The 72,089-nt window shown below is 35.7% G+C and overlaps 1 non-coding gene and 1 pseudogene across 1 annotated transcript; both read right to left on the bottom strand.

The window, feature by feature from the left end:
* Positions 1 to 12,165: 12,165 nt before the first annotated feature.
* Positions 12,166 to 22,661, bottom strand: LOC130018172 (coiled-coil domain-containing protein 91-like; annotated as a pseudogene).
* On the bottom strand, positions 22,258 to 22,423 carry LOC130018179 (U1 spliceosomal RNA). The gene has a single exon (XR_008791488.1). It is a non-coding gene; the product is annotated as a U1 spliceosomal RNA (small nuclear RNA).
* Positions 22,662 to 72,089: the final 49,428 nt, after the last annotated feature.

Genomic DNA, 72,089 nt, shown 5'->3' with positions numbered 1-72,089 from the left:
TAACAGGTCTGTTGTTCTGCCAGCCCCAAAAGGTACATGTCAAGTCCCATCTAAGCCCATTTGATCTCCGAAATATGGGGAATGATACTCACCCCTGAATTCTAAACCCTGATTCTCAAATAGAGACAAGGTTATGCTCTCTAAAGGTGAAGGAAAAAATTAGTCTTGAATTCTGTCAAGGTTTCCCACGTTCTTTATCTATTATTACAGAAAGGGATATCAGAAAAAGAAAAAAAAAACACAGTGAAGCACTGTAGCACTGTAGCAAGTCCTCCCGTTTTCATCAATTTGCTCGAGAGGGCTCAGTAATGTCTTTATTTTGAAACTTGTTGTTACTGTGTTTGGCATATTGAATACATCACCGGTAGCTTGCCAGACTTTGCTGTGTGGGCGAGATACTCTCGGTAGCTTGCTGGGCTCTCTGAGGGGGCCAGAGGAATCAAACCCGGCTCAGCCGGGCTGGCTGCGCGCAACGCAAATGACCTACCATTGTGCTATTGCTCCATAAAAAGAAGTTGGGATTGGAGAAATGAGTACAAGAAAGAATGTAATTTTCTTCAGAGAGAGGAGAGAGAGAGAGAAAGGAAAATCCTACGAAGGAGAGAAAAGAATTACAAACTCCAAGAGAGGATGTAGTAACCTCAGAGTGGAGGGAAACACCAACAACCCTATTACCATGTTTTATTCTTCAAAGTTCAGCTTTGAAGGCCTTTTAGTTGCTCTGTCCTTGGTCTCTGGAGTTAAGAGTTGGTTGCTGGCTAATAATGGTCTACTTTGTCTTATCACCAGCATGGGCTGGAATGATAGCACAGCGGTAGGGCGTTCGCCTTACACGCGGCCAACATGGCCGACCCGAGTTCGATTCCTCCGCCCCTCTCGGAGAGCCCGGCAAGCTACCGAGAGTATTCGATATGCCAGACACAGTAACAACAAAGTCTCCAATGGAGACGTTACTGGGCCCGCTCGAGCAAATCGACGATCAACGGGAGGGCCTTTACCTTTACCTTTACCTTTGTCTTATCATTATCTTTGTTCCTGTTGAATGCCTCCTAATGGGGTATGGAGAGGTCCTGACCTCTGGTTTTGGTCTGACCTCAGTATGTGCACAGGGGCTGGTGATGGAAAGACTGCTTCAGATCACCTCTTGATTTGTGACTTTTATGGAAATTCATTGCCAAGGAACTCCTCTACCTTCATCTTCAAAACTTTTTACTATTGATAAATAATAAGTCACTAATATAGAACAAAAAGCTAACTCTTCAAAGAACAAAGAAAATAGCCTTTATCTTGAAAAAATGTCAGAGATGGGAAGAGAAGAATAGTGACATATCCTTATTTACACTATTGGTCTATTTTTTTTTACACTATTTACACAATACTACCTTATTTCTATAAATTCCCCTTACCTGGAACTGGGAAGATAAGACAAGAATGAAGCACTTGTCTTGAACTGGACTTGATACCCAGCACCACATCAGGTATCTTGAGCACTTCCAGGAGTGATCCCTGGGCACAGAGCCAGCACTAATCCCAGAGCACTGTTTGGTGAGCTCCTCCTCAAACAAACAAGAAACATTATTTTCCCAAATCAGAAATTGGTATATGACAGAAAATGGAAACATATTTATTAAAAATAAACAAGCACCTGTTATTCAAGACTGTTTACTGAAACCTAAACTGGACCAAAGGTTAGAAATAAATAAGGACAGCAATCTTTACCCCACAGTTTAAAGAAATGTAAAGTTTACCATTATCTCAACCTCTTGACCCTTTCCTTTGTTTAGGTAGATAAAAAGGAATTTTGCCTCAGGGGACTAGCCCAAGGGAGAATATTATTGTTTATTTAGAAATAAATTAGCTAGCACCTCACTCTTTCTTTTTCTTTATAAAACTGTTTTTTCTTATGACAAAGCAGATTAGATGGTTGCTTTGATACCATAAATCAGTCAGCATCCAACTTGTTGTCATGTTGCCAATATATCTACTAATCTGGTCAAAAATTCCAAGAATGACAAAGTATTTGTAATAATTACAATAGAATTATAATAAAATATTTCAGTCATCCACACAGATTATTAAACTGTTCTTAAACTGAAATTGTTTTAGCTTTGGCAATGTCAAAGTGAGGGGGAAATTTTTCCTAGCTCTTTCTGGGTTCTTCAAATTCTGGAAGTACCATTAGGTTAATAGGAGACAAAGCCAAACTTTGGTAACGAATGCTTAGAGAATTGACCTGCAGGTGAATTTAAAGTGAAATGGCATTCTGGGATAGATATGCATCTCATCATATCTACACATGATGAGGAAACTACACATCAAAGTGAGAGAAAAGGGTAGAATTCTACTACACAGAGGGTGACAATAGATGACACAATCATATTGCCAATGTACACCATGGTGTAAATTAAAATTTTATGTTAAAACAATTGTTTGTGTTGGCACCATAATTTGATGTAATCTGCATATTTTAAGTAATGGTAACTGTTCTTTCAGAAACCAGGTGGGGCTTAATTTACTTTAGCTTCCCCTACTTTGTTGCATTATTCTTACTATGAATATAATGATCAAAGTCTCTCTGACTCTTCTAGAGACATTCATTGAACAACTTCTAAACTAAGGATATGTCATTGATAGCTTTTTTTTTGATTAGTTTTTTTTTTTACTTTATTTTATTTTATTTTTTTTAAAGTTGTAGATTTACAATATTTTGTGCTTTGGTTTCAATTATACAATGATCAGATACCCATCCCTCCACCAGTGCCCATTTTCCACCACCATGGATAATATCCCTCCCACCCCCATCCCCCCATCCCCCCTGTCTCTGTGGCAGGGCAATCCCCTGTGTTCTCTCTCTCCTTTTGGGTGTTGTGGTCTGCAAAAGAGGCATTCAGTGGCAAACATGTTCAGTCCATAGTCTACTTTCGACATGCATCTCCCCTCCTGGGAGGATCCTCCAAACATCCTTTATTTGGTGCTCCCTTCTCTATCTGAGCTGCCCTTTCCTCTAGGATACCCGGCTGGCCTCTAAGTTATGGAGTAATCCTCCTGGTGCTGATCTCAGCTATTCTTGGGTATTAATCTCATACTTTGTTACTTTATATCCCCCAGATGAATGCAATCTTTCTATGTCTATCCCTCTCTTTCTGACTCATTTCGCTTAGCATGATACTTTCCATATTGTACCACTTGTATGTAAATTTCATGACTTCATCTTTTCTAAGAGCTACATAGTACTCCATTGTGTAGATGTACCAAAGTTTCTTTAACCAGTCATCTGTTCTTGGGCATTCAGGTTTCTTCCAGTTTCTGGCTATTGTAAAGAGTGCTGCAATGAACAAACAAGTGCAGATGTCACTTCGACTATACATTTTTGCCTCTCTGGGATATATTCCCAGGAGTGGTATTGCTGGGTCAAATGGGAGCTCAATTTCTAATTTTTTGAGAATCTCCATACTGTTTTCCAGAAGGGCTGAACCAGTGGACATTCCCACCAACAGTGAAGGAGTGTCCCTTTCCTGCCACATCCACGCCAGCATCGGTTGCTTTTGTTCTTTTGAATGTGGGCCAGTCTCTGTGGTGTGAGATGGTATCTCATTGTGGTTTTGATCTGCATCTCCCTGATGATTAATGATGTAGAGCATTTTCTCATGTGCTTTTTTTGCCATTTGGATTTCTTCTTTGAGAAAGTTTCTGTTCATTTCATTGCCCCATTTTTGGATGGGGTTGGATGTTTTCTTCTTGTGGAGTTTAACCAGTATTTTGTATATCCTGGATATCAACCCCTTGTCAGATGTGTATTCGGTGAATATCCTTTCCCATTCTGTAGACTGTCTTTGTATTTTGGTCACTGTTTCTTTAGAGGTGCAGAAGCTTCTTAGTTTAAGATAGTCCCATTTATCTATCTCTGTTTTCACTTGCTCAGCCAGTGGCGTGGCATCTTTGAAGATACCATTAGCTTCAATGTCATGGAGGGTTTTGCCAACTTTATCTTCAATGTACCTTATGGTTTCTGGTCTGATGTTGAGGTCTTTAATCCATTTTGATCTTACTTTTGTACATGGTGTTAGGCAGAGTTCTGAGCCTAGTTTTTTGCAGGTAGCCGTCCAGTGATGCCAACACAATTTACTAAAGAGGCTTTCCTTACTCCACTTCACATTACTTGCACCTTTATCAAAGATTAGATGAGCATATGATTGAGGAGAGATGTCAGTGTATTCAACCCTGTTCCATTGGTCTGCAGTTCTGCCTTTGTTCCAGTACCATGCTGTTTTAGTTATTACCGCTTTGTAGTACAGTTTGAAGTTCGGGAGGTTGATTCCTCCCATTTTCTTTTTCCCAAGAATTGCTTTAGCTATTCGTGGGGGCTTATTGTTCCATATAAATTTCAAGAGTGTTTGCTCCATTTCTTTGAAGAATGTCATGGGTATCCTTATAGGGATTGCATTGAATTTATACAATGCTTTCGGTAGTATTGCCATTTTGACAATGTTAAGTCTCCCGACCCATGAGCAGAGGATATCTTTCCATTTCCTCATGTCCTCTTTTATTTCCTGAAGTAGCGTTTTGTAGTTTTCTTTGTAAAGGTCCTTTACTTCCTTAGTTAAGCTGATTCCTAGGTACTTGATTTTCTGGGGCACAATTGTGAATGGGATTGTTTTTTTCATGTTGCTTTCTTCTCTCTCACAGTTTGCGTATAGGAAAGCCATGGACTTTTGGGTACTGATTTTATAACCTGCAACTTTACTATACGAGTCTATTGTTTCTAGGAGTTTTTTGGTGGAAGTTATTGGGTTCTCTAAGTAAAGTATCATATCATCTGCGAATAGTGAGAGCTTGATTTCTTCCTTTCCTACCTGAATGCCCTTAATATCTTTTTCCTGCCTAATTGCTATTGCAAGTACTTCCAGTACTATATTGAACAGCAGTGGAGAGAGTGGGCATCCCTGTCTCGTCCCTGATCTTAGAGTGAAGGCTCTCAGTTTTTCCCCATTGAGGATGATGCTTGCTGTAGGCTTGTGGTAGATGGCTTTAATTATGTTGAGGAAGGTCCCCTCTATACCCATTTTGGCTAGGGTTTTCATCATAAAGGGGTGCTGGATCTTATCAAATGCTTTCTCTGCATCTATTGATATGATCATATGCTTTTTATCTTTTCTTTTGTTGATATGGTGGATTATGTTGATTGATTTCCGAATGTTAAACCATCCTTGCATCCCTGGGATGAATCCTACTTGGTCATGGTGTATGATCTTTTTGATGAGTAGTTGGATTCTATTTGCTAGTAGTTTGTTGAGGATCTTTGCATCTGTGTTCATCAGGGATATCGGCCTGTAATTCTCTTTCTTTGTGGTATCTCTGTCTGCTTTTGGTATCAGTGTGATATTTGCTTCATAGAAACTGTTCGGAAGTGTTTTTGATATTTCAATTTTGTGGAAAAGCTTAAAGAGCATCGGGAGTAAGTCCTCTTTAAAGATTTGGAAGAATTCACTAGTGAATCCATCCGGGCCAGGACTTTTGTGCTTGGGGAGACTTTTTATTACCATTTCAATTTCCTTGATGGTGATAGGTCTCTTCAGGTATTCCAGGTCTTCTTGGTTCAGCCTTGGGAATCTGTAGGAGTCTAGGAATTTATCCATTTCCTCGAGGTTTTGATGTTCCGTGGCATAAAGCTTCTCAAAGTACTCCCTGTCTCTTATGACCTTCCTCACTCTGAAATCGATGTGGTCTGATATAAGTATGGCTACCCCAGCTTTTTTATGGGAGCTGTTTGCCTGTAGGATTGTTTTCCAGCCTTTGACTCTGAGTCTGTGTTTGCTTTGACTATTGAGATGCGTTTCTTGCAGGCAGCAGAATGTTGGGTTCAATTTTCTAATCCATCCTGCCACTCTATGTCTTTTAATTGGTGCGTTTAGCCCATTGACATTGAGAGAGATTATTGTTATGGGATTTTGTCCCATTGTTCTGTTAAAATTTGGTGTATTTGAGGGGCCTTTCTTGCCTTAAAGTAGCCCATTTAGTTGTTCTTGTAACCATGGTTTTGAGTCTATGAAGTTCCTGAGCTGTTGTTTGTCTGTGAAACTGTGTGTTGTTCCTTCTATTATGAATGAGAGTCTTGCTGGGAAAAGTATTTTTGGGGAGGCATTTATTTCATTGAGTTTTTTTACTATGTCCCACCACTGTTTTCGGGCCATGAGGGTTTCATCAGAAAAATCAGCTGTGAATTTTAAGGATGCTCCTTTGTAAGAGATTTCTTTCTTCGATCTTGCTGCTTTCAGAATTTTGTCTCTGTCTAAGGTTTTGGTCATTTTGATCAGAATGTGTCTTGGGGTATTTTTATTCGGATTTCTTCTAGCTGGTACCCTTGGGGCCTCCTGAATGTGGTCACAAGTTTTCTTCAGCTCTGGAAATGTTGTAGCAATGATTTCTTTGACAGTTTCTTCTTCATCGAGGTTTTCTTCCTGTACCTCTGGGACTCCAATAATTCTTATGTTACCCCTCTTGGCTTCATCACGATCTTCTCTTGCCATCTGTTCCCGAATTGTGAGTCTCTTTTCCATTTTCTGCTCTTTTCTGGAGAGTCTCTGAACTTCATCTTCGAGCTCACTGATTCTGTTCTCAGCCGCTCTTACTCTGCTGCTGAGGCCTTCCACTGAACTTTTCAATTCGCCTACGAGATTTTTCAGGTCTGACATTTCTGATTGCATTTTCCTCATTTCTGCCTTCAGATCCTCTTGTCTTCTATTGGCATTGGTTTCCATTGTTTCTTTTAATTCCCTAAGCATCCCAAGTAGCTCCCTTGTGAATTCCTTGTCAGAGAGGTTGTCTAACACTACAGTACTGTTGGTGTCATCTGGGCTAGACTCTTCAATATGAAAGTTTGGTGGGCTTTTGCATTGCTTTACCATTGTGAGAGGTGTGGTTTAGTCCTTCACGTTCACTGTTACTATTCTGCTTGATATGCAGTGTGAGTTCCATTTATTACTGGATTTGGCATATCAATTTGGTCTATTTGGCATAGATCACGGATAGCTTGCCAGGCTCTGCCGTGTGGGTTGGATATTTAAGGATATTTAAGGTATCCTGAAAATTATTAAATAAATAGTCACCAACTGGGAACTCTTTGGCTCTGTTGCAGCAACATGGGAAGATGCCGTCATTGACAACATTGATGAGGAATACGATCGAATGATTCAGCACCTCCATGATTGTGCAAGGAATGCCAAGAGAGAGATAACCACAAAAAACCGTCTTTCTTCGAACACTCTTGAACTTATTCGCCAACGTGGCGTGGCACGTGCCTCAGGCAACCACAAGCAAACGTCTGAACTGGCAAAACAGTGCAGAAAAGCCTTCAAGGATGACCTCAAAAACAGGAGAGCAGCAGTACTGGTAGATGCAGCAGAAGCTGGGAAAAACATTCGTAATGCCCGCCTGTCCTTCACCAACTACAAAACCAAGATGACTGCCCTCCGACATCATGATGGATCTATCACATCTTCCAGAAGGGCAATGGAGAAGATTATTCATGAATTCTACTCAGATCTCTTTAATAGCCACATCCACTTGCCCACATACCACATACCACATGATGGATATGTCGTTCCCAATGTTCTCCCTTCCGAAATCCAACATGCCATCTCGTCGGTAAAGAAACAAAAAGCACCTGGCCCAGACAAGATCAGACCTGAACACCTGAAGAACTTACCATCAGTACTCATCAATACATTAGCTCGACTCTTCACACGCTACCTGTCTGAATGCAAGGTTCCATCCCAATGGAAAACCAGCAGGACTGTACTACTATACAAGAAAGGAGACATCCACGACATTGGCAACTATCGCCCAATCTGCCTATTGTCTGTCATCTACAAACTATTCACTCGAGTCATCCTGAATAGGATTAGCAGAACACTAGATGAAGGACAACCATGTGAACAAGCTGGATTCCGAAAAGGATTCAGTACCATCGACCATATCCATACAATAACCAAGCTCATTGAGGTATCTCGGGAGTTCAAGATGCCGCTCTGTCTAACGTTCATTGATTTAAAGAAGGCCTTTGATTCTGTTGAGACGGAAGCGGTCATGGAAGCCCTAGCCAATCAGGGCGTACAAACTCAATACATCAGGATCCTTCGTGAGCTCTATTGCGGATTCACTACCAAGATCTCACCATTCTACAAAGAAGTAATCATCCATATCAAGAGAGGGGTTCGGCAGGGTGATACCATTTCACCAAAACTCTTCAGTGCCACCCTCGAGAACATCACGCGACGACTAGAATGGGAAAACATGGGAGTGAAGATAGATGGTCGGCAACTACACCACCTCCGCTTTGCTGATGACATCGTTCTAATAACACCAAACATCAGCCAAGCGGCACAAATGCTTGCGGACTTTGACCATGAGTGTGGAAAGGTTGGACTACAGCTGAATCTTACGAAGACAATGTTTATGAGAAACAGCCTTGTTCCTGACGCTCCATTCGCTCTCAACGGAACCACCATCTCCGAATGCAACAGTTATATATACTTAGGTCGAGAAATCAACATGATGAATGACCTGGCACCTGAGTTACGCAGGAGGAAGAGAGCGGCTTGGAATGCCTTCAAGAGCATTGAAGAAATAACTAAAAGGACAAAGAACCTCCAACTACGAGCACATCTCTTTGATTCCACTATTCTTCCTGCATTAACATATGCCTCAGAGTCCTGGACCCTACGAAAACAGGATGAGAACACTATTCGGGTCTCTCAAAGAGGAATCGAAAGAACTATGCTTGGAATATCACGATTCACTCAAATGAGAGATAGAATCCGGAGTTCTGATCTTCGTCAACGCTCAAGAATCAGAGACGCTGTCTCATTTGCCAAGACATCAAAAATCAGATGGGCTGGACATGTAATGAGGTTTACAGACAACCGCTGGACTAGAGCCATTACTGATTGGATTCCACGAGACATCAAAAGATCACGTGGACGCCCACCTATAAGATGGTCAGACTTCTTCGTCAAGACCCTAAATGATTGGTTTGAGGCTCTACATGTTCCTAAAACGAACAGATACCATTGGGCTACGCTAGCACGCAACCGGGATGAATGGAGACGTTACTGGCACCCGCTCGAATAAATCGATGAATAACGGGGATTAAGTGATTAAGTGATAAGTGATGCAGTGTGAGTTAAGATAGGCTTATGAGTTATTGGCTACTGTGTTTCTAGTGGCTGAGCTAAAATAGAGAAGTTTCCATCTAAGAAGTTAGCTTATGGTTCCTATGGCATATGTAGTGGGAAAATATTTCGGAAACAGTTCCTGGCACTGGGCGAGGAGTTGGGAACGTCTCCTGTTTGGAATTGGAGCCGTTCAGCTTTGTTGCCCAGAGCTGGGCCTCTGTGCCCGTCCCACGCAGATCAGGGGTTGAAAACCGGCTGTCTAGGGGCTGTTTCTAGCTGTGCGTGCCCAGAGAGGGACCCAGGCCCTTGGGGGCGGGCTGTACCTGTTGGAATTGGAGCCGTTCAGCTTTGTTGCCCAGAGCTGGGCCTCTGTGCCCGTCCCACGCAGATCAGAGGGTGAAAACCGGCTGTCTAGGGGGCTGTTTGATTAGTTTTCTTTTGCTATAGATGACCCCTAAATACTACTCAACCCAACCAAAAATACTAGCCCGTCCTCCAAGAAGTTTTGCTTCATGGGCAGTGAATGCTATTAATTAGTAACTAAAACCCATAATACTTATCTACTCTAAAGAAGTATAATGTGATATTTATGATATTATATCCTTTCATGTGCAAAATATATCAGCACTTTTGATGCTAATATCCCAAGGAATATTAATTGCATCTTCTGGTTTTATAACCGCATTTGCACTTTAACCTCATAATCGTTTCAATAATTCAATATCAGGTAGTTTTCACTATAGGTGCTAATTATAAAGTGATATTATTTCCTTTAAATGTTATTTTAATAGGTTTTGATCCTTGAAATTTGAGCTATCAATTTGATTATGAAATAAAATATTTCCCATAAATTATAAAGCAGGCTTATAATAAAACTTTCAATTAATATGCTTTATTTCTGTAAATATCTTTATTGATCGATAAATATTTCAAATGCATGTTGATATTTTACTTGATCATTTTAAACCCATTTTAACTATTTTTTCAAAATTACAGAAATGTTGGCCTTAGGTTGATGACAACGGTTATACTGTGTTTATATAAATATAAACATATGTGTATGTCAGAGAAAGTGGATGCGGTAAGGTACTTGTCTTAATTGCAGCTGACTTAGGTTAGAATTTCTGGTACCAGAAATGGTTGCCCGGGAACCCCCATGTCTTACTCTTGAATATACAGTCAGGTTTTGTTTTTGAGCATTGCTGAGAGTTTCCCAAATAACCCACTGAAAGAAAATTATATTGTCTTACACTTTACAGTAATCTGTAAGGTTTTGGAGTACACTGTCAAAAATCTTTTATTATAAATATGATGTGAGATTAATATCCCTCTGTTACAGCACAGTAGACATCCCTTCCAAATCCTGATCTTCTCTTTCCCACTTCAGATAATCTCAGTTCTTCAGTAAGAATTCAGGATCTCCATTTGGTCTAATTTCACTGTCCCTTTATTTTGTGTCTTCATATCCCACACAAAAGTAATACTATGCAATATTTATCTTTTTTCCTTTTGCTTTATTTTGCTTAGCATAACACCCTGCAATTCCATCCATGAGCTACAAAGAGCAATTTTTTCATTGTTCTCATAATTGGAGAGTTCTCCATTGTATGTATGTATTTTATATATATAAAATATCTTCTTTATTCACTTAGTAAGCAATGAATATTGTTCTTTGTTCGTCATCACTGGGCACTTGAATGGTTTCCAGGTCTTGGCTATTGTAAATAGAACTTCAAAAAATATAGGAATGCATGTATCCTCTGGAGTTAGTTTTATGATGTTCATTGGATAAATGCCTAGAAACAGAATTGCTGGATCATATGGAAACTGTTTTCTAACAAATGATGATAGATATTTATAGTTCTCTCCTCGTGGTAAAATCATTTTATATATTTCCCATAATATATGAGGACTCTATATTCTATATTTATAGTGTATGCCATGTCTCACCTGGTAAATTAAATCTCATTGATGTTTCGATGTGCATTATTTTTCACGTATATCATTATATATTCTCTGTTGAAGTATCTATTCAGCTCTTATGTCCATTTTTTGACATTATAATTGAATTTTATTAGTTTGGATGTATTTATTTTTGTTTTTTGGTTATTAGCCCCTAGTTTGATGAGTGTTATATAGTAATAGCAGTGATAGATAAATATTTTTTTCATTCAGTGGGAGTTTTTTTCCCTTTTTTTCTTTTTTTTGGTAGTTGTGTAGAAACTTTTTAGGTTAATGTCATTCGAGTTGCCCAGTTTTTTTGCTCAACTATTATTATTATTATTATTTTTACTTCTAGAACTCTTTTTATTACATAGAAAAATCTCAGAGAAGTACAAAGTCTGTGAAGGTAGAAGTATTTCAGATAACACAACAAAATATTTGGATACAGTTTAATATCATTTTATTTTTGCTATTAAAAATGATGATTTTTGCACTGAAGCACACTGCTTATGAATTAAGAACATTCTTGAGTAATGGGGGTGGGATTCATCTCTTATATTTGAACTTGAACAAATGTATGCTTTATTCTTTCTAGAGACTAATTTTATGATATGTTTTCAAAGAAAAATTATACTACTGATTTGAGGTGACTGTAAGAAAAAAGAAAATAAGCATATAACTGCACCCTTTTAAGTGGTACATTGGATCAAAATTTAGTCAGTATAATTTTTAGTACTTTTAATTGCAATCAATAAAACACATGGGTCCAACAACAGAAAAGTCTTAATGCTAAGAATTATTCTTTGATATCAATGTTCTGTTCCCCAGTGGTTATTCCCATTTAGAGCTCCATCAGCGATACCCACCACCAATATAAAGTTAGATCCACCATCAAGATAAAGTGGTGATATTGAAATCTATTTCATTCTATTCTTAAAATCAAATAAATACATAATTGCACTCTAGCATCAGAAATAATCATGAAGTTTTAAGTGTATATTTACAACTTTTGTCAAATACAATGCAGTAAACAGTCAAAAGAAAAGGCAGCATTTACTAGGTTAACTTAATCAACTCTTGGTAATCTGGCGATTCTCAGCGGATTTTTGGTTACATCATCCTTTCTGTTGCTGTTGCTACTACTATTAATAAAATAGTAAATGCAAAGGTGAAAACAAGAAAGTAAATAAAAATTCTCTTCTTTTTAAAATTAAAATTCTTGGTTGTTTTTTAAAAATATTATTTTAGTTTATCTTTGCAGTAGAAATCAATTCTCCAAGGGTTTAAAAGAAAACAAAAACATCTTTCTAAGTCGCAACATCTATTTTCGAGGTCTAATGACAGCCACTGCCAGTGGGGGTGACTGGTCAAGTGTTTTTATTCAATGTCAACTGGTTCTGTAGTGATGAAAGCACTTAACTGTTTTTGCGCACAGGAGAGGAACAGTTACAAGCTGGACAGGCCTCTCTGGCAGATGACTTGATCAAGTCTTTTCTGTTCCTTTAATATACTCTATCAGCTCATTTCTCCTTCTTCTCAAGGCCTCTTCCACAGCCTTTTGGCTTCGTTTCTGTTCTTCCATTCTTGCTGCCTTCACTGTTTCCTAGCTGATCTCCCTTATCTCTCCCTTACCACCCTTCTGGATCGCCTGTGAAACTTCTTCCTGATATTTCGTATGCTCCGTCTTCCATAACTCCCATTCTTCAGCATGGTTTTTTTTTTCTAAGTTTTTCCTTTTTTCTTCAATGGCTTTTAAAACTGCATCCTTCACTGCTTCTTTCTCAGGCTTTGCAGCAGACACTAATGCTTCTTTGTTTCTTTGTCTTTCTTCTTCCAAACATTTTTTCTAATATTTCCTTCTGTTCCTGAGACTGCTGAACCAAAGCTTCCTTTATTTTGTCCTTTAAGAGTTCCTTCTCTTTATCTAGCATTTCAAGAAGTCTCTGATGCTAGGCGTCTAAGAGCTCCTCACACCTGTGTGCCTGCTTTTCTAGGGTAGAGATGTACTTTTTCTTCCTGGCTTCTACTTGCTGCTGGATGGAGCACTGAAGCAGGACCTTGTACTCGCCCACGATGATGCTGAGGGCTTCATGGCCGGCCTTCCTTATGTATTCCAGCTCTTGCTTATGTTTTTCCAGGAAACGGTACTCAGCTACAGGAGAAGCAGGAATCTTGCAATCTGCAGAGTGAAGAGGGAGGAGGCCTCAATTATTATCTTTTTTTTTTTTTGAGACTAGAGTTAAGTTCCCAAGGACTTCAGTGTAGTTAGTGTTGAACCATGTATTGAGTATATTTTTTTCTGTATATTTTAAGGTTTTAGGTCTAAGAGCTAAAACTTAAATCTATTTTACATCTTGTTTAATGGATAAAGTGAGACGGTCGTAGAGCTTAATTGTTTTGCATGTGCCTATTCAGGTTATCCAGAACTGTTTGTTGAAGAGTCTTTTGTTTTACTATGGTATGACCATTGACATCTTTGTAATAAATTAATTATCTTTATATGTGTCATATTTTTCTGGGCTTTTAATTATATATACATATATATATACTATGTATTATATATGTGTGTAACGTATATTCATATTATGCATATATTGCACTATAAAACTGTTTGTTAATATATCTTTCTAATTATATTTTGAAATTAGGATGTGCAATATTCCGTTTTTTCAAACATATTTTAATTATTGACTGTCTTTGGCAGCTCCCTATAAGTATCAATAGGGTATGCTTTCTGTAAAAAAAGAAACGTAATGATTTTGCATCCAATAAATTTCTAAATTGTCAATGGATAACACTGTCATTTTAACTTAATAAAAAATTCCAATCATTGGGCATAGGATCTACTTATTTGGCATATCTGTTTTTCTTATATTTATTTAGCAATGTTTTAAAACAGTTTTATACATAATATTTCAATCTCTTAAAATTTTTCTTAGAAAATTAACTTTTTGGGGGGGCAGACACACCCAAGTATATACAGAGGTTACTCCTGGGCCTGCAATCTGCACTGTGAGGAGCTACTCCTGGTGGTTCTTGGGGATCATATGGGATGCAAGGAACTTAAACGCCAGTTGGCTGCATGCAAGGCAAATGCCTTTCCCACTGCGTTTGCCTCAGCCCCTAAGAACTTAATTTTTGATGTGATTTTTCCCCCCTTTATTTCAAGTAGGGTTGTCATCTTAATTTTTTTTTTATTTTAATTTTCATTGCTTATAAAAAGAAATACAACACATTTAGGGCATTTGCCTTTCACGTGGCTGACCCGGCTGACCCAGGTTTGATTCCCCTCCGCCCCCCAAAGCCCGGCAAGCTACCCAGAGTATCTCGCCCGCACGGCAAAGCCTGGCAAGCTACCCCTGACATACTCGATATGCCAAACACAGTAACAAGTGTCACAATGGAGATGTTACTGGGCCTACTTGAGAAAATTGATGAACAATGGGAGGACAGTGACAGTGACAGTGATATATATATAAATATATACATATATATTTATATATGTTTTATATGTATATATATTTATGTATATATATATATTTTGTAACCTGACACTTGGTTGAATCATTTTGCTGTTTCTACTCATTTTAATTAAAGGCTTTAGATTTTTATACATATTATTATATCCTATTTTTATAGATGAATAGTCAATCTTGTACTGTTGTCTATGTTCTTATTGTTATGATCATGTTGCTTTTGTCTTTCCTCTTGATGATATACTTTATTTTATTGTGAATACCGTACCATCTTTCTATCTCTGATATAACTCCCACTTGAAATATATAAATTACATAACATGATTACTTCAGTTAAAAATAAATCCTTGAAAATTTTTGCATTTTGATAGTGAGAGACTTTATTTTTTAAACTTCAGTATAGTAACTGCTTTTGTTTCCCTGTTTGTTTTTGTTACCAGGATAATGTTTTAGGGATAGTATAGAGGATAAAGCACTTTCTTGAACACTGCACACCCAAAGTCAATTCCCAGCATCCCTGTGGTGCTCCAAACCCACCAGGAGATGCCCACAGGGATGCTAGGGATTGACTCTGGGTGTGCAGCGTTCAAGAAAGTGTGTCCCCTCACCAAATATTATTTGGGAATACTTGCTTATATTAGGTTTGGGGGGATTTTGACAAGATTGGAAATTAGAATATTCTTGAATATTTGACAAAATTCACAGTAAAATCATCTACAAAAATAGTTTTTGTTTCAGGGGAGACATTTTATTATTATCAGATATTGTTTGTAATTTATGTTCTTCCTCCTCAGTCAGCATTGCAAGGTTGTGGTATTACAACAATCTGAGCACTTCTTCTAGATTATCCTATTTATTGTCATTCAAATATCTATAGTAGCTGCCTATGTATTTCCATGTTATCTTAACTTCTTCCCTTTATTTTGTGATTATATCCATTATATTTTTACTGTTGTCTTCATAGCGAGATTAGAAAAAAAGTTTGCAAGTTTTATTTTAGTTATTAAAGAAATATCTGTAATTACATTGAACTTTTATATTCTTTTTATGATATCCTTTATTGATTTTATTATAATTTTAAATATTTCCATTCTTCTACTTTTTAAATTTTATTCTTATTTTTTATGTTAGTTATGTTGGATAGTATATTATTTCAAATTTATCTTATACATTGATGATATTTGCCACAGAAGTATGGAGATTTTATGTTATTTTGCAGCAGTTTTTCTGAACTATAATCACCACATATGGCCTGACTTCTAAATTAGAGGAAAATATATTATTCCTTGGTTCTTTTTTAAAGTATCTCCAACTAAGCTTAGTGATAACATACAATATTCTTGACAAATAGGATCTGTTCTGTTTTCTGCAGAAACTCAAATAAGACTCCTACTCTGGAAATAAAGTCTTCTCTTTCTTAGAATGGTGAAATAAAATAAAGCTGAAAACTTCATGAGGTTTACATGAATCTTTACATTGTATTTTCCTCCATCCATTCCATCCCCAGCACTCCATATGTTTCTCCGAGCCTGTCAGAGAACCAGCCAGTTCTGATTCTTGACCAAAGAGCCAAGAGTGGACAGTACTTTTCTTCATTTGGTTTTCCTCTGGTTGCTGTGGGCTGGATCAATAGCACAGAGAGTAGGGTGTTTGCCTTGCATGCGGCTGACCCTGGTTCAATTCCTCCTTCCCTCTCAGAGAGCCCGACAAGCTACTGAGAGTATCACTCCCGCAAGGCAGAGCCTGGCAAGCTCCCCATGGTGCATCCGATATGCCAAAAACAGTAACAAGTTTCACAATGGAGACATTACAGGTCCCCATTGAGCAAATTGATGTACAACTGGGCTCCAGTGCTACAGTGCTGGTTGCTGTAACCATTTACTATATTCCAGTATAACGAGTAAGTTGAATCTAACTCAGTCCTATTCTTTTAAGATTTTCTATAAGAGAATGAAAACCTGTTCACTGCTTTTGTGCCCTATTTTGCTCTAGTTACACATAGTATTTGCTTGGTGATATGCATCTGAACATTTTCTCACACAGGAAATCCTAAGTACAATGTTGAAAGAAAAACACAAGGGTGTGACTATGAGGAGACAGGGATAATTGGGGTGAATGTGGAAGCTAACTTTAAGTTAACTTTCATTTCTCTACATGACTTTCAGCACTGTAGCACTGTCCTCCCATTGTTCTTCGATTTGCTGGAGCGGGCCCAGTAAAGTCTCCATTGTGAGACTTCTTGTTACTGTGTTTGGCATATCGGATACTTCACGGGTAGCTTACCAGGCTTTGCTGTATGGGCGGGATACTCTTGGTAGCTTGCTGGGCTCTCTGAAAGGGACAGAGGAATTGAATTCGGCTGCGTGCAAGGCAAACACCCTACATGACTTTAGAGGGAAATAAGCAACAGTAGCTTTGGTCATTAAGAGATGCCTCTGTAAATTTCTGTTTTTATTTTGGATTTGGAAAGTTGGCTTCTAAAAGTATAAATTATTTATTTTGTATAATTTTCACTAATGTATACATATATACATACAAATATGTGCATATGATAAAATCTGGATCTTTTAAAATTAAAATGTGGAGAATCTTGACAGTCATTAATTGAGCAGTGCACAGGAGAGTTTGTATAGTTTGATCCTTTATCGAAAGCATTTGTGGAAGATATATTGAAATACCAATTGTCAAAGATTGAAAAGTTTCAGACAAAAAAAGATAGATGAGCACCTTTTTCAGTAGCAGAGAGTCAATGCCAAATCCAACTTTTAGGATAAGGGGCAATGGTTTGTAACCAGAAATTGGAGAATTCTATACCACTGGGTGAAAGTAAAATGACAGTAATGTTGTATTTAAAAAAATCATGAAGTCACTTACTAAGCAAAGCAAACAAATAGCAAATATTTAAATGATTTAAATGTCACACTCTTCCAGTCTTCTAATCTTCCACATCTATCATATAGCTTGCATTAGCCAAAACTAAGATGATGCCCAAGAGAATATAAGTCAGGTTAGTGTTATATTCTGTTCAGCTCATGACAGTTTCCAGAATAGAGGAAGATGTGATAAATATCAATGAGTATGTAATATATTCAGCATAACGGGACTTTCATAATATAATAAAATTCATCTTACAAAATGAAATAATGAAAAATCAGTAATAGAATGCATAATAGGTTTTAAAATCCTAGCAAGGGTTAAATGAAAAAAATAATGTTTTCATAAGTCAACATTAGAACATTTATTTTTCTCTTCTATTCAGTGTAAAGACCAAATTTTAGGCAGCATAATAAATTATAGGGTTATAACATAAGAGAGAAGTTTTATTGAGCTTCAGTCCTATTGCAACAACAATTCTCACACACACACAGGAAACAATTTACTGAGCACTATATCCTTACAAAAAATATAGGAAAAAGTTTAACAAGTTTCATAGTATAGTCTACCATAATGACAAAAACTACCATTCTAAGGAAACTGAAATAGAGTACTTTATATTTGCAACCTCAGACATTTTGATATGTACCAGAGATAAATTATGTAGAATGGATAAACTGTATACTCCAAAGGTTATATCAAAAAAGTTGTAATTTCAGCAAAGCGCCAAGGACTTGGTACTTACATTTCTTGATAGGTACTAAGAGTGCAGCTAAACTACATTGTGGGTCACATTAAAGACCATGTGATATTTCTTGTAATTCTCTCGCCACCTATGTTCCCTTTCATTCTTCATGAACCCTCTCTTTTTGCCTTGCTCTTAAAACTTAGTGTTATCCTGGGATTGTATCCCTTTCATTTCTCTTTTCAATGTATGCACACCACATATGAACAGTATAATCCATTATCATATTTTCAACTTTCACAGTGATAATGATTCCCAAATGCTTGCCACCTGCTCTAATTTTTCTCCTGAGCTTCAGACCCTAAAGTTCCCTTTACTGACTGGCCACCATTATTTGGTCATCCCAGGGTTATTTTAAACTTTATTAAGCAGTTTTCACAGTCTTCAAAAGTCTGCTTTTTAAATTGCCGCCCTATGAGCAGTCTTCAAACTTGTGACATTCTTTCTACCTTATTAAGGTCATCCCTTTGTACTTAATTCTCAGAGCACATCGGGCCTACTTCCCAGGACCCTCTCCCCAATATTATAAATATTGACTCTGAAATTAGATAAAACAGAAGACTATTTTTTTCTTGGGGGAGAGGGGTTAACAAACAAGACTAATAGTTTAATCTTCTGAGTTCTACTTCTAAGGACACTAATAAGTCTGGTAAGGCATTCTTTCTCATATTCATGCATATCTTGTCTGCATTTATTTTTTGGTTTGCGTATTTTAGGCTATACTCAGTGGTGCTCAGGATTTACTCTTGGTTCTGTGCTCAGAACCAAGATGACTACTGGTGGTGGTCAGAGCACCATGTAGGGTCCTGGGTTTGGAATGTGGGTTGGCGGTGTGTAGGGTAAGTATGTTGCCCACAACATGATTGCTTCAACCACATTATTTCCCATGTAAATTATAGTCAAAAAATTATTTAATTTTCATATATTTACTTAATAACTCAGAAACAACCATTTGGATTTAAATAGCATTGTAAGTGTTTGGTTTTGCCAGAAAATAAGTTATGACGCATTTTGAGTTAATTTTTGTAAGGGACATCAGAAGTATACCAACAGCCATTTTTTTTTCTTTTTTTTATTAGTGAAACACCATGAGGTACAGTTATAGGCTTACAAATTTTGTGCTTGGGTTTCAGTTATACAATGATCAAGTGCCCATCCCTCCACCAGTGCCCGTCATCCATCACCACGGGTCCCAGCATCCCCCCCCCATCCCTCCTTTCCCGTCCCATCCTGCCTCTGTGGCAGGGTATTCCCCCTTGTTCTCTCTCTCTTCTTTTGGGTACTGTGTTTTGCAAGAGAGGCATTGAGTGGCAATCATGTTTGGTCTATAGACTACTTTTAGCATGCTTCTCCCACCCTGGGAGGGTCCTCACAACACCCAACAGCCATTTTTGTATGTCCAAAATACATCACCTAATCTGCTAGAACAAAATTGGTGCATGTTTTGATTTTGATCCATAAGTACAACAGACAGGTACTTGCCTTAACTCAGGTTTATTCTTGGACCGCATATGATCCCAGGAGCACAGCCAGAAGTGGTCCATAAGACAGATCCAGGAGTAAGCTCTGAGCATATATACTTCATTTAGATTTTTCTCCTCTGAGTTTTTATTAAATTATAGTAAATGTACTTTTCTCATTCCATTTTTTTCACGATTATATATGTTTTCCTACTTGTAATATTAACTGTTATTTAATGTGAATTAACAATATGTCCTTTCCTTAGTGACTGATTTTCCAGATTTATAGAAATTCTATAGTAAACTACTGATAAGAATTGATGCTTAAGCAATTTATTTTTATTAACTGTAATAGAATTGTGTGATTTGCCACAGGCTTTCCTTGACCATATCATGCTGTGCTTTCATTTCTTTGAGCATTATGAAAATGTAAATATTAATATATTCTTTTTAAATGGTATTTGACTCCTTAATTTTGTTTTCTCTGAGACATGGTCTTTTTGGGGGGCAGATTCCACAGTGGTCCTTGGAGGCTTGGAGGTTAATCCCAAGTAGCCCTTCAGTACTAGCCTGAGTCTCTGTATTCAGCTCTGCTATGCAGGACTCAATCATACTGGAAGAACTAGGTTTCTTGGTGCAAGGCATGAGCAAGTGTGATGCTAGGAGCAAACCCAGGCTCTCTGTCGTGCTAAGCAGGTACTCCAACCATCTGAACTCTCTCCCTGGCTCAAACTAAGCCTCTTTCATAAGAGAACAAGTAGCACATGAAATCAAAGACAATTATTAAAAAATAAATAAATAAATAAATAAATAAATAAATAAATAAATAAATAAATGGATGGGGCCAGAGAGTTAGTACAGTACTTTACCCACAAAGGGTAAGGTACTCAACCCCTTTAGGAATGATCCCTGAGCAAACCCATCTCATTATTCGTCGATTTGCTCGAGTGGGTACCAGTAACGTCTGTATTCATCCTAGCCCTGAGATTTTAGTGGCGTCTCCTTACTCGTCCTCCCCAAATATGCCACATTGGAGGCTCTTTCAGGGTCAGGGGAATGAGACACATCATTGGTACTGTTTTTGGTGTATCAAATATGCCATAGGAGCTTGCCAGGCTCTGCCATGAGGGCAGGTAGATACTCTCGGTAGCCGGACGGTTCTCTGAGAAGGAGAACTAGTGTATAAGAGGTCATGTGGATGCATATATATATATATACACAAATATATATATATACATATATATATAAAAGGAGATCATTGCTTGTATATCATATCTTTTCTATTTAGACCATATTTGGGTGCATTGATTTGTCATAAAGACCTAAAAGCAAAATATTATTTTCTAACATATATCTATCACATTTATAAGATACCTAAGAGCATATTTAATCTTGGAAAAAAATCAAATATTTTTTCTTTCCTCAAATGAACAGTTATTGATGTGCTCAATAAATATAAAGCCTGGTTTGTCACATTTGGGGAGCATATTTTTACTCATTATCTAGTCTCAAAAGATGCTGCTCTTCTATGTACGACGGGAAAGATGTTATTTTAATAGTGTTTTTGGAAGAGAGCAGCTGTAGTTCTGAATCACTCAGATCAAGTTTTCTGTTCATTTAAGCATGTTCAGTGCAGACACCAGAAGGCAATGTTGAGCCTCAGTTAAAGAATTCCTTAAAAACATTTGATTTTATTTCTTTTTCAATTTTTTTCTAATATAAGGCCATCTCCCACTGTCACATTCTCATGCCACAGTTTAATGAACCAGGATAACTTCTGAAAGGAGGCAGAGGGAGGATTTTACTTTTCCATGGTAAATGCTATTCTAAATTTGTGCATTATGTTCATAAATATTAAAACATCAAAAGTATGTGGCAGATCATAGTATCACTTGTATTCTTGACATCCATCATCATTAAATGGAAAAGAGGCAAATATTGCTTTCTTCCTAATGCTTCCCAAGATTAACATGAAAGGAAGGTAACAAAGAGATTTTTTTTAAATAAATATGAGTGTTTCTAACTATAGCAAATCTAATACCTGGTAAGCTGTGACATTCATGAGCATTAATTTCCTTAAAATTTACCTAAAAAATTAAGAGAAAATGGTCATAATTTTTGGTCATGTCCCAAAGATTTTTCCAGTGACGTGGAAGGGATAAAGCAGTTTTGAAAACAGTAGATGAGTCTAAGAAGTAGCAAAACATATATGATTATCAGATATATATCTATAATGTAGATATGTATCTGATGATATCAGATATATTTTCTGATAATATATATATAATAAGAAACTATTGAAAAATTAACAACTTTATTTTTCAACTTCTGGAAATTATTTGGAGAAACAATTGGTTAATTACCATTATGCCATTATGCGGCCCTTTAGAAATATCTCCCCAATCATCACATACCTTAAAATTTTTGTTAACTTATTTATTTTTATTTAAGCTATTTTTGAATTATAACTAATGTAATATGATTATAGAAGTAATAATGACTATGGGATTAAGGTAAAATGATACTAACCACACCACATATAAAGTATCTAAGACCCTCCACCACTGTTTCTTTTGCCCTTTCCTCAGGGATAAATTACAAATTCAGTTCCCCACTACCACAAGTTATACAGTCAAATTTACCACGTTTGGGAAAAATCACAGGGAGCAGCACTTCTGGGGTGGAATTCATGAATCTCACTCTTGGAAAACCACCTTTGTGATCCTGGTCTCTCCCGTGCCATGTAAATATTACCCCTCCTGCTATCTGCCATCTCAAGTTGGATTTTCATTCCCTCCCTCCTCCACATGTTCCTCTTTAACAAATTTTATAATCACAGGCCAAGGGTCTGCCATTTTTCATGATACTATTTCCTTCTTTACATTTCTTTATATTTCTTTCTTATTTATTTATATTTCAGCAGATGAGTGAGATTATCTGGATTTTGGCTTCTCTCTGACATACTTAGCTTAATACCTTTTAGGTCCATCCACGTAGCTGCAAATTACATGATTTTATTTTTTCTTAGTGTAGCATTTCATTTACTTATAAATAATGACAGTATTGGCATTTGCCTTGCACATAGCAGACCTGGCTTTGATCTTAGAACCTCATATGGTCCCTTAAAACTTCCAGGAGTGATCACTGAGTGCAGAGCCAGGAGTGAGCCCTGAGCACTGCCGGGTGGACCCCTAAACAAAATGGCAACAACAAATAACTGACTAACCGTCAATCACTGTGGCATATCATGATAGCCTCTGTCATCTTGAATTCAGACTTCCATGTGAGGGTATAATAGTAAGAAAATATGCCACAAAAATTAAGTTGGGCCAGAGTTATTGTATAGGAAGCAAGGCACTTTTCTTGCATGTAGCAGACCCTGGGTAGATACAGGTCTCACACTGCGTATGATTCCTTAAGTATTGCAAGGATTCACCGTTGAAAACTGAAAGCAGAGTTAGAAATAGCACCCAAGCATGCTGGAGGTGGCTTACTCCATTTGCCCCTCTGTGCTGGCCCCAAATAAATGTAATTGAATTAACTATAATTAAAAAGATCACAAGAATTTTTTCTAGGTGTTAACTTTCTTCAGTTCCTTTTCTAATTATAGTATAAAACTATATATATATAGATAGATAGATAAATAGATAGATAAATATATGTGATCTTTTATATATATGAAATTTTGTTTATATACATATATATATGGGCTGGAGTGATAGCACACTGGGCAGGGTGTCATGCGGCCAACCCCAGTTCAATTCCTCCATCCCTCTCGGAGATTCCGCAAGCTACTGAGAGTAGCCCGCCTGCACAGCAGAGTCTGGCAAGCTTCCAGAAGCATATTCAATATGCCAAAAATAGTAACAAGAAGTCTCACAATGGAGACGTTACTGGTGCCCGCTTGAGCAAATTGGTGAATAATGGGTGGACAGCCCTAGAGTGCTACATACATATATATTTTTTTCATATGCATATCCTATAGAATAGCGATAGCACAGCGGTAGGGCGTTCGCCTTACAAGCGGCCAACATGGCCGACCCGAGTTCGATTCCTCCGCCCCTCTCGGAGAGCCCGGCAAGCTACCGAGAGTATTCGATATGCCAGACACAGTAACAACAAAGTCTCCAATGGAGACGTTACTGGGCCCGCTCGAGCAAATCGACGATCAACGGGAGGGCCTTTACCTTTTATCCTATAGAATAACAATATCCTAATAATCTGATTTATTAAATAATTCTTCAGTGCAGAATTAAATCCCATAGAAGTACAGATTCCTGCTGGAGAAAACATTACAATGTATACTCTAAATAAAATAAATAATAAAGGCCCTCCCGTTGATCGTCGATTTGCTCGAGCGGGCCCAGTAACGTCTCCATTGGAGACTTTGTTGTTACTGTGTCTGGCATATCCAATACTCTCGGTAGCTTGCCGGGCTCTCCGAGAGGGGCGGAGGAATCGAACTCGGGTCGGCCATGTTGGCCGCTTGTAAGGCGAACGCCCTACCCGCTGTGCTATCGCTCCAGCCCTAGTATACTGATAATAGTTTAAGACAAAATCAAGGTTAATTAAAAAAATATCCTATTAAAAGACTTGAAGAAAAAATGAGTCCTACCAATTAATATTTGTACCTCATCAATTGCATTCATATTACTTACGTAGCAGTAGTAATATGGCCTGGAAGAAATAAAGAGAGATGAAAGTACAACAATCCAGTTAAAGTTCTAAGAGTTTAGTCATGATACTAGTTTTATTTAGTAATATTACATCATCACTAAATTGTCAGTCTGTTTCATAGTCTAAGGGCATAGATTTTTCTAGTCACACATATATTTGATCTTCGCTCTACCTCATACGACCACTGGAACTTTGAGTACACTACTATAATGAAAGTGATCAGTTAGTAATTTAAAGCAATATTAGAGTTTAAAATTAAAATGTCTCATAATAGCTCCAGATAAATGAATTAGTGAGTAGCAAAAAAAAAGAGCATAATATATGCTAAATGTAAAATGCATTTTTCTAGGTAATTTCCATCAAAATGATACAATTGAATGGATGCAGTACTAGTTGAACTTGTCATTTTTCTCTTCTTAGACACCACAAATGTTTGCTTTCATGGTAGATATAAAAAAGATAGCAAATGCCTTAGGAATCCTCAGGAATCAATGGCTTTTTTGTTATATTGATGGTTAACTAGAAAGAGGAGTTTGATGGACTGTAGTATACAGCACACTTTTTAGATGTGTTGCAGATTTATCAACCAATGACAAGACTGCAGATCACCCCACCATTAGTAATGTCAAGTTGTATTCACTTCACTACTTCTATCATAACTCTGAATATTCATGTTTTTTCTGTGTCTATTTTGTTTGCAAGCCTGATAGATGAAAACCCTATGCCCATTATTATAATTTAAATTTTCAACAGCAAAAATATTGGAGCTTTTTCAGAAAGTAATATTTGAAACGATGAGACATATTAAAATTAGCATGTTGTTGTTGTATTCTATGTTGAGAGTGTTCAAAATGCATTTCTTATGTTGCATTACTTGATTGCTAGCCTTAAAAATTAATTACTTTTTGTTTATACTTTCTCTACTTCTTCGATTACAATAAATCGTGCCATTCAAGCAAGTTCTTACAGAGACTTAATTGCTTCTTTGAAAGGTTTGGCAGATACATCAAGCCAGTTCATTAATGCACAGATGATTCCTTCACATTAAAAAGACACATTGAACACCACAAATGTCAAGTCAGTTATAACCCACAAAAAGCAGAAAATGGCAACCATCAAAAGGTGAGCCCTTATTCAGTCAGGACCAAAAATAAAGTTGCAGTAATTCCTTAGTGTAATAATGGAGAACTATTAGATTATTTTAAGGTCATGGAAGGAGTAGCTTTCATTTGTCAACTACTTTTCTTTTTGAAGATTTTTTTTCTCTGCTCCATCCATTTTATTCATGAAGTATGGGGAAAAAAAATCAGTATGTTTCAAGACTACAGTCACTTGCTTGGATTTTTCCCTAAAACATTTTATTTCAATAAGCATTAATTCTACGAAGATGCAAATATACTCTCTGTCATTATTTAATTTTTATAAGCATTGGGGATATAGATGTTGAACATTTTAAAACTAGATCAAATACACTGATTGCAATGTATAAAGAATAAATGGTTTATGGCAAAAGAATAGTTTGGGAAATCCAGAATTGCTGCCAGTTCTGACATTATCTGATACGCATCAGTATTTTTATAATAATCATAGGAAAATATCTCAATTTTTTCAATTATTGAAAAAATTTTAAATGATGTTATAATATATGGATAAAATGTTAGAGTGGTTAATTTATATTTATATTTACCTAGATGATCTGCATAGCAAATAATCTAGGATTGTAGCACTGTAGTGCTATCCTCCCACTGTCCATTGCTTTGCTCCAGTGGGCACCAGTAACATCTCCATTGTGAAACTTGTTGTTACTGTTTTAAAATACAGGATTACAGATTAAAAATTAATAGAACATACACTCTAGTAAGGTAGTTGTAAAATATAGACAATTTATGTTTCCCCATGGCCATGCCATCATTTAATTTGTAGTGAATATACTAGATAGAACCTAATCAAGGTGTCTGTATTACTTTACATCTAATTATGCACATGGATCAGAAAAGGTAAACATTCTATGTTTTGCAAAGATTATATTATAGTGAAAGAGGAAACAAGCAACATAAATATGTAAACTGTGGCAAATTAGGAAATGCATTAATCACTGTTGTTAATCGATTTCCGAGCAGGCACCAGTAACGTCTTCTTCATCCTAGCCCTGTGATTTTAGAAAGCCACATTCAAGGCTCCTTCAAGGTAAGGAGAATGAGACCCATCATTGTTACTGGTTTTTGGCATATTGAATACGCCATGTGGAGTTTGCCAGACTCTGCCATGTGGCAGGATATTTTTGCTACTCTGACAGGCTCTCCAGAGTAAGAACTAAATAATAAGATGTCGTGTGGCCGCATTTGCGGCCTCACGCTTCCAAGGACTGGGTTTTACAGTCGGTGGGTCTTGACCATTGATGGGATTACACGGCCCAGGGGGCAGTTGGGGGGTGTAACGCCTACATACAGGAAGATAGAGGGTCTGGGTTGAGGAGGCCCAGTCCCAATCTGAGCAGGGTTGGAGATCTAAGCCCCGGGTCCCACACACCTGGGTTCCTCTGCCAGTTCCTTCATGTGTGAGGCTTGTCCGAACATGTGGAGAGTGGTCTTAAGCATGACTGTGGCTAGAATTGGAGGTCTTCAGTTGTCGGGGATCTGCTTGGGGTGGGGAAGGAAACTCAACCCACCCTCCTCCAAGGGGCCCTGGTGAGGACAGCCAGTTGTAGAGGCAGGAGACTCTGCACTGTTCTCTTCCAGGAGCTGGGTTTTATAGGAAATGCATTATTAGGGAAAATAAAAAGTAAAGTAGGAAATAACTTGAGATGGAGCAGCTGTAAATTGAGTTGTGTAGAATGAACTCCACAAAATTTTTATTTTTCAGCAGAATCATAAGTCTCTTATGGAAAATTATTCCTGTCATTAGGTTGAGTGCATGCAAGCACCTCGAGGCCTTACAATTCTTGCATATTTTCTCTGAAAATAAAAATTAAATATTGTCTATAATAGAATTATTGTTTTGTTTAAAATTAGACTGTCACAGGAAAAAGATCATGGGAAATAAATTTGTTTTCATTAATCTTGCATCTTGTTATCTTAATTACTATTTTTATGAATCTCCATTTATTAGAAATGTTTATTCCAATGAAGTTTAAATAACTGGATGCAGTGAAATGCAGGTATATATTAATGCATCTTAAAGTTTTAAAATAGTTACCTAAAATCAAATTCATAAATAAGACAAAATTAAAATAGTAGAGTAATTCAGTGTAAATGGATTGTAGGTCATCATCAAATTTGGATGAATAGCACTAAACTGTCCTCCCGTTGTTCATCGATTTGCTCAAGTGGGCCCAGTAACATCTCCATTGTGAGACTTGATGTTACTCTGTTTGGAATATCAAATACGTCACGGGTAGCTTGCCAGGCTTTGTTGTGTGGGTGAGATACTCTCAGTAGCTTGCCGGACTCTCCAAGAGAGATGGAGGAATTGAACCCGGGTTGGCCTGGTTGGCTGAGTGCGAGGCAAATGCCCTATCCTCTATGAAATAATAATAATATTTTATTGTGTAATACCCAGTGGTTCACATGTGTTTATATATGTGTGTATAGAGTTGTAACTTTTTCTTTTATGATGAAAATTATTCACTTTAATTTTTAAACAGATAAGTCATTTATCCTTATGTGAATCATTTGGATAAGTTACTACATGTAATAAAGAAGCATGAGCATCTGGATATTATAAAAATCACTGTATCACTGTTACACTGTTCTCCCATTATTCATCAATTTGCTTGAACTGGCCCAGTAATGTCTCCATTGATAGACTTTTTTATTACTCTTTTTGGCATATTGAATATGCCACGGGTAGTTTGCCAGGCTTTGCTGTGCGGGTGAGATACTCTCGGTAGCTTGCAGGGCTCTCTGAGGGGGTGGAGGAGCTGAACTTGGGTCTGCCGGGCCAGCCACATGCAAGGTAAACACCCTACCGCTGTTCGATCATCACTCCATCATTATAATATAATGTATATTATAAAATAACATGTAATTTTTAAAATAATTATTGTGGTTGATTTTCATCTTAAACAAGTAGTACAAAGAGCTGGAGACATAATAAAATGGGTCCAGTACCACATATGGTTCACTAAGCACCGCTAGGATTTATCTCTGAGTACAAAGCCAAAAGTAAGTCTTGAGGTTCTTGGGCTGTGACCTCAAAACAAAACAAAACAAAAGTAGTTTATGCTTAAATGTACAAAATTTGGGTACAAACAATTGCACTCTTCCTCAAACTTTGGTACTTATTACACAATTTAAATATTTGAATTCTTTCAGCACACACTTCTGCTATGATATTGGTTACAGTACTTGTCCTAAAACACTTTTTTTAAAGTAATTTTTGGGTCACACCCAGCAATGCACAGGGGTTACTTCTGGCTCTACACTCAAGAATCACTCCCGGCAGTACTCAGAGGACCATATGGGATGCTGGGAATTGAACTCAGGTTGGCTGCATACAAGGCAAACACCTCACTTGCTGTGCTATAGCTCCACCCCTGTCCTAAAACACTTTGTGCAATTACTCTGGATATCAATTAATCTTCACTGAGTTCAAAAGTAATAATTTTGAAATAAAAATTCTATGACACTGCATTCATGTGTTTTGCTTATTAATATAATGTCCCCTGGATAACTGAAAATTAATTGCAGAGAACTAGTTAGATTAATATTAAAAACCAAATAAGCATTACCAGTATAATGACTCAATAAATAATGGCTATTGACACTTTCTAAAGTGTCAGCTCTATTGACTAAGTATTACTATGAGTGACCCCCCTCACCTGGAGCGGTTTTTTAGAAACCTAACCCAAAATTATAGTTTATAAATTGGTATACTAATCAACATAAAGAAGAAACTATTGTTAGTCAACAAAGTCAGGTAATTGTCAATTTGATGTTCATTGTTTGGGTCAGATTTTATTAGCCTACGATCATATCACCCTAAAAGTGCCTGAGATAGATTTCTTTAATGACCATTGTATTATTGTCATCATTACCTAGTTTCTCTGGATTAAATACTGCTAAATTAGTCTTTATGCCAGAAGATCAAGGATTTGAGCCCTGTTACTCCATAGTCTTGCATATGCATAGCTCATCATCACAAGTGGTCCTGGGTCCCAAGATTTGCTTGTAGTGTCCTCCAATAGATTTTATTTCAAATCACACCTTAACTTATTATGAAATATTATGATTATAGTCTTATTAAATTGCTTTTAAATTGAAAAAATGACTATAAGCAGTGTTGAGTAAATAATATTAAAATCACATTATAAAATCACCACTAAAAAGTGACAATAAAATGATTATATATATATATATATGCATATATAGGTTTACTTCCTAACAAAGAGCATGAAGATTCTAGAATAGGTAATAAGAAAGCTGCTATAAACTTTTGTGGAAATTTCAGCCAAAGTAGGGTAGGAGACAAAAAACCTTGGGTACATCTTCACTTACTTTAGTGTACTTAAGTTTAAATACATGCTTCACAGATGGTGATACAACATCATTATGGACAGTGGGTGAAGCTATAAACAGTTTTCCAATATCTTTGTCTTGTAAGTGTGGAATATAAGTCACTAGAAAAGGAAGCAATTATATGAATGACACATTCTCAAACTAGAGATGTCTTTTCAACCTTTCACGGTTATTAAGCTGTGTATATGGATATAGGAAAGAGCATAAAGAACCTAGGGAAATAAAGAAGCAATGTTTATAATCTTGGAAGTACTTTATAGTGAAAATGATATTTCTACAATATTGATTCTCATCACAAAATAGAACAAAGATAAAATTTGAATAACAAAGATAAAATTTGAACGAAGTATGATGCATCTTAGAAACACCTTGAAAACAATTAGAAGGATTAATCTACATGAAAGATTTTTTAAAATAGTTTTACATAATGTATTTAAAATTTTATGTAAGTCATATTCTTTATATATTTTAGAACAATGTTTCACTTAATGTCTTGTACAGTCTTTCATTTTGACCAATCTGTATTGGCCAGGGGCTGGAGTGATAGCACAGCAGTAGGGCGTTTGCCTTGCATGCAGCTGGCCCGGATGAGCCGGGTTCAATTCCTCCGCTCCTCTTGGAGAGCCCAGCAAACTACCGAGAGTATCTCGCCAGCACGGCAAAGCCTGGCAAGCTACCCGTGACATATTCAATATGCCAAACACAGTAGCAACAAATCTCGTGATGGAGACATTACTGGGCCTGCTCGAGCAAATCAATGAACAACTGGAATACCGTGACCGTGACGATATTGGCCAGACACACATTATACTATAATGAGTAACTATAAAATTGAAAAGCTTTTTCTTATTTCTGGAGCATAGTTAGAGGTCAAAAATTTAGTTTTTTTATGCTTATTATTGCTAGTCTTTGAATTATCTATGTACATAAAATTTATAATAGTCCATGATTGAAAAGTTCATTATAAAATATATGTTATAAGAAGCAGAAAAATGAGGCAATGAAATTAAGGTGGTCTTTGAGACCTTAGGTTTCATGATAATTCTATTTTATCTTTGATCAATTGGGGATTATATAGGCAAGTGACAGTTTGTACCTTAGTATTACTGATTGTCTTTAAATAAATGACCAAACAAAAATAGCATTTCTGATCTGATATAAAGCTTTGATGTAGAAAGAATTGTGAGAAACAAGTTTCTTGCTGTGAGCTTAGGAGCATGAAGATAAAAGCATAAGGGTAATGAACCTTGCCCTGGAGGCATTAATCATTCATATTTCAATATAATTCATTGTGTTTTAGGATGTTTTATTTTACAGGATAAAAGTAAAAGTCTTGTGAACATTTGCAGTCATTAGGAAGAGTGTGCTTGTTATTTTGGTTAAGCTTGTTTGATCTTTGTCTGCTCATTAACCTCTTTCATATTTACTTACTTGTATTGCAACTGATGGTTTCATAATTTATTTTTTACTCCCTTTTATCTGGCCACTTGAGGAAAAATTAGGTCAGGAGAGACAGTTAAGCTTTTGATGTTGTTATAATAGAATAGAGTTTGACAGGTGAAAAAACCAAGGGAGGTCTAATTCAAATGCATAGTGTATTTGACTTAAGCAAAATATAGGAGGCCCACCAAAAATATTCAAAGTAATAAATGAGTATGTTGGCAATGCAATGTGTTTAACTGTGAATTAGAATGCAAATGTTCTGAAGGAATTAGATCATTAGAATATATCTGTTTTTCATACTGGTCCATCTAGTTGACTTAATTTGTAGAAATTGTTGTTTGGGTCTTTATGTTTCTATTTGAGAAATAACATTAAACTCATAGAGTAAAAATATATTACATGATTAAATATATGAGGCAGAATTCAAAATTCACAGCTAGTTGTTAATAGCTGTTATGATTTCCATATCCAAATCATTAATTTTATTAAAAATAAATGTACTAAATGTGCTGTTTTAGTTGTAAAATCAATACAATTATTTTAATATTGTAAACTGTTTTCTCCACCTGACACATCTACTGGTTACTGGGAAACTCTTTTCAATTTGACTTCAATGATTAGACTGGGACTTACTCACATATAAGTTGTAAGTTTATGGGTAAGGAAGCATCCATTTGTCCTCAATACTTTCATTTACTTTTATGGTAGTTGTTTAGCTTTTTGTATAGTGGATTAACTTGATGTGCATTTCTTATCACAATATTCTTGCAAACTAGTTTGAATTTGTATTTATGAAACTCCCCTGTTTCAAGATGTCTAGCTGAAATGTGTGAACAACATTGATGTGTGCGTTTAAATTGACACACTGTCATTTCGGGTCTACTATATTTATTAATGTCTTTGGCAGATAGCTGAAGTATGTCACAAGAGACATGCATATTTAAGGGTTAGTGAAAATAATATTTGATAATAAGAATAGAAATAGTGAGCATACGAGGGTATGGTGCCACCAGCAGAACAATCTGTACCTGTGAAGCGAGTGCATCAGCAGCCTGATGGTGCCTTCAGACTTCCAGATACCCCAACATTCTGCTGTGCCTTTGGCCATACCCAAAAAACTTGGGGCAAAGTTTACCAAGAAAGTAAATGGCCAAAAGTTAGGTATGTGGGAGCCACACACACAAACCACCTCCAACTCAGATATATAAATGGAAGCGTAGCCTCTCTGGTTTCTGATTGAACTGCTTAAGGGCCATGATCCCAGAGACTCAGAAACAAATCTCGAAATCCAGCAGCTTTTGGCAGAAATGCATCCAGTCTCTGCAGTAGGTTACTGGCGCTGGCCAACCCAGGTGGGAATAGGTTTCGTGCCTTGGCCTGTTCCCGCTGGCAGCCTGGTGGCTGCCATCCTCCAGAGGCCACATGGACAGTCAAGGTTGGGCCCGCAATGACAAGATATGCAGGGCGTCACGGGATGGGAGTTCAGCTGGCCCTTTCCTCAACAAAGCCCCTAGTCGCCACCCATGAACAGCCTCTCTGGCTCCTGATCAAGCTGCTTAATGGCCATGATCCCAGAGAGACTCAGAAACAAATCTCAAAAACCCAGCAGCTTTTGACAGAAATGCGTCTGGGCCCAGCAGTAGGTTACTGTTGCGGGGTCACCCCAAGGGGAAAAGGGTGCTGTCCCTCCGCCTGCTCCCCCTTGGCGGCTCGATGACCCCCATCTGCCAGAGACCATTTGACAGTCAGGTTTGGGCCCGCAGTGACAAGACACGTGGGGCCTCATGTGATGGGGGAGTAGCTCGCCCTTTCCTCCCCACCCCAACGAGATTCCGGGTCACCACCCATGACCGGCCTTTCTGGATCCTGATCAAACTGCTTAACAGCCATAATCCCAGAAACTCAGGAACAAATCTCGAAACCCAGCATGTTTTGGCAGAAATGCCTCCAGATTTAAGTGTTAAAATTTAGGAATTTCAAAATTGTGTGGCCACTTCTGCAGCCACACAACATCATATATTATTCTTAACCAGCAATCGAAAACAAATTGTCTACTGTTGCATTTTCAGCAGATCTCAATGTTGGGGTAAAATCCCAAATACTAATGGTGGGTCTGGTGTCAAAATATTGAATGCAATCAAAGTATATATAGAGAGTAAAGTGAAAATTATCTGCCCCACAGGTAGGGGGAGGGTGTGGGATGGGGGTATGCTGGGATTTTTGGTGGTAGAGACTGAGCACTGGTGAAGGTACAGGTGTTTCATTGTAGGACCCAAACTTAAACCCGAAAGCTTTGTAACTGCGCTCACGGTGATTCAATAAATAAAATTATAAAAACTGAAAAAAAAGGTGAAGTTCATGCCCAATTCAATTAGCTAATGGGTGACTGAATAAATAGCAGTACTGCTACATAAAAAAAAAGAAAAAGAAAGAAATGGTAAAGGTAGTTTGGACATAAAAACGGGAAATTTTTGTGCAATGTCAGGGTCATATGGTGTGCATTTTTAAATAAAAAGGACCATTTGCTATAGACCTTCTTATAAAAATCATAACTGTTTAGCAAAAGATGAAAATATAATTATCCATTTTATATACGATGTTTAGCTTTGATGTAAGACTATGACTATTAATCAGATATGTTCTAATGACTGTTATTTAAAAATTATAATGCTTGAAATCCAAAAGACAGAGATCTCTAAAAATTCCTATTTATTTATTTATTTATTTATTATTTTTGGTCTCACTACATACCTTAGCCACCAGTATATAGGTGCTGGGCGTTTTGGCAATTGAAAAGGTCTGGTATCCAAAAATGAAGAAGGAACTACAAAACATAAAGGGCAGTTTTTACGGACAAAAAAAAATACTTCAAGAAGCTGGGAAGCATGTCAGGCTAGGGGGCAAGCTTGAAAGAAAAAAAGTGGGGTTCTGAATTTTATGCATAGTACATAAAAGTCATGTAATAGTTTGGAGGTGTTTGGAAGTTGTTTAAGAAAACTCCTGCATATTTATGGGGGGCAGTGGGCAGAAAAGCTCGAGAAAGATCCATCACACATAATTTTTAGGTACAGAAAATCATGAAGAAAATCATATGAATAGAAAAGTGATTGGAGTTACTTTTGTGCAGTCTCCATAGCATAGTATTGTCCATCCAGAGCTCATGGACTTCTTATCAGTACTAAAATGTTTGTGAAGTTCTGTGTAAGCTTAATCAAAACCAGAAAAGTTGTAAAACCTCATTTTCCTCAAGATGTCACAGTCCTCATGCTAAAATTCTTAGACTAATTTGTTTGAGCTTTATAACCTCAGAGAAGCCTTCTAGATATGGGGGTCTCAAAATAAGGATCACAAAGTTATGAAATATTTTAATTATGCAATTAAAGGAGCAAGGTAAATATTAATGAATATGGAAGATTGGGACTTCGACTGACTTGAAACCCTATAAATCATAAAAAACAAGAACATAATTCACTCAGTCAGATGGATTCCGGATAGAACAGAAATCACTGGATTCCAAGTCATTCTACCTTCTCCAGTGAAGACTTGAAACTTGAGAAGCAATCATGCTAAGATTAACACATATTTAGAAAGATGCATAAAGAATTTCAGTTGAGCCACATGCAATGAATTAACTGGTGTTGTAAAGAATTGGGTATTAGATTTTTGGGAAGCCATGGTTAAAAGATTCAATTATTAACAATTATTCATTCACTACAAATAATATTCCAGAGTTAGACTAAAATATTACTTTATATTCTCTAGGGTCTGTAGTTATGAGGGGATGTTAAAACATTGTGGTGTTAATTTTAATTAATATATATTCTCTTAATTATATTTATGTATGGGAATTTAAAAGAAAAACAGAGCCTAAAGGAATAATTTTATATGAGAATTTCTAATGAAATCACTAACATTAATTAAGTAAAAAATGGCTTCCACTTCACATCTCTATGAAGAATATTATGAAAATATGCTTGATGATTCTATTATATGACACATGCATAATAGATATGTAAAATAAGGTTGTCAAATTAATTTTATTCAAGATATTGCATCTTCTGAATTCTAACCAGTATTAATTAATAATAAGAACCACTAACATTAATTATATTTTAATTGCAACAAACATGATCATTCCATCATTTCTAAGGACTAAAGAATGATTTTTGTAAAATATGTCTTTCATTAGGCAATAATTCTATCTGATGTTAAAATAGCAACCTATACAAATTATTATTTTTTTTCTTTACAAATGATGAGAACTATCTTGTGACATAGATTTAGGATCACACGCTAGGAATTCTGAAACAATGTGAAAACACTGTAGACATGACAAGCCATTTATATAAGAAATGACACTAAAACTTAAGTGATAATTTTTACTAAAACATTCTTCATAGATATTTAGTCTTAAGAATTATTTTTGTGAGGAGAAACTGTATCTAGTAATTTATGACTAATTTTGACTTTTTTAAATAATTTAAATAGTTCTGTGTTCTATCTAGTGATTATAAGAAGGTTATAAATACAATAAAATAAATATAATTAATTATGGATAAATTCTAGTTATAAAACCGACATGTTTATTCTTGTACGAGATTTCTGTTTTTATTTTTGGGCCACACCAGGTTGTTTAGTCCTGTATCTGCACTCAGAGATCACTTTTATACGACTCCAAAAATAAGAAATGGCTGGAAGTTGAACTCTGTCAGAAGCATGCAAGGCTAATTCCTTACCAGTTGTACTATCACTCTGTCCCAAAATAAGTGTTTAATATACAGGGACATTTGTCTGTATCTTTTGAATCCTAATTAATCAATTGTTATTTCTACTTCTCTTCAAGATTCCCTTCAACTCATAAATATTTCATGTAAATTTACTGCAGTTTTGGCAGACAGAATTAACTAATCAAAAAATGTGTCAAATAATATTATAATGCTTTTGTAAATTCACAGCCCCCTTTCAATTTGTGGGCATCGCATTACCCAGACTGTGGGTCTGGCTCAGAGCCAGATTTATACTTACAACACTCTTACTGACATTCTTGCTTTGGCCTTTCTATGCCACAGTCCCTTTTTTCCCTTCTAGAATGGAAAATTCAATAAAAGAAGTCACATCTAATTTTCCCTCTTAGAATGTATCTGTAGCATCTAATAGGATTGTGCCTATAAAAAGCCAGGAAACAAAACTCTGAATGAAATCAAATGATGAAGTCAAGTTAAAGTTTTTTTATGTAATATCAGGACAAAGAAAGCTATTTGCTGAATTATTATTTTCATATCTCAAATTCATTTACCATGTATAGAATAAAACATTTTCTAGATGCTTTTTCTAACTACCTTTCCCACTATGACTACTCTGCATAAAGCTTTTGATTATGGTAGTTTATTTTGCTTACTCAAATGCTGTTTGTGTTTTTCTGTAAGTCTACTAAGATGATGTAGCTCGGCACAGTCATCCCATTGTTCATCGGTTTGCTCAAGCAGGCCTAGTTACGTCTCCATTGTGAGACTTGTTGTTACTGTGTTTGTCATATGGAATACGTCATGGGTAACTAGCCAGGCTTTGCCATGCGGGCAAGATACTCTTGGTAGCTTGCCAGGCTCTCCAAGAGGGGCAGAGGAATTGAATCTGGCCCAGCCGGGCTGGCTGTGCACAAGACAAATACCCTACCACTGTGCTATTGCTCTAGCACAGATGATGATGTAATTTTCCTTTATTATGAAGATATAATACATAGAATTGATAATTTTTCTGAAATTAAATCAATCTAAGGTAACTATTAATTACTCATGGTCTAAAGTCCTTGGGAAATATTGCTGAACTTACTTGCTAATATTTATTTGAACACTTTGTGGCTCTTATTTGCAAGAGAGTCTGCCCTTTTCTTGTATATTACCATTGACTTCCTGTATGGCAAAGCCTGGCAAGCTCCCTGTGACCTATTTGATATGCCAAATACAGTAACAAGAACTCTCATAACTCGTTGTGAGACGTTACTGGTACGCACTTGAGCAAATTGATGATCAGTGGAGGGACAGTGCTTCAGCGCTACCATTGACTTATAAGAATCTGAATAGCCTAGGGACTAGAGTAATATTCAACTGGGTAAGGTATTTGCCTTGCACTCTTCCAACCCAGGTTCAATCCCAATCATCCCATATGGTTCCACAAGACTGCCAGAAGTGATCTGAAGTTCTGACCTCCATCGACGATCAAGAATTGGTGACGCTGTCTTGTTTGCCAAGGCATTGAAAATCAGATAGACTGGACACATAATGTGATTTGGAATTGACTGTTGGACTAGAGCCATTACTGATTCGATTCCATGGGATATCAAAAGAATATGTGGCTGCCCACCTACAAGATGGTCGGACTTTTTTGTCAAGACCCTGAATGAATGGTTTGAGGTTCTTCGTGTTCTTGTAGCAAGCAGATGCCACTGGGCTACACTAGCACACAACAGGGACAAATGGAGACATTACTGGTACCCACTTGAGTAAATTAATGTGTAATGGGATATCAAGTGATCAAATGACGATTTCTTCACGTTTTCTTGTTTTCCAAATTAATTATAGTGAGTAATCTTGAATTTGACTCTTATATTTAAGTAAAAGCAGGTTTTATTTGGATCCTCTTTCAAGGGAAGGAGAATGAGACTGAGAAAGGAGAAAGAGTGAGAAGAGAGAGAAGAGTGGGAGAGATAGAGAGAGAGAAAGAAATAGGCCCTCAAGAGAGAATTCAGCCTTCGCCAGAGCAGAGAGAGTCCCAATACACATCAAATCAATAAAGTATGAAAATCCACACCTTGGAGTGAGAGGTCAGTAACATGTGTGATTAGCAGCAACACATGTGCTTGGGGAGCACATTAGCCTAATTTGACTCTTATCTTTGTTACCAAGGAACAATTTTAATAGCCATAATGTTTGTTTCCTCTACCAATTTTGATTAATTTTCATTGTAATAATTATCTCCAACCTCCTTCTACGTCCCTGCCTTGTAATTTCCATTACTGTAAGGAGATATATTAGGTTATTTTACATTACTATTATTTAATAATATAATAATTTAAAGCTATCAAATTATCTCCCCAACATTGTGGAAGTGGTATTCCATGGTTCTGATATGTCATGTCTTTTTAAATTTTATTTTAATGTAATTTTAATTTTCACATTTTTATTTTTAAATCACATTTAAGATAGTGATACTTGGGGCTGAAGAGAGTACAGGGGTGGGGAGCTTGCCTTATATGTAGATGACCTGAGTTCAATACTCTGTATCCCTACAGTTTCCTGAGTACATCAGGAATGATTCCTGATTGCTGGGTGTGTCCCACACTCCAACCCCCACTCAAATGTGATGCTTAATTTTAACTTCCTTTTAACAAATATTAACAAACTTTGTTTTCCAAGGCATCGAAAATCAGATGGACTGGACACGTAACGATATTTGGAAACAACCACTGGACTAGAGCCATTACCGACTGGATTCCATGGGATGCCAAAAAACTGTGTGGCCGCCCACTTAGGAGATGGTCAGACTTCCTCGTCAAGACCGTGAATGATCGGTTTGAGGCTCTCTGTGCTTCTAGAACGAGCAGATGCCATTGGGCTACACTATCACGTGACAGGAACAAATGGAGACATTACTGGCGCTCGCTCGAGCAAATCAATGCGTAATGGGATGTCAAGTGATCAAGTGATCAGGGATGGCAGAGAGTAGGCCCCATGTAGAGATGTCAGCATCAAACCTGGAGGTCCTTAGGGCATACCTTTTTTTTTTTTATTATTTTTATTTATTTATTTTTTAACAGTTGTAGATTTACAATTTTTTTTGTGCTTGGGTTTCAATTATACAATGATCAGATACCCATCCCTCCACCAGTGCCCGTTTTTCACCACCATGGATAATATCCCTCCCACCCCCATCCCCCCATCCCCCCCTGCCTCTGTGGCAGGACAAACCCCTGTGTTCTCTCTCTCCGTTTGGGTGTTGTGGTCTGCAAAAGAGGCATTGAGTGGCAAACATGTTCAGTCCATAGTCTACTTTCGACATGCATCTCCCCTCCTGGGAGGATCCTCCAAACATCCTTTATTTGGTGCTCCCTTCTCTATCAAATTTTGAACATTGTTTTTATGTTCCAAATTTCCATTGCGGATGGTGATTTTGCTTCTTGTTTACAAGTCACCCCCATTGTTTTATTTCTGAGCAGATAATATATACTGGGGAATTTTCTTGATGAGTTTGAGAAGAATGTGAATTCTACTATTCTTAGGTGGAAATTCTTATTTTATAAATTTCTGTTGGATATAGGTAAATTATTATTAACAATTGATACCAAATATATAATAGCTGAGTCTTTGGCTGCTTTTTCAATAAAGTAAACAGATTTTCAATTACTAAAAAACTTGCACGACTAGCAATAATCCCTTTATTTAAAAGCAGCATGCTGTGTATGTTTGTGCATATGTATACTAATGATGACTACTTGCATATTTAAAGAATAAAATCCCATGCGATCATTTAGTTTGCTTAGTTTCACAGTCACTGAATTGGGTGTGCCCTTAAGCACACCAAAATTTAAACACACACACATGCACGCACACACACACTCAAGCGCACACACACACACTCAAGCACACACACACACATAAACATCTGTTCTGAGGTTTGAAAACAGGACTGTCTTTCTCAAATAATCTATCATTTGTTTGAAATGCTAGTATTAAGGAAGATAGTGTCAGAGCACCCCAGTCTTTGTGGAAGAACACAGGAAACATGGAAAGCTAACTTAAGAGAGTTCCTTGTTAGACCACCTAGTAGATCTAAGAAACTGTTAGTCCATAGATGATGGTAAATTTCGTTTTGTTATTAGATATCTGTAATGTTCATGATTACAAAAATAAGAATTAGCAACAATTTTATCTTACAAATTGCATTTAATACATAGTCTTCAGCCTTTGTATTAATTTCCCTTCATGTTTAATGGATATTTCTAAAGCTAATTACCACTTTTCTATATTTAGTGAAAAGTAACACATTTGAAGACAAAAAGCACAATGTGATATTTATGAGATGTCAGTATACTATAAATATATAATTTTTCTAATTATCTCAGAAAAATTCTTGATATACTCACTGTTTTTATAAGGATTCAGATTATTGAACAAGAGTTAAATAACTTTTCCATAAATTAATATCTGAATTGAACTAGACTTAATAGCAATCACTGTCACTGTCACTGTCCTCCCATTGTTCATCGATTTGCTCGAGCAAGCCCAGTAAAGTCTCCATTGTGACAACTGTTTCTGTGTTTGGCATATCGAATATGTCATGGGTAGCTTGCCAGTCTTTGCTGTGCAGGCGAGATACTCTCAGTATCTTGCCAGGTTCTCCGAGAGGGGCAGAGGAACCGAACTCAGATCTGCCATATTGGCCACTTGCAAGGCAAACACCCTACCTGCTGTGCTATCTCTCCAGTCCTAATAGCAATACAACCTCAGTTTTAGCAGCCTACTAAATAAGTACTTTACTACTAGTTATTTAAAGCCATAGTTAACTCTCAAGTAATTACTAACAAGAATTGAATATTATATCTCTGAATGCATAATGTTTTTATTAAATTATATTTTTAAAAGTTGGTTTGGGACCACGTCTGATACGGCTAAGGGCTTATTTTTTGCTCTGGTCTCAAGGATCACTCTTGGAAGAGTTTGGGACCATATGCGTTACCAGGGATAAATCCCGAGTCCGTTACATGCAAGGTAAGCAGTTTACCTACTGAACTATCACTCCTACCCACTAAATCATTTTCTTATTGAAGGGCATCACACTAAGTGATGTACACGGCCTATTTCTGACTTTGTGCTTAAGTAAGTGATGGCAGTGGTAGGAGAACCACATGACATGCCAGAGATAGAACATTGATGGCGACATATAAGACACACACCTATGTTCTGTGCTATCTCTCTATCCCAATTATTTTATTTTATTTTTTTAAAAATGCTCTGAAATTTCATTTCTCATACATGAGACTGCCATGCAAATTTGCACAATATTTTCAATGGTAAATGGAACTCACTTTTGAAATTCTATAAAAACATATTATCATAGTAGGAAACTTTTATCTTTCTGTTCCATCTAAGGAAAACAAAGGGAGCACCAAATAAAGGGTGTTGGGAGGATCCTTCCAGGATGGGAGAAGCATGCTGAACGTAGACTATAGACCGAATATGATTGCCATTCAATGCCTCTTTTGCAAACCACAACACCCAAAAGGACATAGAGAAAAAAAGGGATTCCTGCCACAAAGGCAGGGTGGAATTGGGGGGAGGGGATGGGAGGGATACTGGGACCCATGGTGGTGGAAAATGAGCACTGGTGGAGGGATGGGTATTTGATCATTGTATAATTGAAATCCAAGCACAAAATTTGTAACTCTATAACTGTACCTCATGGTGTTTCACGATTTAAAAATAAAATTTAAAAAAAAATTAAAAAATCCCAATTATTTTAGCTATAGTTCACCATATCATCACTTCTGAAATTTGAAGAATTTAATCTATATAACAAAAATTCTGTTTCTATGAAAGCATGAGCAACAAGAATTTGAGTGGATTACAGTTTAAGTTCTCAGTGCAAAGACAACAATCTTGCCTACAGTATATCTGTTGAAGGCAATATTTTGGTGCAGAAATGTATAGTGTCATGGGATACCCACGCTTTAAAGTTAATAAACACACACACACACACACAATGGCAGCATGAGTTTTCAGTGAAGGCGTTCTTTTTTATGTTGGTGTAGCAGAGTAGATTTTATTCCAATGCTTCTCTAGGGCTTAATCAATGAGGTGGTGACAGGTAGAGAAAGAACTTTATTGACAAGTCAGCAGCATGGAAGTGTTTGGTCTCAGTTCTTCAAAGAACTCTCTTATCTGCATGAAAGCACTTTTTTTTTTAGAGTAGCCTGTGGAGTGATGGACTCCATAGGGACAAGTATATATTTTTTGTGAACTGATTTCCTGTGACACACTATATTTTATCTCCGACCTAAGCCAAAGGTTTCTGAGTAAGAGCAAAAACTGTTCTTAAGCTTCTGGGACAATAAAAAGACAACTCTACCTACCCAGAACATTGCTGCTATTTCTATTATTTTAAAAATTCTGATTTCAACTTTGGCTTTTGGAAAAGTTTTACTTTGACAACTGCAAATTTCAGAATTTGCAGTATGTTTTTGAAATGTAGATGCCCTAGTGAAACTTAATAATTTTTCTGCCTCATATATTTGTGAATGTAAATGTATATGATTTTTCATAAAATTTTATGATTTTTCTCTAAAGAAAATCATTGCAGAAATTTGCCAGTGTAACACCTATATAATGTCCCTTGTTTTAGGCATGCTATTTCCAAAATGTTTTCAGATGATTTATATATTTACAAGACAGAAATACAGAAATAAAAATTTATTGAATTATTCAATGCTCGAAAACTCTTTTCCAGATTTCCTTCAATATCTGTCCTTTATGGCATTGATACATTCTGAATGGTACATTCATTTTTCTATTCAAAGTTGAAAGGTGACTGCACATTTCTACAGCCATGAAACCACAGTGACTATTTACTGACTTAATACCAGGACACAGTAGCTGCTGTCCACTCCCAGCTTGAGTCTTCTGTTCTCTTTTGCCTTCACTGACTACATTTCTTCATTTCTTAGATGACCCGTTTTCCTTAGATTCTTAGTGTTAGGCTTGAGGATACTGTCAGAGAGATATCATCAGTCAATAAGAATGCTATTATTTTTTCCTTTCCCTTTAATGAGCCCATGAATCATTGCATGCCAGGTTTTGGTTCCTCTACTTGGATTGTTTACTTTGTGTCAAGTTGTACTTAATCAAAGTGTTCCTGTTTTATGATCTTTACCCTTTGTTAAGTCCAGCACATAAAGTTTCATCTTGAATACTCTTGCAAGTGCGTTGGTAGTGCAGATTATTTTTATAGTGTTCTCATTCTGATCCCTTCTAAACACTATAATATAGAATTGTGCACTGTACACATTATGAAGAGATTGTTGTATTTATTATAAAAGACTGCTTTTGTCTGAGAATAAATTGTGTTCAATTGCAATATTCTATGTGGTTCAGGAGCAAAATAAGGGTTATCATGGATATAAACACTAAAAGCTTGCCAGTTTCTAAATAATAATACATTTGTGCTCACCGCTAGAAAATAGCTACAGAATGAGATTTATAATAATAAACTTTTCCCACAAAATGAGTATATAGAATAATTTTAAAGTAATGTTATTTTAAAAGTAAGCATATGCTCTTCAAAACTTTTATCTCCATTGAACTAATATCTCACTTTCTTATTTCTGTGTCTCTGTATTTTTCACTCTGGAGAAGCCCAAATTGTCACTTGAACAATTATCTTTCTGTCCCTTCACGTCTTTCTAAGGAAATTTTAATAAAATATTTAGCTTTACTAAATATCAATACATTAAATTAATTTAAAAATAATAGCATAGTTTTATTTCACTCAAAAAGGCCATGATACAGAAAGAAGAAAATTCAAAAGCATTATAGTAATAAGTAGATAAAGGACAAAATTGCATTTTTCAAAGTTTGTTGACTAAGGACCTCCTTTCAGAACAAGTATTTTAATTTTAACTCATGCTCTTTAATATATAATATTTAAAAACAATATTTGTCTCAAGCTTTATGGGAAAAATTTCTTACTCTCTCTCCTTTGAGAGTCTAAAGAGAAATCAATTTATCATTTTCTCTTTTCTTTTAATATATTCTTCTTATTTTTCACAGGTCTCTCTCAATTGTTTTCTGCATACATTCAATAAAGTTGACAAGTAAAATTTCTGGATAAGTTAAATTTCTTCTATACATTTCTATATCACTGGTCCTATTACAACTTTGAAAAAGAGATAAACATTGACAAGCGGAAGGAGTTTTCCGGTCACCTGAAGAATAGTTTTCCCACTTCTAATTAATCACATGTCAGCTGCTGGGCATGTGTAATTAATGGCTTCTACCCCCAAGGCTGTAATGTATAAACACATTGCTTATCTGGTCAGAGAAATAGTAGCATGTTGATGATCACTGCAAATGAGAGTTATTTGCTAATTCTTACTTCAACTATTGAGGCAGTACATTAACTTATGTCAGTATGGAAACAGCGAAGTGGTTATTCGGAAATAAACTATGTAGAAGGATGCAGCGGGAACTTGTTTCTTTATACTTACAAATACATATGTTTGTGCATATATGTGTAAAATCAAAGAGACGGCAGCAGTCTATCTCTCCCACTGCCTGCTTCTCCTTCTAGAATCTTGATCCGGATCCCCCAGCCCACTCTTACAGTCTAGTTATATCCCAACACATGAGGGGTTGGGGCTTAAACATAGGTGTGGTCACAATCAATAGGGGTAAAGCTCTTTCCCTCGGGAAAGCCGTTAATAGGGCAGATCCTCATTTAGCAGGTCGACCCACCCTAAAATGGAATCCTATGGGTGTGTTTCTCCTCTCCTTGTTCAACAAACATATAAGTATTTATAATATTAATCATTTTGGACACAGTAAGAAATGCATTCAGCTTATAGAATTGCTCTCATAGGACCATCTCGATCTTATACTACAGTGCTCAGGCCAGATAGTCTTTCCTATTACTAGAAGGGTCCTAGTCTCACCGTTACTTTTGGGTTATGACAGCATTTGTCTATGATCAAGCTCTTAACTTTTAGCTAAGAATTGTGACACTTTGGCCTGGCCCATTTTGATGCCAGGGCAGCTCACAGCTTGCCCTGGGTCCATTCAGTCCCTCGTTGGGACCTGCTTTAGGAGTCCTAGGAACTAAGAGAAACTGAGGCTTAAGTCGAGAAAGAAGATGCCCGGGAGTGAATAATATGCAAAGCCCATTAAATCCCAAGTTACAAAAGCATAATATTAACTGTCATTCTGTATCTATACAAAAAGAACATTGCTTTAAAGTAAACTATTCAAAAGACATAAGGAGAGGAGAAAGCCAATATTAATTTACAAGTTCAGTGTCATAGAAGGATCTGACCTTAAAAATGAACAGAGTCTGATTAGGAGGAAAAGCAGATTAACTGGTTGGGGAGGAGAGAATAGGGAAGCGCTTACAGATAAACACAATGGAATGGAAGTGCCTCAGGAGCACTGTAATAAGCCTGAGTTCCTTGTGGCAAGGGAGGAAGGACAAAACAATGTCATACTACACATATATATTAACATTATATGAACTTAACTGCATTCCAATGTATTGCTTTACTGCAAGCATGGTATAGGAACAATAAAAAAAAGAAAAGCTTGGTTTTACAAACCTGCTATAAATTTATTTCATTTTGGAGTTTAAAATAAAAGCCATTTTTGAATAACGTTTTCATAAATCCAAAATGAATCAATGCAATTCCAATTGTGCAAATTTTTGTAAATATGTACAATAGGCTTTTATTTAAGGTTCCTATGCAACTCTTCTTAAGTTTAATATGTGTATTGTGCATATTTAATAAATGAATATATTGAACTATTTCTACCTTCATATTGGGGAATGCTTCTAGCACATAAGTATCTTTTTTTATTGTGAAATAATAATAGTTTCACAATTTTTAAAACCAATTCATATTAAAGTTTGAAAAGCAGGCTATTGGACAAATGGAGGACTGAGTGAATAAAATTAATAATTGATCATTTAATTTAGCCAATTTGAGTTTATTAGTGATTTTGCCAAGAGATGATTCCAGTCATTTGAGAGAATTTAAAAGCTGCCCTCACAGCAAGTACCACAATTCAAAGCGAACCAGGCACTGCAAGCTAATCTGCGAAGCATCTAGAGAACTCAACAATAATTACATGAGCACCACAGCCAAGGAGAAGCATGACTTCCAGTCAAAACATGTCAGTGGAGAGAAGGGAAGAGACAAACAAATCGAGAAAAACCAACTTAAGGAAGAACTTGAAGAAATAGTTTAAGATTGGTGAATACAATGATATACAGGCAAGAAAGTGAAAAAAGGCAATTCATTCTCCAAAGGCATTTGGATGGGGGTCGGGGGAAATGTATAATAACTCATGGAAGATGAGATGCATGCATTCAAAGGCAAAATGAACTATGTAATGAGTTTTGCCAGTCTTCTTTAGATTACATAACACATATCTTCCCCAATGTGTAGATAGTTTGTGTATGTATTTCACTTCTTTTGAAGTCATTGAAACAATACCATCAACAACACAGTAAGTAGTCATCCTTTGGGAGAGAGCGGTAGTGTGGGCGCAGGTCATACCTGCGGTGCTTTGGGCATGACTTGCACTCAGGGATCACTCCTTGTTGGTGCTCTGGGAATCATATGTTGTGTGAGAACCAAATTCTTGTTTTCTACATGTAAGGTGAGTGCTTCACCTGCAGTACTGATACCAGTCCAGGATCTGTCTTACTTCTTTACTGGTAAATACTGTGATTTTAGCCTTAGTTATTAAAAAACAATGAATTAATAATAGCCATAATTATATTTTATATGTGTGCATATGTTAATATGTAGCATTAACTTCTAAAGTCACCAGGGGTATGGGAGTTAGTGAAATGTTTTGAGCACTTGCTTTACAAACTAACATCTCAGGTTTGATCTCTGACATATGTAGGGTCCCCTGAGACTGCCAGACTGAATCTGGAGTGCCAAGCTCAGAGTAACCATTGAGTACTGCTGGGGTAGTCCCAAAATAATAAATACATAAATAAAAAGCAAAAATATCTACTATCTGTCTGGACTAGCAAAACATTATTAAAATGCCTCCCAAATATACTCATCTATTAAAATTACTAAAATACCATTTGCAAATATACCTAGTATTCAACACTATCGCTAATTCAACACTTAGATAATTTCATTTCACCAGTTCATGTATTAAGAAATATACTTTTTATGTCTCTGATTAATGCAGGGATTATCAAAGCATATATTCATTTGAATTTAAGTTTTTAAACCATTTTTTCTCTATATTTCTACAGGGTAAATGTTTAAATTTTCCTTTAGGTAACTAAGTAAGAGGTGTTAAGTATCCTACAAAAATTAACCCGGGTTCCCTCAGTGAGTTTGTTAGTATTCAGATTCTTTTTAATATTCAGTGATTAATTATTTCTGAAATTATCATTTTTGTTGAAAATAACTGCTCACACAGAGACAGTTCTGATAGTTAATCACCAGCAACAAACACATTCAAGGCTTTTCTCACTCTTGAGAACAGCAAAAGCACCAGACCTTACATGCCCATAATATGTGAGAAAAATTAAATGAGGACAATCTGTTTATGTCCTTTGATTAGCAAAAACCATCATTTACCACCAGTTTTAACAGTAAACAACATAATGAAACACCCCAGTCTATATCTTGTGCATAGATTCTGGGAGATTTCTTTGTTGTCTGTCTCCTAATCTCTTCTTTGAAAGACACAAATCATATTACACCATGTTCCACCAATATCACCTAATTTTGCGTTTATCACATTTTTTAAAAACCCAATATCCAAAATGTTTATATTATAGGTTTAAGGGCCAAAATTCAGCATATGAATTTTGAGAAGAGACAATTTAGTCATTCTACCGATTAGGTTTAGGGCTTTGATTCTGATAATAACAATGAATCAAAGCTTCCCTAAAACAAAAGTTGGACACTCAGTTTGTCTATGTTATGAAACAATAGAAGTATTCACTGTATTCTATTTGAACAATTTTAGTCATCCTACATGACTGATTTCAGTAGACTTATGGAAATCTTCAATATTCTTTCCTTTCTCTTTCTTACAATAACATGAATTCAGGAATTTTGATTGGGTTTTGGAAATAATGAAGCAGGTTTTCTGCTTCAACTCTTAATGATAACACTACATATATCATATATACTTGTGTATGATATCTATGTGTATATATATACACATTTATATGTATATATTTATATATGTGTACACGCACATACACACACCACCTGGGATATATCTATTTCTATAATAGTGGGGTCCATTCCACTGACAGTGAAAAAAGTAGTGTGACAAATGTATCACTACTCCCCTGCATGTATTGTTCCATATACATTTCTTTCAGGCTGGAGTGATAGCACAGCAGTGGGGCGTTTGCCTTGCATGCAGCCAACATGGCCAACCCCAGTTCGATTCCTCCGCCCCTCTCGGAGAGCCCGGCAAGCTACCGAGAGTATCTCGCCCGCACGGCAGAGCCTGGCAAGCTCCCCGTGACGTATTCGATATGCCAGACACAGTAACAACAGAGTCTCTAATGGAGACGTTACTGGGCCCGCTTGAGCAAATCGATGAACAACGGGAGGACAGTGACATTTCTTTCATCATCTTTTCTGCATAAATTTAGTCCTTACTTATTATTTTATTCCTCATAAAATATAAAATTAGTGGCTCTAAAGAGACAATTGAGGGACTAAGTTCTTTCTTTGCACACTGTCAAGCCAGACTTGATAAACCCCCACCACTGCATATTGTCCCTTAGGCACTACCATGAGCGTTCCCTCAGAATACAGCCAGAAATGAACCCTGAGAACCACCAGTTGTGGCGTCAACACACCTTTTCAAATATATACAAATGAGACAAACACTGAGAGTGACAGCCAATTTATAAAACCAAATCCACCCTTCTTAAAGAATAGCTTTTGATCAACTAGTCTCAAAAACTTGCAAAACTTTTGCTGAATTAGTTCTGGTAAACCTTTAAAAGGATTCCTACTTCTTGGCGTCATTTAAACAATCAAAACATATTCAAATAGGTGTTTTATTGTTTCTATAACACAGATTAATAGTCCAGGATTGTTTTAGTAAAATTAAAGTTTAAATAAGCAAAATTTAGGATGAGATATGAGATGTAAAGAATAACATGCCTGATACCACATTGTATATTTTATTAAAATCTAAGCCCAATTTCAAAATAGATAACTGATATTTACAATATAAGGGTGAGCTTAATGATGTTCATTTAAATTTTATTTTTAAGTTACAAATTCCCTGAGGTATGTGAAATGGATTAAAATGGATTAAAGTGCTACATCCAAAAAAATGCATTTTTTATTTTTTTAAATAAAACAAATTTAAAACATAAAAGCATATCTATCTGTTATTTCCTTACCAGAAAAAAAGAAACATTTTATGAAAATAAAACTTTGTGCTTTTAAAAATAAAATCTCCATAATACTGTTCAGCAAACTTTCTTTTCCTCTGTGGGACATCAGTGAAGATTTCTGGTTTTATCAATTGCTTCAAGCTTCTGAGGTGATATCTGCCCAATACAATATTTGAAATTTTTCTGAGCTGTAATAAACATACTACTTGTATTAGAAGAGAAACGAAATGACAAGAAAATGAAGTATCAATTGAAATTTAAATGCCATCATGGAAAAAGTGGAGAACATTTTATCATTTTTAATATAATCTACTCTTTTATATTTCTAACTAATAAGAAGAATCATCAGTTTGGAACAGCAGTCATATTTTCAGTATCAAAGATTTACATTGCTAGATCTAATGAGTGTAATTTCACAAAATGTTTATTAATATTTGGTCCTGTGAATTCTATTAGGAATTTCCTAGTAAGAGTAACCTTTTTATTCACCAAATTTTCTTTTGCCCAGCTTTCACCGCTTCTCTAACATTTTATCTGTGTCTTAAAGATTTCCATATCTCCTTTCCATCTATTTTTCATCTTTCTGTAGTATTACCTCAAAGCGTAATTAAAAGTGTTGTTACCTTTTGGGCGGGAGCGGTAGAACAGCGGTTAGGGCATTTGCCTTACACTAGGCTGACCCCGGTTCGATTCCTCCATCCCTCTCGGAGAGCCCAGCAAGCTACTGAGAGTACCCCACCCTCAAGGCAGAGTCTAGCAAGCTCCCCATGGCGTATATTCGTTACGCCAAAAACAGTAACAATTCTCACAATGAAGCTGTAACTGGTGCCCGCTTGAACAAATCAATGAACAAGGGGAGGACAGTGCTATCGTGGACAGTGCTAGTTACATCTTACCTCTTATTTTTTATTTTTTGTTTCATTTTTTATTTTTTTTAGTGAATCACCATGAGATACAGATACAGACTTACAAACTTTCTTGCTTATGTTTCAGTCACACAATAATTGAGTACCCATCCCTCCACCATTGTCCATTTTCCACCAATGTTTCCAGTAACCCTCCCCTTTCCCGTCCCTCCCGCCCACCTCTGTGGCAGGTGTATATTCCCTTTTACTCTCTCTCTCTCTCTCTCTCTCTCTCTCTCTCTCTCTCTCTCTCTCTCTCTCTCTCTCTCTCTCTCTCTCTCTCCTTTTGGGTGTTGTGGTCTGCAATGCTGATATTAAGTGGCCGTTGTGTTCGGTCTATAGTTTACTTTCAGCAAACATCTCCCATCCTGAGTGGGTCCTCCAAGTATCCTTTACTTGCTGGTCTCTTCTCTATCTTAGCTACCTTTTCCCCCAGCATGTGAGGCTGACTTCCAAACCGTGGAGCAATACTCCTGGTTCTTATCTCTACTATCATTGGGTGTTATTCTCTCATTCTGTTGCTTTATATTCCACAAATTAGTGCATCCTTTTATGACTGTTCCACTCTTTCTGGCTCATCTAACTTAGCAAGACACTCTCCATGTTGATCCACTTATATGAAAATTTTATGATTTCACATTTTCTAACAGCTGCATAGTATTCCAGTGTGTAGATATACTAAAGTTTCTTTAACCAGTTGTCTCTTCTCAGGCACTTGGGTTTTTTCCAGATTCTAGCTATTGTAAACAGTGCTGCAATGAACATACAAGTGCAGATGTATTTTATACTACATGTTTTTTACAACTCCTGGATATATTCCCAGAAGTGGTATTGCTGGGTCAAATGGAGCTCAATTTCATTTTTTTTGAGAAACATCCATACTGTTTTCCAAAAGGGCTGAACCAGTAGGCATTCCCACCATCAGAGAAGGAGAGTCCATTTCTCCTTTTAACACAAATTAGGAGCTTCCTAACTATTTCAAATAAAAGCATTATATTAGTGTTGGAATAGAAGATTCTAAACTGTTTTTCTACCTTGCATTATTAATATTACACCAACCCTTGACAAAGATTTATGCAATTAGTTGTCATATTCCCTCAATTTAGCAAAATGTCAGAGATAAGTGAGGACATCATAAATGTTTAAGAATGAAAAGAAAAATGAAGTGGGAATACTGAGAATTATAGTTTATTCTCATAATTTGTACGAGCAACATTCATTTTTAGTGATACCTCTAATATACGGAATGGTTTATATAATAAGTTTCCATATTTGATTCAAACACAATTTTCAGAATTTGGTTTGTTTCCTATTAGTTCAAGGAATTTTTAGGTTTGAACTCTGATAATAAGAGTAACACCAATAAAATTTGAAGAAATCCACTGATTTGATGGTTTTCCTATATCTTTCACAACTTTAATATTCTTTCTTAGGAGATGGTAGAGGTGTCTTTTGGAAGAAATGGAGAAACACCAAGTGAAATAAGTTCAACTGGAGAAATAGGGTCAAGCACAGCATTTTTTTAGGCTTTTAAACCAAATGCTTCATGTACCAAAGCCAAACTGAATCCCACAGTTACTACTCACACATCTAAGTTCTGTAACTTTAGCCTACTTTGTAACACACATACACAAAAAAATTACCTTGTTTTTCCAAAAATTTCTGTAGGCTTGTATCATGTTATTTCACTTGACATTTTGAAAATCAGGTTAACTGCAGAGTTGAGAACATTATAGTTAACTTTTACTGTTTCTCCAAGAATTTTATTCTCTTGGCCTTCTTTAAAAAGCTTTACTAAATTCAGTGTGTGTGTGTGTGTGTGTGTGTGTGTGTGTGTGTGTGTGTGTGTGTCTATAAGCATCTTGAGCGAAAGCACCTGTGGTGCATAATGAATGAAACAATCCTTAAATGCATGCAAACACCCAGTGGATTTTATTTCTCATGTCTGCTCAGGGGAAGCTATTAACTGGCAAAGAAGTAGATTTATATTTTAAAATAGACAGAACTAAGCACCAGGTGTTCAGACTCTGAGCTGATGTCAATTTATTGTTTTTTCAAAATTCTCCGCTATTTGCAATACCCAGACGTACAGATTTGAAAAACATTGATCTAACATATCCCTAACTGTATTCTTACAGAGTAAATGACACCAAATTCTACACAGTGACTCAAAAAGATTCCTGTCTGTTTAAAAGTAAAATAAATCTTTTTCAAAGCAAATATTGTATTATAAAACTTTACTATGAAAAATTGGTGAATTATTTTTCCCTGACCAATTTATATATGGTGTCAAATCTTAAGAATTCATTATATATTTATTCAAGTTTATGTAATATTGAATACATGGAAAAGAATTACAATTTGCTATTTTATTAATTTTCAATAAATTTATTGCTTAATTTTAAAAATTCGACAATTTAAAAGGTTTGAATTTTTGCACTGTTTTCATACTTGCATTAAATATAGTAGGAAAAGTCTTATACCAACACCTAGTCAAAGTTTGACAGTTCCTATTTACTCTGGGGAAGCTTAGTTTGTAGTTTGATTCCCATTTGACTTTACTGTGAAATGAAACAAAAGTTGTCTAGCATATATTTGCTACTGGAAAATAAATATGAACTACTTAGTTAAGTGTCTATTTTATTGTCATTCCATAAATTGTAGTGACTTTTTTGCAATCATTTTTACTAGCAAGGGAGTATAATTTCATATTATTAGTGCATTTATAAGAATTTTATAATCATAGATTATCAAACAGCTCTAATTAATGACTTCAATCCTGTCACATGGATTCTTCAGTAATTACAGAATGGTGGTTACAAAAATGAAAGTATTATCTCTCCAGTCCCAAATAATATTTATTTAAACTGCCAAGGTTAATATTTCAGTGAAAGTTCAGGGCTAATAAATTTTTCACTTAAAATCTTCATGCTAGCAGTAAAATGACCTCAATGATATACTAACATTCTTTAATATACTCACAAATATAACTGTAACAACTGAATATGTACGCTGGCTTACTTAGGACCAGAATAAATTAGCAAGAGGCAAACTTAAAAAAAAGATAATTCATTGTTTTAACACCTCAGGAATGGTGTTCATTGATTTTAGCACTAAAATAACTATATAGGACTAGAGAAATAATGCAGAGGGTAAGGTCCTTACCTTACACACATCTTACCCAATTCTGTTCCTCAGCCTGAGTATGGTCCCCAATATTATGTATGATCAAAGTGTGAACCCTAAGTGTCTAGAAAACATTAAGCCATGAGCACAGCAGGGGTGATCCAGAACCATATAAAACTAGTATATAGCTACATTGATAACTATATAACGATTAATTAAATTAATAAATGCATATTCTACAAAGCATTATTTAAATACTTATCTGCATAAAATCCATTAGAGCTTAAGAAAAATATAATACTTGTAAAAAAATTGTGATGTGTTTAGAACTCTTGGATCCAAAATCTTTTTTTGTTTCCAATGAGTATTAAAAGAAATAGTCCCAGATGACTTAAAATTAAGTTTTGACAACTTGAAAGTATAATGATAAAGCAATTTCTTCAAAAAATATCAGGAAATAATTGCTAATCCAAAAGTACAGTGTTAGGGCTGGAGCAATAGCATAGCAGGTAGGGCACTTGCCTTGCAAGCGGCCAACACGAGTTAGGTTCCCAGCATCCCATCTGGTCCTCCAAGCACTGCCAGGGGTAATTCCTGAGTGCAGAGCCAGGACTGACCCCTGTGCATCTCCGGGTGTGATCCAACAAGCAAAATAAATAAATAAATAAATAAAAATAAAAATAAATGTACAGTGTTCTGCCATATCTTTGGGTTATTGTTACTCTTTTTTTTTCAATCTTTAAAGAAGAAAACAGAAAAAAATGACAAAGATTAAAGGAAGAAAAGGGAAAAAAGAAAAAATATAAGGAAGGAGAAGAGATAAGGAAAGAAGAGGAACAAGAAAAGAGGGCAAAATTAGGTAAATTAACTTTTTTATGGACTGAATTATATTTATGAAAATAATTATTTTAACCAAAAAATAGATGTTATTTGAAGAGTAATTCCTAAAGAAGTAACTTTTTATAATCTAGGATTCAGTCATGCTAGGATAGTCATGATAATCTAGAAATCAATCATGATAAGACAAGCACTCTTATAAAATGAGAAACCAAAACATTTATTTCTTTACCATAGAAGGAAACAGAAAAGGTTGCATCTGAGTTCTAGAGAGAACTGTCACAAGTGCCTATCCATTCCGGCATCCTGATCTTCAACTTAAAGCCTCCAAGTAGGGGTGGCAGAGAGAGTACAGGGAAGATGGCAAGTTATCTTGCAAGAGGCAGAATGCGATTTGATTCTCAGTAGTACCAAGAGTGAGCCAGGAAGAAGAGGTGCCTAAATATAACTTGGGATCACTGGCCCAAAATCCAAACCAAATTAAACAACAACAAAAAGGCACACAAGAGAATGTAAAATCTTAAGCTATGAAAAATTAATAAAATATCTTTGAACACCCATCCAATAGCGATTTAAGTATCCAAAATATTAACTTAATACTCAGGCATTGAATTTCAGAATGTCCTTTTCAATTTTATTTTTCGAATAATGAATACATTAGCACGCAATAAAAAAAACCCTCAAAGCAGTCATTCAAGCTCACTTCAAAGTGCTTAATATAGAAAAAAGAATAACGAATACCAATGAAAATGGAGTAATTAAAGTTAATAGGCATAAAGAAAATGCATAATATAGGCAGATAGAATTGAGAGGAGCATTTGATGTTAGAGAAAGTTATATATATTATTTATGGTGAGTGAATTGCTAAAACACTAATTTCATTTAAAATATTGACTGTTCTTATCATTCCTAATCATTATTGAATGAAAACTATTATATTTAAAATAATAGAAGAAAATAAAGTTGAAAAATTTATTTTCACTGGTGATTGAATCTGAACATAGATTATTTAAAAGGGGTCTTTTTCTAGGGCTAGGAGAAACGTTAAATATTATATATAAAAATATACAGTGATCAAATCTATTTTTTTACCTAATTAATCTGAAACACCTGAAAATTAACCTATACTATTAATGTATTGCTTATCTTTTATTATTTAAAATTTAAACTCATGCCCTCTGACTCAAATAATTATAAGTGAACATATAAACATATATACACCTGTAGGTTTTAGTACAAATAAACATTCACACATACATTGTATAAAACCTATAAACATATATATTTTACCTATTAAGAAAAAGTAAATATCAGGGAGAGGAAAAAATGAATAAATTAATATCCAAGAATATTTATATCAAAGTTCATGGAAATAGTTTTAAAAATATGGAAAATTAAATACATAGGAAAAATATATTTTAGAATTCATTTAAAAATGCATTTTAAGTACAATTTTAAAATCAAAAAATTCTATTACAATTAACTAAATTGCAATTAAATATCTAGAACAAAAATCTAAAAATATCTAAAAATGAAATTTTTAGGGACTGGAGCAATAGCACAGTGATAGAGCATTTGCCTAGCACACAGCCAGTCTGGCTGAGCCAGGTTCGATTCCTCCGCCCCTCTCGGAGAGCCCGGCAAGCTACCAAGAGTAACATATTCAATATGCCAAACACAGTAACAACAAGTCTCAAAAAATGGAGACATTACTGGGCCCGCTCCTGCAAATTGATGAACAGCAGGAGGACAGACAGACAGACTTGCAATTTTTAGAATGAATTTTAAAATACAATAACACCTTAATATATTTGTAAAATTTAATAGAAAGATTGCAGAGCGGTAGGGCATTTGCCACCCTGAGTTCGATTCCTCCGCCCCTCTCGGAGAGCTCGGCAAGCTACTGAGAGTATCTCGCCCGCATGGCAGAGCCTGGCAAGCTACCCGTGACGTATTCGATATGCCAAACACAGTAACAACAAGTCTCACGAAGGAGACGTTAGTGGGCCCGCTCGAGCAAATTGATGAACAACGGGAGGACCGTGACTGACCATGACATAAGTATGATGAAGTGTATCTTTGTATAACACTCTGCATGACTATGGAATATGCAGTATTATACAAAATCAGATAGAAAATAATTGGTATTTAATATGCCTATACATTTAAAAGCAGAATGAAAAATGCTCAGAGTGTTCTTAGTAGAAGGAAATAATTGTTTCTTTTAATGTTGGAATAACAGATACTTTATTTTAAAAAGTGACTCAAAATTGTTATTCAGGAGAGATCCAGGGATGTAGGGGGAAAAGCACACATTTTGATGAATGCTAGTCACGTTAGAGTTGAGTTGCAATAATTTGTTAAGCTTGTTAGTTATGCTTTCGGTGATGTTTTTAAACCAAGTTTCATTTTCAGAAGAAAAGAATCATGAAAAAGCTGAAATTATCATTGGTATTTATAGATGATTGGATGCATTATGCTGAATATAATAGATTATGTTATTCATGGCCTTCAATTGATGATCCTTCGGAGTAGCCTCATTTTATTTTTCTTTTAAATTTTTGCTAGTGAAACACCATGAGGTACAGTTGTAGACCTACAAATTTTAGTGCTTGGGTTTCAATTATACAATGATCGACTACCAATCCCTCCACCAGTGCCCATTCTCCACCACCACTGATTCCAGTATCCCTCCCACCCCCCCATCCCCTCATTCCACCCCGTCTCTGTGGCAGGGCATTACCTTTGGTTCTCTCTCTCTTTTTGGGTGCTGTGGTTTGCAAAAGAGGCATTGAGTGGCAATCATGTTTGGTCTATAGTCTACTTTCAGCATGCATCTCCAATCCTAGAAAGATCCTCCCAACATCCTTTATTTGGTGCTCCCTTCTCTATCTCAGCTTCCTTTTCCCCTAGCATATGTGGCTGTCCTCCAAGCCATGGAGTAAACCTCCTGGTACTTATATCGGCTATTTTTTCCACAAAATTGAAATATCAAAAACACTTCCAAACAGTTTCTATGAAGCAAATATCACCCTGATATCAAAAGCATACAGAGATACCACAAAGAAAGAGAATTACAGGCCGATATAGCTGATAAACACAGATGCAAAGATCCTTAACTATTAGCAAGTAGAATCCAACAACTCCTCAAAAAGATCATACACCGTGACCAAGTGGAATTCATCCCGGGCATGCAAAGATGGTTTAACATTCGTAAATCAATCAACATAATCCATCATATCAACAAAAGAAAAGATAAAAACCTTATGATCTTGTCAATAGATGCAGAGAAAGCATTCCACAAGATCCAGCACCTGTTTATGATGAAGATCCAGCACCTGTTTATGAGGAAATCCCTTGACAAAATGGGTATAGAGGGGACTTTCCTCAATATAGTTAAAGCCTACAGCAAGCATCATCCTCAATGGGGAAAAACTGAGAGCCTTCCCTCTAAGATCAGGGAGGAGACAAAGATGCCAACTCTCTCCACTGCTGTTCAATATAGTACTGGAAGTACTTGCAATAGCGGTTAGGCAAGAAAAATACATTAAGTTCATTCAGGTAGGAAAGGAAGGAATCAAGCTCTTACTATTCGCAGATGATATGATACTACACTAAGAGAACCCCAAAACCTCTACGAAGAAATTCCTAGAGACAATAGACTTGTATAGTAAACTTGCAGGCTATAAAATCAATACCCAAAACTAGTCTCATTTTTAGGTGTGACTTTCTATATTGACATTGGAGTTAGACATATGATGTATTTTGACTGCTAAGTATTACAGGAAGAGACAAAAAACACTTGAACTTTGTGTGTATTGACCTTCTTGAAAGGTGTAACTACAGTGTAAGAACATAGTTTTAAGAGGTTATTAGGACAAGAGCAAAGGTCCGTACCACAATTAGCTATTCCAATTCATCGCCACTCAATGAAATAAGACCATACTAACTAAATCAGTCTCAGTTGACTTTTTTGCTAGGTTGCAGTCCTGTTGTCAGGAGAGTCTGAAAGCAAACCTGCTGGTTGCTTTCTACTTGTTGAGCTTTCTAATTGTAGAGTTTTGATCAGAATATATGATTAAATTCACTAATTTTTCAGAATGTTGTTTAAACAGCAATAAATAATTTCCCATGTAAATGACTTTCAAGTTTGAATACTTTCTACTTAATATGAATTAAAATTATAGTTGAAAAATTATGTGAATTATGAATAAAAAAGCTAGTCTGACAGAAGTATAATCTATAATCTAATTATAATCTACTTATAATCATGAGCATGATTCAAAAAGTACATTTGAATCTCCTAGGAAAATTTTAAACTTATACAAATTTCTATTCTTCAAAATTTTCTGATTACAACGTCAAATGGTGAGGAAGGGATCATCTAACTACCTAACATTAATTATTTATTAACTATATAATATATTTACATTAACTTCTAAGGAAATCCAATACTTACTTGATTATAGAACCTATTAAAATTTGAATGTATTAAAATAGAACACTGTCGCAATGAAATAGCATATAAAGCCATGAGTAATGGGATACTACAAAGAAAGACATAAAAACATAAGTTATATTGCAGTCCAGAGGTCTTTTGCATTTTTCATTGCCTAATTTTGTTCATCTGACATTTCTTTCTTTAAACAGATCAGGCTTAAAACAAATTGTTAGGGTGTTTAAATATAACAAGTATTTTTACTAGAGTAACAAAATGTCTCTTAAAGCTCCTATACTTTAAAGTGTCAGGTATTATCTAATATTCTTAAAAAGTTTATCATACCAATGATGGTTGTTGAGTCACATTGACATCAATTCTACTTGTATAAATATGCATTGAACAGAGAAATTTTACATTGGGGAGCTAAAGTAGAAAAATAATTTTCATAATCAACACTGTTTATAAGATTAATAAAGAGTATCCAGGGTCAGTAATTAAGCCTACTATGATTTAAAATGTCAATTAGAAATAAAATTGATCTAAAATGAAAAATAAGATACAAAGTTACATAATTTTATTTATTTGCTACACGAATAAGAAATAAAGCATTTTATGTTGTAGAAAAAAAAGAAATAATTCTACATATATATTTCTCCAAAATGTGAACTAAAACTGCATACATATATTTTCTACAAAAATAAGAAATATGAATACATATGTATATATTTAGAGGATACGATATTTTTCATAAAAATAAGAATTCTGATCATTGTATAACTGAAACCCAAGCACAAAAATTTGTAAGTTTATAACCTTACCTCATGCTGTTTCACTAATAAAAAAATATAAATAAAAAAATAAAAATTCTCTTAGAAAATAAGAAGATAAATGTCAAGTTACAAAATAGTATACAAAATCGTTGCATTTCTAAGATACAAGGAAGGAAGTAAATAAAAAAGTAATTTTTAAAAATTCAATTTAGAGTGACAACAAAAAGAATAGGTAAAAAATGTTAAAAGATAAAGACTTAGAAAACTTTAAGTCGCTATTGAAAGAAAAAGCAGATGAAAAAGAAGATAGATTCTAATGGTTATGTATTAGAAGAATTAACACTGAAAAAATGATTCCAAGTAAACTGCTATCAAAAAATATGACAGGGGCTGGAGCAATAGCACAGCAGGTAGGGAGTTTGCTTTGCACGCTGCCGACCTATGTTCAATTCCCAGCATCCCATATGGTCCCCCGAACACCGCCAGGAGTAATTCCTGAGTACATGAACCAGGAGTAACTCCTATGCATCGCTGGGTGAGACCCAAAAAGAAAAAAAAAAAAGCATGACATATACAAGAAAACAGAAGAAAAATTACTGAAGCTTACATTGAATCATAAAAAAATTTCAAATACCAATCTTCCTCTTGGTTTTAGCATAGCAACATATTCTTTGAAAAGATGTGAAATTACATCTCTCAAATATGCTTCTGTAAATTTAACTTGTCTCAATGAAAAAGAAATTCCATATTTATGTTTCACTAGTAGCAACCCCAAAAACCAAAGAAATCTTGAGACAAATGAAAAATGCAGCATAATGCACCTTGGGTCAAATTATACTATAAAACTAAAGTAATTAAAGCAGGTTGGCATCAGAAAAATATACCAAAAAACGTGATTACATGAATCATCCACAATAAAATGTTCATACATCTGTGAAGTTAACTTATGATAAAGTAGTCAAGAGTATAAAAAAAAAGAAACTATCTTCAGTAATTGGTTTTGTGAAAACTGGAGGACACTCTGGAATTAAATGAAACTATTATAGTACCATACACAAGAAAATTACCCAAAACTCTTTTAAACCCCATGATTTTGGACTCAGATCTTTAAAATCAAAGAAAAAGACAAAGTTGGTAAAACCCTCCATGACATGAAGCTAATGGTATCTTCAAAGATGTCACACCACTGGCCAAGCAAGTGAAAACAGAGACAAAAGGGACTATCTTAAATTAAGAAGCTTCTGCACCTCCAAAGAAACAGTGACCAAAATACAAAGACAGTCTACAGAATGGGAAAGGATATTTGCCCAATACCCATTGAACAAGGGGTTGATATTAAGGATATACGAAGTACGGGTTGAGCTCCACAAGAAGAAAACATCCAACCCCATCAAAAACTGGGGCAACAAAATGAACAGAAACTTTCTCAAAGAAGAAATCCAAATGGCAAAAAAGGTATACATGAGAAAATGCTCTACATCACTAATCATCAGCAGACCAAAACAACGATGAAATATCATCTCACACCACAGAGATTGGCCCACATCCAAAAGAACAAAAGCCACCGGTGTTAGCGCGGATGTGGCCAGAAAGCGACCCTCCTTTGTTGCTGGTGGGAATGCCGACTCGTTCAACCTGTTTGGAAAACAGTATGTATGATTCTCAAAAAATTAGAAATCAAGCTCCCATTTGACCCAACAATACCACTCCTGGGAACATATCCCAGAGAGGCAAAAAAGTATAGTCAAAGTGACATCTGCACTTGTTTGTTCATTGCAGCACTCTTTACAATAGCCAGAATCTGGAAAAAACCTGAGTGCCCGAGAACAGATGACTGGTTAAAGAAACTTTGGTACATCTACACAATGGAGTACTATGTAGCTGTTAGAAAAAAATGAAGTCATGAAATTTACATACAAGTGGTACTAATGAAAAGTATCATGCTAAGCGAAATGAGCCAGAAAGAGAGCTCCCCATGATGGATTCGATATGCCAAAAACAGTAACAACAAGTATCATAATGGAGATGTTACTGGTGCCTGCTTGAGCAAATCGATGAACAATGGGAGGAAGTGGACAGTGGGCATTAACCTCTACTAAAAATGACCAGAAACAAGAGATGGCAGGTTATAGACAAAAATGGAAACTCAATCACTATTGGTGATAATCAAGTTGATTCCATCTTCATAGAAAATAGTATAGAGATTTCTCAAAAAATATGGAAAGGAATTACTCTATTATCCAGTGTTTCTACTCGTAGATATCTATCCCTAGAAACACAACCACTTATTTGAAAAGGTACATGCATGTCCATGTGCATTGAATTGCTATTTGTGGTAGTCAAGATCTGGAATTAAATTAGATGCTCATTGTCATGAACATGCCAATATCATTCTCATGTTGTCTGTCAGGGAGAGAAGAAGGAAGTGGTAAATACTACATAATGAATAACATTAAGCCTACCTTTACTTAATACTTGGTATCCCACATAGTGGCACTATTATTGCAGAAGTGATCTGTTTCTTTCTCAACCAAAAAAGACGTTCCTATACTTGAATAACTGTATTATAAATTTTCTTCATACTTAAGTACTGTAACAATATATAAAGTTGTGATATAAACAGTTTTGATAGGTATTAAATTTGTATTTAAATAAATGAGTGAATAAAGTAATTATAGTGAAAGGGTTTTGAATATTTAAGAGAGATGCTAATACATGTTTTTCTCTACCCAAATTCTTAAGAAATTCAGAAGATAAATAAGCTATATATAGGTTAAAATAAAATATTCTTCTAGAGATAAGCTAAGATAAAGATTAGGGATTTTTTTTTATTTGATTAAACATGTTCAGTCAGAACTATGTAACCTTTTAATTCCTAACTGCAGAGACACAGATGAAATCACTCTATCTGGTAGAGTAACAGTAAAATTTGTTGTTAACCTGTGTAGTTCTGAATCCATGAAGATCAGCATCCAGGTAAGTTTAGGAAACAAGGTAATATTTGTTAAATATATTATGAATGTAAGTTACTCTATCTGTTCAAATTCTCAGTAACTACAAATTCAAAGTGATAAAGAATGAAGAAGACTGTTACCTGATCGGAAATCTCTGTACAAAAATGAAATTGAAGATGAGGGTTGGTAGACATGGTATTTTTTCTTTTTGTTTATGTATAAGATAGAATGTTTGAATAAAATAACTGAATATGACCTGTTACTTGAGGACATGTAAAAATCCCCAAACTTAAGTTGTTCTATAGAAATAATAGTTTTGTTGGATATCCAAATCATCAGTGACTAAATTCATCAGACATAATATACTTCAGAATTAAAAATGTCCATTTAGCTCTAGCCATTAGATATCCTCCAAGCATATAAAAAAAAACTTAACCAGCCTTTTCATAGATGTGTATTATAACTCAGATATTCCATGTATTGGAGAAAGAAATAAACGTAGCTTTGCTAAGTTTAACAGGAAATATAATGCGCTGATTATTTTGGCAAACTAAATTTCTGAGTCTGTCTCTTCCTTTCTTATTGTTAACGTTATTGAAAGTCTTACAGTGAGTCTATTTTACGCAAATACATATTGAGCATATTTTTTTATGAAATACAATGTTTGAGGTTGTAGAGAATAAATTGAAAAGATAAAAAATCTCTATTATTATCTTTATTATTGAAAGTTATATCTTAGTGACTGAGAAAGAAGCTATACAAGATTGATACAAACAATTGTTAGTGTTAAGAAGAAAAATAAATAGAAAAGTTTGATAAAAAATTAGATTAAAAATATAACTATATATAACTGTTAGAACATGTAAGTATGCAGAGAAACAAATTTACAAGCTGAAAACAGTCAGTAGAAAGTGCCAGGGGAAATATTTCTTCATAGCAGTATTTTTTCACCCATTGTTTAACCTTGCTAAGAGTCCTTGAATTTATTATTATTATAATTATTGATGTTTGTTTTGGGGCTATTCCTGGTGGTTCTAAGGGATTATTACTGGTTCTGTAATCAGGGATATCTTCTGACAGTGCTTTTGGGACTACATACAGTAAAACATGCAGCTTAACTCCTATACTATATATCTCTAGCCTATGTTGATTTTTTAAGGATTTTTTTCATATTAACTTTCCATGAAGAAGCATTTACATTATGTGATTACAATAAATTTTTCAAAATTTTATTTTATATGTCTATATATGTAGTTTGCTTTTAAGTACATGTTTTATAGCATACTTCATTAGCAAGAATAAGTTTTTAATCACTTGAGAAAATGGTCATTCTTATTGAGTAAGCTTTGGAAACGATAACAAAAACAAATCCCAGAAAAAATGAAAAAAATAGAATATCTGGAGTAGAATAAGACAGGGAGAGAAGACAAGATAAGTGAAGGAATAGAGGACCAAAACTTAACCATGCTGGGGATTGTAGTATATTGGACTTACACTGAATGAGACAAATACACTCAGTGTGTTGAAAAGAATGTGAAACAGAGATTTAAACAATCTCATCATAAGTGACGGATCTATCTGTCTTGCATTTCCTCTCTAAATGACAATTATTATTTCATCAGTGACACCTTGTGATCTCACCATAAATCTTTTAGAAATAATATCCAAAGCATGTTCAGGTGGTCAAAGAAATTTAATTTAATCCTGAAAGCTGACATATTTTAGGGGTTTAAGACCATCATGAGAGTTTGCAATTTCCAAAACATTTACAACTGAGTTACTTAGTGTTGAATTATTCTTTTGCAATTGTTTGGAATTAAAGTTTATTATAGTTATATAAAGTACAAACATTTAAAAAACAAACTCTTATCAAGGTATATGGATGTATATTTTCTCAGTCATGGAAGGATCATTTTAGAGCAATTATTTATTATGTTACAGACATAAAATAAGTATTGCCTTCTCCAACAAGTTATTACCAAACATCATATATAGAAGGCATATTTATTTATGCCCAAACCACTCATAATTAATCTTTAGTATTGTCCTTATCAGTACTTCCAAACTGTCATATTTATCATCACAGTAATTGCAGTGATTGAAGTAATATTAATAAATCATCCACATGTCTGAATCATGAACAGAATCATTAAGAGTGTTCATAGAATCTTTAACAAAATCACTTAATAATTACTTTATGATACTAAATTTGATTGTTAGTGCTAACGGCAAGAACATAGGATAATATCGTGTGTGAAAGAACACAGGATAAAATAATTTAGAGATTGCAGATGGCCATCACCAAGTGTAGGACTACATAGAATCTATAATTAGTAAAAATAGTGGAGCATTGAAAATTTCAAGTATTGATTTGATGAAGTGGATAGCATCTATAGAAGAAGAAATAAAATATACTGAAGCAAAATAAAGATAATTTACTATTGTTTGAGATGCTTATTCATGATACTGTTTTAACTGACACCAATCTTGGTTTCAAACAGTAGAATAGTTACTGCTGGTTCAATCACAATCTACTGTGAAATAAGTAATATTATGCCTATGTATGATGATATTTAGAATAGGACTGAAGACTCCAAGAATATACAATTTTTGTTTTCCTAAATGGAGAATTCCTAGTCAAATTGGGGACACTTGTAATTACCTTTATTCTACCTGTATATATTTAATTGAATACATTAAGAATAGTATAAAAAAAGGTTCTATAAGGAATTTTTTAAAGTGTCAGAATATGTTCTTTCATTAAAATTCTTAAGCACATTGTTTTAACAAGTTCCAAGAATGTTGGGGTATGCAGACTGGAATGTAAGTTCATATTTAACATTAATGTGTATAGAGACCAAAGGATGAAAGCTAAAGTAATAATAAGAAGAAGATAAAAAATTTTAATTTAGAAATGCGGATACTAACTATTTAAAAAAATACATTTCATGTAAACTAAAATAAGTCGCTGATACAGTTTTGCAAAATAATTATGTTAAAGGGACAGAAGTTTGAAGCAAACCTAGACTTTCTAGAAAGATTGCTACTAATAGAAAACACACAATATAAGGTAGCTCCATGTGTTATTTCAAAGTAATTCCTATTTTTATCTAAAAATTAAACTTTAAAATGACAATCTTATATCTATGTTCTTTATTATAAGATAGCCAGCAGAGGGAACATATAAAGACACATGAAACTAATAGCCTCATGGACAGTGCATGTTCCTGGGGAATTGAAAGTAATGGAATTTTATCAAATATCAAAAACTCTGCTTGGAAAAGAAAAACAAAATATCTCTAGATAAAAACAAGCAACACTGTCAGACTCATTTTCGAGAAAAGCACCACATATCACTTCAATTGTCAACATAAAAGTACAAGTGATTTCATATACTCCTTTATTTTTTGTGACAAATGCAAAATGTCACATGTTTTTAGAAAATTTTACAGAACTCAGTGGAAAGAATACAAAGAAACTAGTATAAAAATTTAATTTTTAACATTTTAAAAATTATTGGATAGGTAACAATAATTTAAAAACAAACATAGGAATTCCAAAACAATATTAAGACTATTTTTATCTTACAGAAAACAAATATTAAGTGTTTCTTTACTAAAGAAGTAGAGTTCTAGCAATGAATCAACACATAACATTTTTGTGGGGCAAATATCTAAATATGTACCTGACAGAATTTTTCTCATGTCAGCACTCAAAGCAATGAAGTATTAATTATGCTCCATCAACACTGAGGCAGCAGTTAGGTAGCAGTAGAAAGATAAATGCAAACACATCAGCTTGAAACACTGGGTTTTGTAAACAAGCATTCGCAAGACACCTGGGTCTTTATTAGCTGTCAAATTTGATCTAAATGTAAATGTTTGAAGTGAATTTAGTATCAGACACACTATTGTTACGTTTATGTATTTTAGTTGTTGATAAATGACATTTGCATATGTAATATAGTGAAGAAAAATCACACATCTGATTCATGTTCTTGTTATTTTGGGGGGGCCCTACTCAGCACTGCGCAAGATTTACTCGTGGCTCTAAGCATAGGAATCACTTTTGATGTGATTCAGGGGATCAAATCTATGTTGGCTGTGTGCAAGGCAAGTGCCTTGTCCACTGTTCCATAGCTTAAGCTCTTAAATTTAATACATTAAGCACAGAAAAAATAATAAGAATTAAATAATACATTATTAATAATGTCAAATAAATCAGTGTTTTAGACGTATATTATCTTCAAAATCATTTTATCAATCTTTAGAATAATCTTTAATCTCTCATCAAGAAAGGGTATTAAATACACACAATGCTTATCACAATCATATTCCAGCCTCCATAGAAACGCACCAAGATAGTACTGTAAAGTAAGCAAGTAAAGTAAAGGCCCTCCCGTTGATCATCGATTTGCTTGAGCGGGCCCAGTAACGTCTCCATTGGAGACTTTGTTGTTACTGTGTCTGGCATATCGAATACGTCACGGGGAGCCTGCCAGGCACTGCCGTGCGGGCGAGATACTCTCGGTAGCTTGCCGGGCTCTCCGAGAGGGGCGGAGGAATCGAACTCGGGTCGGCCATGTTGGCTGCATGCAAGGCAAATGCCCTACTGCTGTGCTATCGCTCCAGCCCTTGCTCCTCCCTCAAGGAGCTTAGGCTTTTTGATAAACTCCCACAAGAGTGTCCCTGAGGCACACCCAATTCCATCAAGCATTAATAATCCAATTTTGCCTTTCTATTTTCCCTTATGTCATTTGCATGTTTTCTTTAGTAGTGTCCTTTTCATATAGACACAGGAAGACAGTTCATGCTATGCTTTGCAATATGGCAGTTAACTGACTCCAAAATAACTTACTCCTGGGCAACCATATTTACTTGACTTAAGCCTCAGTTGCTCTTAGTTTCTAGCAATCCAAGAGCAGGGTCACAACAAAAGGACTGGATGAACCCAGGGCAAGTTGTAAACTCCCTGGCATTCACAGAAGGTAAGCTAATTGCCATAAGTAAAATAAGTTAAGAGCACGGTTATTGACAAACTCTGTCATTACCCAAAAAGAAGTAACTGAATAAGGACTCGGCTGGTGTTACGAAAGACTCACCTGGCCTCAGCAATATGGTCTGGAATATATAGTGAAATGTTCCTAGGAAGAGCCAACCTTTAAGCTTAATATATCTCTTATTGTGCTCATACAAAATGACATTGCTAGAAATAGTATAAGAAGTAAATTTACTATGATGGCTTAAACAGATTACTAGTGGAGGAAGGGATAAAGCAATACACCTTCGATGGATGGAATCTCGCCCTTGAGTGGATTCCCTAGTAATCTGGACTGTTGAACCTTCTGAAGGAGTGGCTTTACCTCTGTTTGTTGTTATGATAATATTCAATCCCAAATTTGTGTATCCCCACCCTTCATTATTTCTATGTAACTTCATTACTTCTATTTAACTATGTAAGGAATTTTTGGGACTAGGTCGATGACTAGAAGAAGGATTAGAACTGAGACTTTGGAGACTTTGGGACTTTGCCGAGTAGGAGGACTATATGACGACAATGACTGGAAGTAGAGGACTATGAGACTTCAAGGAGACAAGAAAGAAGATATTACTAAGGAGAGAACTTTGAGATTTAAAGGAGACTAAGACGATGGAACTCTGATGACTGGGACTATGACCAAAACTACAACTAGAATTGCACAGTAAGGAGAGAAATCAGACAACGTCTAGGAGGAGAGAGAAATAAACAGACTACTGACCAGCCAAGGGCCCTGTTTCTGTCGTTCCCAGGACTTTCTCCACCTGTCGCTACCATCGTCTGGCCTGGGGAGGCAGTTCTTGGCCACTAAACACATGAGTTACCTGTGTGCCCATGCTTTTCTCTTGGAAATTCACACTATAGTCAATATATCAGATTCATTAAGCCCTTTCATTACCAACTAACTCTGCTTGAAAGGCCATTTACTAAAAAGGAAATATGTAAAGCCAAATCTTACTTTTCAACTTTATTTCAATAACAAAATCCAAACACTGATATTCTCTACTTAAATAAATTGAAAACAATTATCAAGGTAATACCTTTTAGTCTTAGGGCTGGAACAATAGCACAGCAGGTAGGGAGAGCGCCTTGCACACAGCCCACCTGGGCCAACCCCAGTTCGATTCCTCTGCCCTTCTTAGAGAGCCAGGCAAGCTACCGAGATTATCGCACTGTATTGCAAAGCCTGGCCAAACTAGCCATGATGTGTGCGATATGCCAAAAACAGTAACAAGTCTCACAATGGAGACGTTACTGGTGCCTGATCAAGGAAATCGATGAACAACGGGAGGACAGTGCTATACAGTACTATACCTGTTAGATTATAATAATGACCATAACAATTATGCACAAGACCACAGAAGTTTTAAGGGAAATGTGGCATTATTTTCTGATGCACACTTCCGTATTTATCTATCTATCTATCTATCTACTTAAAAAGTATGTCTAAAATCAGAGTTTATATAGAGTCATATACATATTGCCTACAAGGCACTACTAATATGTAAAAAATAGGGAAAGGCAAATTTAGCTTAAGTAAATAGTAAATTTCAGCAGCTAGTGGAATAACATCAGATGTTAAAGGAAAATTGTGGAGTCACCTGACATAATCAATTCATGTCACAGACATAAAGTGTGACAGTAGTAAGCCTGCAGAAAATGAAAGTGACTTCATTAGTAAATTTTTGCAACTATTGCACAATACTGTATACAAGATATTAGATGAAAATATTCTAAATTTTATAAAGACACTAACATTAAAATTGAACCCAAATTAAATTAGATAATATACTATGTCCCGTGATTTTGTTCTGTTTTTTTTTTTTAGTTTCTATTTTGTGGCTGTGAACCAAGAAAGTAAATATAGCTAGTACTAAATGTTCATGTGTTTTTCTAGAATCATAAGGATTGCTCAGTATTTTAAGAAAACCTTTTTTTCCCCATCCTTAGTATTTGGGCCACACCAGAAAATGCTGAGTGATTACTTGCAGCTCTGCAATCATGAAATAGTCCTGGAGGTTTCAGGGGACCATATTGGATGCCAGGAGTTGAACCTTTGTTGGATGCATGCAAGTCAAATACCCTACCTACTGCACTATCTCTCCAATCCCTCAAGAAAACTTTATTTATCAGTTAATATGTATCAAGTAGACACTAATTTATGTACTATCACTGTAATAAGTTTACCAGAGAAACATAGCCAAATGGAAATAATATAGGGTTACACACATATAATATTTTATATGGGGATTGGTTTACATGCAATAAAGACTATCAGGATAAAATTTGCAGTTAGCAGGCTACATAAGTGGGGAAGAGATGATATTGAAGCTTGATTCTGAAGACAATGGGAGACAGAATTATTTTGTCTTTAGAGAAATTTTCTATATTCAATACCTTCAGTTAAACGTATAAAGCCCACCCACATTATAGACAGTAATCTGTGTAAACTCAAAAAAAAAAAAAAAGACAGCAGTGGCGGTCTATCTCTCCCGCCACCCACGTTTGATAGTTTCACGCAGGTTCCTCCACCCAGGGGAGGTCAATGGCAATGGGCAGGTGAAGGAAGGAAACGAGGGCCAAGCTGCTTAGTCTTAGTTGCAGTTTATTCCATTCACATCTGCGTTCTCCCCTGATTCTCCTCCTGCTTCTTCCTCCCCCCATGCTACGTCATTCTCCTCAATCTCTCTTCATTCTTCTTCTGGCTCTGGAACCTGAATCTGGATCCCCTTTCTCCTTCTTCTTCTGGAGTCTGGATCTTGATGCCCTACCCCACTCTTACAGTCTAGTTAAATCCCCAAACCATGAGGATTTGGGGCAACAATTACACATAGGTGTGGTCACAATCAATAGGGGTAAAGTTCTTTCCCTTGGGGAAAGCCGCTTCTAGACAGATACTCTCTCCGCAGGATGACCCACCATAGAAAGGAATCCCCTGGGTGTGTTTCTGCTTTCCTTGTCGAATAAACATTTAAGTATACATGATATAAATCATTTTGCATGGATACAGGAAGAAATACCTTAAGCTTATAGAATTGCTCTCCTAAGGCCATCTTGATCTCAAACTACAGTGCTCAGGCCAGATAGTCTTTCCTATCCCTACCAGGGTCCTGGTCTCATTGTTACTTTTGGATCATGACAGCATCTGTCCATGATCAAACTCTTAACTTATAGTTAAGAATCGTGATACTTTGGCCTGGCCCATTTCAATGCCAGGGTAGCTCACAGCTTTCCCTGGGTCCATTCAGTCCCTCATTGGTACCCTGCTTTGGGTACCAAGGGCAACTGAGTCTTAAGTCGAGAAAGCAGATGTCTGGGAGTGAATAATATTCAAAGCCAATTAAATCCTAAATTACAAAAGCACAATATTAACTGTCTTCCTGTATGTATACTAAAAGGACATTGCTTTAAAGTAAACTATTCATAAGGCATAAGTAGAGGAGAAAGACAATATTTCACTCATATATATAAAATCATAGATTTCTTAGGAATTTGACCTTACAAGTTAACAGAGTCTGATTAGGGGAAAAAGCTCATTAACTAGTTGGGGAAGAGAGCAGAGAGAAGTGGTAACAGATAATCAAAGGAATGGGAGTAACCCGGGAGCACTGTGATGGGTGTAACCTGATAAACCTGAGCTCCTGTGGCAAGGGAGAAAGGACAAAGCAATGTCCTTTCCTAATCCTACAGTAATATTTATTCAATGTTTATGACTTAACAGTTGATCTTCACATCCATACCCAGACTAGTATTAAAAAAATGGAATTTGGGTATTGTGGTTCAGCCATGTCAACCTTCATGTTTACTAGTTTAAACTATATTTATTTATGTTAACTGAAACATAAATCATTGTATCATAGGGGTGATCAAACAGGAAGCATAAAATATTAACTGATCTGATTTATTTGAATGGGTAAGCTTCCAAGCAAAACCCATAGACCTCATCTTGTGATATTCGGCAACTAGGCCGCAAAGCCAAATTTTTCTCTACTTAAAAATGCGATTGGGCTGGAGCGACAGCACACTGTGTAGGGCCGTGCATGTGGACACACTGGGTTTGATTTCCAGCATCTCATATGATACCCAGGAACATCCGCCAGGGATAATGCCTGAGTGCAAAGCCAGGAGTAACCCTTGAGCATTGCTGGGTGTGACCCAAAAAGCAAAAACAAAAAACAAAGCAAACAAACAAATAAACAAAAACACTTGCAATTAATGATATATGCCACAATTATTTTCAAAATATTTTGTTTGAATGGTATATTTTAATTTAATAAATATCAAAGCTAACATAATTAGAAAGTTTAGTGACTTTTATTTGTTTTATAAAAGAATTGCTTTAAACCAAACATATGTATATATATTCAGAAAACACACTACAGTAGTTCTGTCACTGTCACTGTCCTCCCATTGTTCATCAATTTCTTGAGAGGGCCAGTAACGTCTCCATTGTGACAATTGTTACTGTGTTTGCCATATCGAATACATCACGGGTAGCTTGCCAGGCTTTGCTGTGCTGGCGAGATACTCTCGGTAGCTTGCAGGGCTC

The sequence above is a fragment of the Sorex fumeus genome, unplaced genomic scaffold (genome assembly GCF_029834395.1).
Source record: "Sorex fumeus unplaced genomic scaffold, SorFum_2.1 ptg000240l, whole genome shotgun sequence".
Lineage (NCBI taxonomy): Eukaryota > Metazoa > Chordata > Mammalia > Eulipotyphla > Soricidae > Sorex > Sorex fumeus.
Note: the sequence above shows the minus strand (reverse complement) of the source record. Positions and strands in the feature narration are given on the sequence as shown.